The sequence below is a fragment of the Nicotiana tomentosiformis genome, chromosome 7 (assembly GCF_000390325.3).
Source record: "Nicotiana tomentosiformis chromosome 7, ASM39032v3, whole genome shotgun sequence".
Taxonomy (NCBI): domain Eukaryota; kingdom Viridiplantae; phylum Streptophyta; class Magnoliopsida; order Solanales; family Solanaceae; genus Nicotiana; species Nicotiana tomentosiformis.
In genome coordinates, this window is record NC_090818.1 from 124592579 (window position 1) to 124664667 (window position 72089).

Consider the following 72089-nt stretch of genomic DNA (forward strand, 5'->3'; position numbering starts at 1 on the left):
TTCCGATCGACTCGTATCTAGTCATAATTAATTCGATACAGTCAACAAAAATTATAGAATCAATTCCATAAGAAAATACTATATTTTCAATAAAATTCGAAATTAACTCAAAAATGGCTAGTGGGGCCCAGGTCTCGGAATCCGGCGAAAGTTATGAAATATGAACGCCCATTCAACTACGAGTCCAACCATACCATTTTTATAAAAATCCAACATCAACTTGACCTCCAAATCTCAAATTCTCATTTTGAAATCCCTAGGCCCAAATCCTCTAATTTCACCTCAAAAACATATAATCTATTCGAAATATTCAATGATAATCTAATATAATTGACTAACAATGATCACATGTGATATACCTCAAATTTTCCCATGAATTCTCTCTGAACAATCGCCCAAAACCGTGTTAAAAATGTCCAAATGACAAAAATATCGGAACCCCTATATTTTTGTAATCCGGTAGTGCTTTCGCACCTGCGGAAAAAATTCTTGCACCTGCGGTCCCGCATCTGCGGTGAAATACTGCATTTGAGGAAATTGCGCAGCCCAGCTGCCTTCGCTTCTGCGAGCTTTGGATCGCATCTGCACCTTCGCAGGTGCGGAAAATTCCATCGCACTTGCGGTCCTGCCCGCACCTGCGCCCTTCCTCTTGCTTCTGCGCAACATGAGCCGCATCTGCGGCTCCAACTGGGTAGTCCTTCGTCCGCTTCAGAGAGCCACAACTCGCTTGTGCGAGTCCGCACCTACGGTCAGTCCCTCTGCAGGTGCGATGACACCAGAAACTGCAAATTTCATAATTTGCCTAAGTCCAAAAATTGATCCGATTTCGATCCAGATCGCACTCGGGGTACTCGGGACCCCATCCGAAAAGACCAACAAGTCCTAAATCATCATACGAACTTATTCGAGTCTTCAATTCACATCCAATAACACTAAAAATACGAATCACACATATATTCAAGCCTAATAAATCTTAAGAATTTTCAACTTCTACATTCGATGTCGAAACCTATCAAATCAAGTCCGATTGACCTCAAATTTTGTACACTAGTCATAAATGACATACCAGAGCTGTGAAAAGTTTCAGAACTGGATTCCAACTCCGATATCGAAAAGTCAACTCCTCGGTCAAACTTCCAAACTTTAAATTCCTATTTTACCCGTTTCAAGCCTAATTTCACTACGGACTTCCAAATAAAATTCCGATCATGCTCCTAAGTTCAAAATCACCATACGGAGCTGTTGGAATTATCAAAATTCTATTCCGGGATTGTTTGCACATAATTTGACATCCGATCACTATTTGAACTTAACTTTTAATTTTTTATCAAAATTCCATATCTCAGGCTAGGGACCTCGAAATTTGATTTCGGGCATACGCCCAAGTTCCAAATCATGATACGGACCTACAGAACTGTCAAAACACTGATCCGAGTCCGTTTGCTCAAAATGTTGACCAAAGTCAACCCAGTTGAGTTTTAAAGCTCTAATTCACATTTTAATCCATTTTCACATAAAGACTTTCCGAAAAATTTTACGGACTGCGCACGCAAGTCAAGAAATGATAAATAGTGATTTTCGAGGTCTTAGAACACATAATTAATTATTAAATTTATAAGATAATATTTTGGGTCATCACATTCTCCACCTCTAAAACAAACGTTCGTCCTCGAACGGAGTTAGAAAAAGTACCTGAGCTGGTGAATAAGTGAGGATAACGGCTGCGCGTATCATGCTCGGTGTCCCAAGTCGCCTCCTCGACTGGATGACCCCTCCACTGAACCTTCACGGAAGCAATGTTCTTTGACCTCAGCTTTCGAACCTGCCTATCTAAAATAGCCATTGGTTCCTCAACATAAGATAGATCCTTGTCCAACTGAACCGAACTGAAGTCTAACACATGAGACAGATCGCCGTGATATTTCCGAAACATAAAAACATGGAATACCAGATGAACCGCAGAAAGACTAGGTGGTAGTGTAGGTCTGTAAGCCACCTCTCCAACTCTCTCAAGAATCTCAAAAGGTCCAATATACCTAGGGCTCAACTTGCCCTTCTTCCCGAACCTCATCACACCCTTCATAGGCGAAACCCAGAGCAATACCCCCTCACCAACCATGAATGCAACATCACGAACCTTTCGATCCGCATAACTCTTCTGTCTAGATTGGGCTGTACGAAGTCGATCCTGAATCAACTTAACCTTTTTCCAAGGCGTCCTGAACCAAGTCTGTACCCAATAGTCTAGCTTTGCCTGGTTCGAACCAACCCACTGGAGACCGACACCGCCTACCATACAAGGCCTCATATAGAGCCATCTGAATGCTCGACTAATAACTGTTGTTGTAAGAAAACTCCGCAAGTGGTAAGAACCGATCCTAAGCACCCCTAAAATCTATCACACACGCATGAAGCATATCCTCCAGTATCTGAATAGTGCGTTCAGACTATCCGTCAGTCTGAGGGTGAAATATTGTACTCAACTCCACAAGAGTACCCAACTCTCGCTGTACAACCCTCCAAAATTGTGAGGTAAACTGTGTACCCCGGTCAGAGATGATAGATACCGGTACACCGTGAAGTCTGACAAACTCGCGAATATATACCTAAGCTAGTTGCTCTGAAGAGTAAGTAGTAATCACAGGAATGAAATGAGCTGATTTGGTCAGCCTATCCACGATCACCCAAACTGCATCAAACTTCCGCTGAGTCCGTGGGAGCCCAACAACGAAATCCATAGTGATCCGCTCCCATTTTCATTATGGAATCTCTAACTTCTGAAGCAATCCACCAGGTTGCTGATGCTCATATTTCACCTGTTGACAATTTAGACACCGAGCTACATTCTCCACTATGTCTTTCTTCATCCACCTCCACCAATAGTGTTGTCTCATGTCCTGATACATCTTTGCAGCACCCGGATGAATAGAGTACCGTGAACTATGAGCCTCCTGGAGAATCAACTCATGCAAGCCATCTACATTGGGTACACATAGCCTGCCCTGCATCCGTAGTACACCGTCATCTCCAATAGTGAATTCCTTGGCATCACCGTGCTGAACTGTATCCTTAAGGACAAGCAAATGAGGGTCATCATACTGATGCTCCCTTATACGATCATAAAGAGAAGACTGAGAAACCACACAAGCCAAAACTCGACTCGGGCTCGGAAACATCCAATCTGACAAACTGGTTGGCCAAAGCCTGAACATCCAAGGCTAAAGGCCTCTCTGCTACCGGTAAATATGCTAAGCTACCCAAACTCTCCGCCTTACGACTCAAGGCATCGACCACTACATTGGCCTTCCCAGGATGATAGAGAATGGTGATATCATAATCCTTAAGCAACTCCAACCACCTACGCTGCCGCAAATTAAGATCCTTTTGTTTAAACAAATATTGTAGACTTCAGTGATCGGTTTAGACCTTGCAACGGACACCGTACAAATAATGCCGCCAAATCTTCAAGGCATGAACAATAGCTGCTAACTCAAGGTCGTGTACAGGATAATTCTTCTCATGCACCTTTAACTATCTGGATGCATAGGCAATTACCCTACCGTATTGCATCAACACCACGCCAAGACCAATACGCGATGCATAACAATACACAGTATAATACCATGAACTTGTAGGTAATACCAATACTGGGGTTGTAGTCATAGCTGTCTTGAGCTATTAGAAGCTCTCCTCACATTCCTCGGTCCACCTGAACGGAGCACCCTTCTGGGTCAATTTGGTCATAGATGCAGCAATAGAAGAGAAACCCTTTACAAATCGGATAATACCCTGCCAAACCAAGAAAACTTCGGATTTCCGTAACTGAGGACGGTTTGGACCAACTATGAACTGCTTCAATCTTCTTCATATCTACCTTAATTCCCTCGCACGAAACTATATGGCCCAAAAATCCCACTAAATCAAGCCAGAATTCATACTTTGAAAATTTTGCATATAACTTCCTTTCTCTCAAAATCTGAAGCACAGTCCTCAAGTGATGTTCATGATCTTCCCGGCTCCGGGAATACACCAGAATGTCGTCAATAAACACAATGATGAAAGAATCAAGATATGGCTGAAATACAATATTCATTAAGTGCAAAAATGCTGCTGGGGCGTTGGTCATCCCAAAAGACATCACAAGGAACTCTTAATGACCGTACCGAGTCCTGAAAGCAGTCTTCGGGATATCTGGATCCCGAATATTCAATTGATGATAGCATGAACGTAAGTCGATCTTATAGAATACTCTGGCACCTTGAAACTGATCAAATAGGTCATCAATACGTGGCAATGGATACTTGTTCTTCACGGTAACCTTGTTCAGCTGGCGGTAATCAATACACATCTGCATAGAACCATCCTTCTTCTTCACAAATAAGACAGGAGCACCCTAAGGCGATACACTAGGCCGAATGAAACCCTTATCAAGCAATTCCTATAACTATTCTTTTAATTCTTTCAACTCTACTGGGGCCATACGGTATGGTGGAATAGAAATGGGCTGAGTGCCCGGTAACAAATCAATGCCAAAATCAATATCCCTGTCGGGTGGCATATCCGAAAGATCCGCTAGAAATATATCGGGAAATCCCTTACTATAGGAACTGACTCCACGGTAGGAGTATCAATACTAACATCTCTTACATAGGCCAGATTCGCATCACACCCTTCTCAACCATTCGTTGAGCTTTAAGAAATGAAACAACCCTGCTAGGAACATGATCCGAGGTACCTCTCCACTCTAGCCGCGGTAGACCTAGCATAGCCAATGTTACCGTCTTGGCGTAACAATCAAGAATAGCGTGATAGGGCGACAACCAGTCCATGCCCAAAATAATATCGAAATCCACCATATTGAGCAATAATAAACCAGCTCTGGTCTCAAAACCACTGATAATAATTAAACACGATCGGTACACACGGTCCATAATAATAGATTCACCCACGGGTGTATATACATAAATAGAAGAACTCAAGGAATTACCTGATACGCCCAAATGCGGGGCAAAATAAGATGACACATAAGAATAAGTGGAGCCTGGATCAAATAAGACTGATGCATCTCTATGACAGACCGGAATAATACCTATGATAACATAATCGGATGCAACAGCATCTGTCCTAGCATGAATGGCATAATATCTGGCCTGGCCTCCCCCTTTAGGGCGACCTCTACCTGCCCAACCTCCACCTCTAGCTGGCTGTGCAGGTGGAGTGGCAACTGGTGCAGTAATCATGGCCTGAGAAGCCTGAGGGCCCTGTGGAATAGGTGGGGCCTGAGAAATTTGTGGAGGTGTACTCCTCCTAAATCTGGGGCAATCTCTCATAATATGACGAGTGTCACCACACTCAAAATAAGCCCTCGGAGGACGTGGCTGCTGGGACTGGCTCGGGCCTGATCGACTAGACTGCCCACTGAAAGCACCCCATACCGGAGGTACAGAAGACACTGGCGGTGCATAATATGGAACCTGAGGTGTGGGAGTAGCCGGAATACCACTGGAAGCTGGAAGTGCTGAATGAATAGGACGACTCACATAACCTCTACCATGACAGGCTGCAATTGGGGCACGAGAATTATTATATGTGCCAGAATCTTGGGGTCTCTTAACTTCCCTCTCTTCCCTCTCCCGAGTCTGCATACCTTCCAATCTCCTAGCAATTGACACCACATGTTGGTATGTGATGTCCATCTCTAGCTCTCGGGCCATACTGTATCTGATACTAGGGTGAAGACCCTCAATAAATCTACGAACCCGCTCTCGAACAGTAGCAACTAAGGCTGGTGCATGCCTAGCCAAATCACTCAATCGGACCGCATATTATGACACGGTCATAGAACCCTGGCACAACTGCTCAAACTCTGCGTGCCATACATATCTAAGACTCTGAGGGACATACTCCCTTAAGAACATATCAGAAAATTGAGTCCAAGTAAGTGAAGATACCTCTGCGGGACTATCCAACTCATATGCCCGCCACCACTGGTAGGCTGCTCCTCTAAACTGGAATGTCGTGAAAGAAACCCTACTGAAATCCACAATACCCATAGTACAAAGGATACGGTGACATTCCTCCAGAAAATCCTGAGCATCCTCTGAAGCTAAATCGCTAAAAGTGGGAGGGTGGTACTTCTTGTACCTCTCGAGCCTGAGCTGTTCTCCTTCTGAAACTGCTGTCCTAATCTCAAGTCGAACTGGGACAACTAGCTGCATTCGTATACCCTCTGGGGCATGGTCAACCTGGGCCCGTGGCTCTGGAGTACGGGTGGCGGGAGTTTGTGCTCCTCACCCGGCCTGAGATGTGCCAGGAGCAAGTGGAATTAACTCTGCCTGAGCTAAAGTACCAAACATGCTCAAAAACTGGGCAAGAGTCTCCTGAAGTGCAGGAGTAGTAACAAGCATCTCAGGTGCCTGTTCTCCAACTGGAGCTACTGGTAGCTCTGGTGCAACAGCTCGTGCAGGTGCTCTGGCTGCACCACGTGGTCTTCCTCGGCCTCTGCCCCGACCCCGGCCTCTTGCGGTTCCAACAGGGGGCGCGTGTGTCTGATCATTGGATCCAGTTGTGCGTGTCCTCACCATCTGTGAGATAATAGAAAGACAATTGTTTAGAACTTTGAAATCAACAAAGGCGCACGATAAGGAATCAAAGAAGTGAATATTTCCTAACAGTTCCATAGCCTCTCGAAGGTAAGTACAGACGTCTCCGTACCGATTTGCAAGACTCTACTAAACCTGCTTATGACTCATAACACTTATGAACCTAGTGCTCTGATACCAACTTGTCACGACCCCAAATTCCCTCCGTAGGATGTCGTGATGGAACCTTGTCTCTAAGACTAGGTAAGCCTATTAATACGGAATAATAATAAATATCTGAAATAAATAAACTACAATTCAAACAATTTAAACTCCCAAAACCCGGTAGAAATAAGTCACAGGCTTCTAAGAATTTATTCTCTATGTCTCTATACATCAGAGTCTAAAGCAAATAAGGAAGACAATATAGTAAGATAGAAGGGACTTCGGAGTTTGCGGACGTTGGCGGATATACCTCGAAGTCTCCTCGTACAATTAGTCTACTGATGCCTGGTCTTATGAGATGTACCTGGATCTGCACAAAAAGATGTGTAGAAGCGTAGTATGAGTACACCACAACGGTACCCAGTAAGTGCCAAGCCTAACCTCAGCAGAGTAGTGACGAGGTCAGGTCAGGCCCTACTGAAAAAATAAATAATGGCATGGTAAAATATTTAACAATATAATAAGATAAAATGACAATGGAAATGAGTCAAGTAGTATGTCACCATTTAATTACACCAAATAATGACAATTAATACCTCGCGGAAACAAAACAGAATTGTTTTCAACTTTAAGAAAATCACAACAATAATCAAAGGCCGCTGCAACCATAAATCAATATCAGCAAGGGCACTCCCGAGGTACCGCCTCGTAGTCCCAAATCATAAATAAATTCACAATATCTCATTTCCTTATCTCACTGCGGGAGCCTTCACAATTCATTTGAAAGAAAATATTTTTCCCGAAATAGCATCCCGCGTTTTAGCCATCCTTATCACACCGCATGATTTCTACTAGTTCCCCCTTCTAGCCACGCGTATCAAGCCACCCTTATCTCACAACATGCGTTTCAATACCCATACCTTATACCACCGCATGCGTATCAATATCACAATATATCACAATTTGCACCTCAAGTGCTCAAATAATTTAACTTGCCAAAATAATTCAACAACAATATTTTTCCACAATAAAGAGCTCACGGCCATGCCAAAATAAATCATCAATAATATTTTTCCACAATAAAGAGCTCACGGCTCCATCACAATGAGTACGAAAATCTTAAAAAATATTCAGGAATAAATAATTCAGGAAAATAATATTTCAAAATCTTTAATACGATTCTTCAATATCAAGTTTAAAAATGTCAAATACTTCATATTAATAATATTTAATTTAAAAAAATCAACCTTCAAATAATGCACAAAATAAAATAAACCAAGTTTAAACTAAACAGGTAAAACAATTAGCAGGAAAATGTCAAACAAATTTAAAGTATATATCTCAGATCAATGATGAAGAATATAACAAGATAAAATAATTTAATAAATGTGCAACAGTGATCTACACAATTTAAAAATATAATCTTTCACATATAGCCCGTGTACACACTCGTCACCTCGTGTACATGACTTTCAACACATTTCACTAATCACATCAATACCAATCCTAGGGGAAATTTCTTCCACATAAGGTTAGACAAGTCACTTACCTCGACTTGCGCCAATTTAACCAAGTACTATGCTTTTTCCTCGATTTTCCGATTCCGATCGACTCATGTCTAGTCATAATTAATTCGATATAGTCAACAAAAATTATAGAATCAATTCTATAAAAAAATACTATATTTTTCAATAAAATCCGAAATTAACTCAAAAATGGTCAGTGGGGCCCACGTCTCGAAATCCGGCAAAAGTTACAAAATATGAACGCCCATTCAACTATGAGTCCAACCATACCATTTTTATAAAAATCCGGCATCAACTTGACCTCCAAATCTCAAATTCTCATTTTGAAATCCCTAAGCCCAAATCCTCTAATTTCACCTCAAAAACATGTAATCTATTCGAAATATTCAATTATAATCCAATATAATTGACTAACAATGATCACATGTGACTTACCTCAAGTTTCCCCGTGAATTCTCTCTGAAAAATCGCCCAAAACCGTGTTGAAAATGTCCAAATGACAAAAATATCGGAACCCCAGCTGCCTTCGCTTCTGCGAGCTTTGGACCGCATCTGCGCCTTCACAGGTGCGGAAAATTCCATCGCACCTACGGACCTGCCCGCACTTGCGCCCTTCCTCTCGCTTCTGCGCAAGCTCTTCTGCGCAACATGAGCCGCATCTGCGGCTCCAATTGGGCGGCCCTTCGTCCGCTTCTGCGAGTCCACACCTGTGGTCAGTCCCTCCGCAGGTGCGATGACAACAGAAGCTGCAAATTTCAGAATTTGTCTAAGTCCAAAAATTGATCCGATTTCGATCCGGATCGCACTTGGGGTACTCGGGATCCCGTTCGAAAATACCAACAAGTCCTAAATCATCATACGAACTTAGTCGAGTCTTCAATTCACATCCAACAATACTAAAAACACGAATCACACATAGATTCAAGCCTAATAAATCTTAAGAATTTCCAACTTCTACATTCGATGTCAAAACCTATCAAATCAAGTCTGATTGACCTCAAATTTTGTACACAAGTCATGAATGACATAACTGAGCTGTGAAAATTTTCAGAACTGGATTCCGATCCCGATATCAAAAAGTCAACTCCCCAGTCAAACTTCCAAACTTTAAATTCCTATTTTAGCCGTTTCAAGCCTAATTTCACTACAGACTTCAAAATAAAATTCCGATCATGCTCCTATGTTCAAAATCACATTACGAAGCTGTTGGAATCATTAAAATTCTATTTCGGGGTCATTTTCACATAATTCGACATCCGGTCACTATTTGAACTTAAACTTTTAATTTGTCATCAAAATTCCATATCTCGGGCTAGAGACCTCGAAGTTTCAAATCATGATACGGACCTACTGGAACTGTCAAACCACTGATCCGAGTCCGTTTGCTCAAAATATTGACCAAAGTCAACTCAGTTGAGTTTTAAAGCTCTAATTCACATTTTAATCCATTTTTCACATAAAGACTTTTCGAAAAATTTTACGGACTGCGCACACAAGTCGAGGAATGATAAATAGTGTTGTTTGAGGTTTTAGAATACATAATTAATTTTTAAATTTAAAGATGACATTTTGGGTCATCACATAATTGCTTCATGATCCGCCCTTGATGCTTATTTGAGTCATTTGTGCCTTAACTGAAATTGTTATCTATTCTATTGCCATGTTATCTTTTGTAACGACCCGACCGGTCATTTTGAGTACTTACAACCCCATTCGGGTCTGGTGAGGTTTTGGAATGAATTGGAATACTTAGTTCCAAGGTTTAAAGCTTAAGTTAAAATAGTGACCGGATGTCGACTTATGTGTAAACGACCTCAGAATTTAATTCTGATGATTCCAATAGTTCCGTATGGTAATTTTGGACTTAAGAGAGTGTCCGAAAAATTATTTGGAGGTCCGTAGTGGAATTAGGCTTGAAATGCCGAAAGTTGAATTTTTAGAAAGTTTGACTGGGGGGTTGACTTTTTGATATCGGGTTCGGAAATCGATTCTGAAAATTTGAATACCTCCGTTATGTCATTTATGACTTGTGTGCAAAATTTGATATCAATCGGACGTGAATTGATAGGTTCCGGAGTCGTTTGTAGAAACTAGAAATTTTAAAGTTCATTAAGCTTGAATTGGGGTGTAATTTATGGTTTTAGCGTTGTTTGAGGTGATTTGAGGGTTCGACTAAATCCTTATGAAGTTTTAGGACTTGTCGGTATATTTGATTGAGGTCCCGAGGGGCTCGGGTAAGTTTCGAGGGGGAGGGGGGGTAACGGATCATTTTTGGCCTTGGTGAGATTGCTGATATCTGTTGTTGCATTTTTCTGATTTTGTCTTTCGCATTCGCGAGTGGGCCCTCGCATTCACGAAGAGTGTTTTCTGAGTGTGAGGTTTTGTTCTTCGCGTCCACGAAGGGGAGGACGCGAACATGAAGGTATGGTCTGTGTGTGCATCGCAAATGCGTGAGAGGTGTCGCGTTCGCGAAGAGGAGTAAGGCTATTGGGGACCTCCGGGTCCTTGTACAACGCGTTCGCGAGGTGGCATTCGCGAAGCCGTGGTCGCATTCGCGAAGGGTAAGGTTTGCAAAGCTTCGCGTTCGTGAAGCCACGGTCGTATTCGCGAAGGGTTAAATTTGTGGGCAGTCGAGTTGTGCTTCGCGAACGCGAGGGACCTGTCGCGTTCGCGAAAAAGAAAAGCCTGGACAGAAAGTTTAAGTTCAGAAAATGGGACTTCGTCCCATTTTCCATTTTTAACGATTTGGAGCTTGGATTGAGGCGAGTTTTGGGCGATTTTCAGAGGAAACAACGGGGTAAGTGTTCTTAACTCAATATTGGTTAAATTACCCGGATCCATGGTTGTTTTTATCATTTTATTGGTGAATTAAGTTGGAAAAGTTTGAAAATCCTCTTAGTTTAAATTGAGGATTTGAAGGCCAAGTTATGGTCAGATTTGAGTAATTTTGGTATGGTTGGACTCGTGGTTGAATGGGGGTTCTGATTTTGTGATTTTTACCGGATTCCGAGACGTGGGCCTCACATGTGATTTTTGGGGCGCAATTTTGGATTTTTGGAAAATATTAGTATTTTGATATGGAATTAATTCCTATAATTTTTGTGGGCTGAATCAAATTATTTTGACTAGATTCGAGCCGTTTGGAAGTTGATACGCGCATAATAGGATTTCTGGAGCATTGTTTAGCTTGCTCGATATTGGATTTGGCTTGTTCGAGGTAAATAACTCTTCTAATCTTGGAGTTGAGGGTATGAACCCTGAATATATGTATTTTGTAAATTGTTGGGAGGTGACGCACATGCTAGGTGATGGGCGTATGGGCGTGCACTATAGAAATTGCGACATAATTGTTTTTGTGGAATTTTATAGTTAAATAATCTCGGCATTTTTCATGCGGTTTTATGTGTTAAAGAAATTGAGCTCAAAAGCATATTAAAAATCATGTTGAGACTATGTGCCAGTATTATTGGGACCCACAGAGGTCATATTGCTGTGAATTATTGTGTTAAATTGAAAATTCATACTCTGTCATATTCATTTAGTTGCATATCATATCTCACTCTCTGTTGTTATTTATTGATATAACATATCATCATTTTGGGATATATTCATGACATTGTGAGCCCGAGAAACTGGAGAGATTGATGACTGAGTGAGGCCGAGGGCCTGATTTGTGAGGATATTTATGGGATCGGGCTGCATGCCGCAGCAGGCCATGTTGGCTTTATATATATTATTATTGCACGTGAGTTGGCCGTGCTGCACGTGAGTTGGTCGTGCGGATCTTTATATTATTATTGCACGTGAGTTGGTCGTACGGATCTTTATATTATTATTGCACGTGAGTTGGCCGCACAACACGTGAGTTGGCCGTGCGGATCATTATATTATTATTGCACGTGAGTTGGTTGTGCGGATCCTTATATTATTATTGCACGTGAGTTGGCCGTGCGGATCCTTATATTATTATTGCACGTGAGTTGGCCGTGCGGTTCCAGATATTTATATTATGGCACGTGAGTTGTCCGTGCTTATAGCGCTTGGGATGTAGGAGCCCCTCATGAGTCTGTAGACCCCCAGTAAGTGCAGTCGACTATAAACAGGGATCGGGCTGCACGCCACAGCATGTATTGTATAGCGCTGAGTGATTGAGTGTGCTGAGCACATGGAGAGAGAATGCGAGACAATGAGATTGAGTACTCTGAGACTGTGAGTACAAGAGTGCAATCTCTGAGATACATTGCATTAACATGCACACATGACATATATGCATAGAGATGTGTTTTTCTCATGCTGTACGGTATCACATTATTCATGATTTTTCACACATGTTGACAGATGGGCATAGTGATGCATTTGTTTTACACTGGTTATCTGGGAAAGAAAATGAGATATTTTATTTACTATTGAAATGATTTTTGGAAGAATTACTGTTCTCAAATTATTCATATTTTTGGCAACTTCGGCAAACGATTTGGGTTTTCACTTATGTATTTGAAAGGAAGAACTATTATTTTTGAAATCATGTTTCGGCTAAGCACTTTTATCTCTGTGTTTCTTCTGGTACTATTTTCTTTATGTTGTTATGGGCTGTTATGGACTAGTGGTTTTGAATCCGACCTTGGTAGAAGCTCGTCACTGCTTTCAACCTACGGCTAGGTCTGTTACTTACTCAGTACATGGGATCGGTTGTACTGATACTACACTTCTGCACATTGCGTGCAGATATTGGCTGTCGTTGTTGCTGTGCTCGATGGTTGCGGGATCTGAAGATGTACCTGCGTTCCTGTTGTAGCTGCCTCTTGTTCAGGGTAGCCTTAGATTTATAAAAGCTCTGTTTATATATTATTCAAACAGACTATGTATTTATTTCATTTCCGCTTTGTACACTCTATTCTTAGAAGCTCATGATTTGTACTACCAGTTCTTGGGGAGATGTATTGGTTTTAGATATTTTCTTTTAATTAATTTCATTGGAATTGGATAGATGGAAATTGGCTTACCTAACAGGTTGTGTTAGGTGCCATCACGACTAGTGAGATTTTGGGTCGTGACATTTTTCCCCTAACTGCTTATCTTTATTTGAAGTTATAATTATCTCTTTTATAATTGTTCATACTTAATTTGTTCTATGATTATCTTTCTGCCGCTTATCCCTTATTGAATTTGTTGTATCTTTTTCTTAATTGCCAACCTTAAAAGACGTTGGATATCCTATATTTTAGCTGACTTGTCCTTATTTGGAATTATTCGCCTTGTGTTAGCTCCCTCGTTGTCGAACTGTACATTGTGGACCGTTGTTACATAATATTTCCTTTCTTGTTGAGCTGTTCTTATTATGACTAACATTCTTTATTGTGGCCACTCCTTGTGAATTAATTCCTCCATTCCTTTGAGTTATGGAATTTCTGAGTTGATTTATTCGTTGTACCCTTGTATTAGTGTGATTGTTGCTGTTGTACTTGTTGTTCTTGCATATTTACTTTGGCACTACGAGGCGGTACCTCAGAAGATCACCCTGTCTTGCATATTTACTTTTGGGACTACGAGGCGGTATCTCGGGAGATCCCCTGTTGAGCATTTACTTTTGGGACTACGAGACGGTATCTCGGGAGTGTCCTTTATTGACATCTCTTTGTTATGGGATTGCACGAGGTTTCTACTATGCTACTGTTAATATTGATATTTGCACATGCGGCGCGACAAGGCGGGCTATATGTATGTGGGTTGCTCATGTTGCGAGACAAGGTGGGAACATTATTATACACGTGTGGATAGACAAGGCGGGCATTTATTTTATTATTGCACACGTGGCGAGACAAGGTGAGCTGTGTCAGGGATTGATTTGTGATAGCCTGAGGGCATTCTTGTTGTTGATATTTGTGTAGTGGTGTACTTACCTGTGTGAGCTTTATCTTGTGAAAGTTTGAGAAACCATTCCACGTGCTTTCCGTTCTTTTCCCTTATGCTCACTAGCTGGTATGAACTATGTTAGGACACTTGCATAAGCATATACGTAGTTAAGCACTCTTATCGGATAAGAGGTTTTCTTGATATTGTTGAGTATAGATGTACACCCTTGCTTATTTGCCTTCTATGTGAGTATGGCTCTATTTGGCACGCGAGTCATCAGTGCGGTTATGAGGTGTGATGAGGGCATATGATGTCAAGTGTTAGGGTTCATATATTGAGACTCGTGAGTTGTGAGTTGTCCGAGGTTCGGTACCTCGTGGAGTTTGTTGACTAAAACATGAGGTGAAAGCAGTCGTTGTTGCTGAGTTATTAATTGTCCTTGTTAAATCTGTGATTTCGGATTTAGGTTGTGTTTACGTTCACCCTTCTGTGTCATTATTATGGTATTTCGCTGATACTTGTTGTTGTCCTTTCATATTGCAATTACTGTATTGTTAGTCATATCGCGTAGTCTTTATGTAGATATTATACTCTGTTATTTGTATACTTATACCTTGTTCAGGTTATTTAGTCCAGTAGGTGTCTTGACTGTTCCTCATCACTACTCCACTGAGGTTAGTCTTGATACTTGTTGGGTACCGCCGTGGTGCACTCATACTACACTTCTGCACATTTTTTGTGCAGTTCCAGGTACTTCAAAGTCAGTTGATCATTAGCTAGTTGTGCGGACTGTTGCTGTGGAGACTCAAGGTAAACCTGCTGCTGCATTCGCAGGCTTCAGAGTCACTTTCCTATTTTGTATTCACACTGTTTTACCTATTTCCAAATAGTTGTATTTAGAAATTTGTAGCAAACTCTGTAGAGCTTATGACTTGTACTACCGATTTTGGGAATTGTAAATTTTATAGAGATTTTTATTTCAAAAGTTGTTAGATGTTATTTCTTATTGTTGTTATTCAGTAAATGTTAGGCTTACCTAGTCCTTAATACTAGGTGCCATCACGATACCCAACGGAGGGAAAATTGGGTCATGACAAGTTGGTATCAGAGCTCTAGGTTCATAGGTGCTACGAGTCATAAATGAGTTTAGTAGAGTCTTGCAGATCTGTACGGAGACTCGAGAGGCTACATAACTATTAGGACAATTTCACTTCCTTGATTCCTATTGTGCGAGTTCATTGATCTCGAAGTTTGAACTTTTATCATTCCATTCTCTCACAGATGGCGAGGACAAGAGCTGTAGTTCCTAATGACGTTACCCCCGGAGCAGATGTCGCTAGGGGCAGAGGCAGAGGCCGACGAGAAGCACATGCCGCAGCTAGGGCACCTATCAGATCAACAGTTGAGGAACCGCCAATAGTTCTAGTTGGGGGGCAGGTACCGGAGGTGCCTGCTGTTACCCCCGGACTTCAGGAGACCTTAGCACAGTTCCTGAGTATGTTTGGTACATTGGCTCAGGCGGGGTTGATTCCAGTTGCACCAGCTACTTCACAGATCGGGGGAGGAACCCAGACTCCCATCGCCCACACTCTAGAGCAGCGAGTCCACGTTGGTCAGGTTCCAGGTGTCATGGCGACACAGCCTGTGGTTCTAGTTCATCCCGTGGTCAGGGCAACAACATCTGGGGAAGAGCAACTTAGACTTTCAAGGTTCAAGAAATATGACCCTCCTACTTTCAGTGGTTTGGCTTCAAAGGGTGCATAGGGTTTTCTAGAGGAGTGCCATCGCATTCTCCACATTATGAGTATTGTTGAGACAAGTGAGATTGCTTTTACTACATTCCAGCTTAAGGGAGCGGCTTATCAGTGGTGAAGGGCATATGAGTTGGGTAGTCCGGCCGAGTTGGCTTCACTTACATGGGTTCGGTTTTTAGAGATGTTCCTGAGAGAGTTTGTACCTCAGTCCCTTCGAGATGCATGGCGCGCGGAGTTTGAGCAGCTGCCCCATGGCACTATGTCAGTATCAGAGTATGCTGTTAGATTTAGTGATTTGGCCAGACATGCACCTCCTTTGATCGCTATAGTTAGAAAGTGTGTCCGTAGATTCATTGAGGGGCTCAGGCATGATATTCTGTTCAGCATGGCTCGGGAGTTACAGTCAGATGTTTCGTTTCAGCAAGTAATAGGGATCGCTCGCCGAGTAGAGGGCATGTGAGGCCATGAAAGAGAGGATAGGCGAGGTCAGGAGAGAGAGGACATGGAGGCGAGGAGGCTTCGTAGACCAAAGAGATCTTATGGTCCTTATTTTGGAGGTAGGGTATGACATGATAGAGGTTTTGTGGGTCAACCAGTTCAGTTTGCACTTCAGGCTTAGCACAGTGTTTCAGGGGCTCATGGGTCTCAGAGTACCCATACCACACAATTTCAACAGCCACGTCAGTAGAGAGGTTGCTTCGAGTGTGGAGATACCAGCCACAGGGTGAGAGATTGTCCTAGACTCCGGACATGTGTGTCACATCGGAGTATTCAGGCGAGTAGAGGGCGCCCAAAAAGAGAAGGCCCGACCCATTGATGTGTTTCATATAGTAGGCTTGAGGCCACTGCACCAGATGATGTCATACATGTATGCTTTTGATTTGTTACAGAGGGGCACCATTCGTATTTTGATTCAGTTCTGCTTATCGGGGCGGGTTTCCCTATTTGTTGTCCCACCTATGGGTGAGTTCATGACCTAGTATTACGTTTATGTGTTTTCCCTCGTTGGGAGATTCTATGAGTTATAGTTATGTCTATCGTTGTTTTAATTCATTATTGAAAGTTACGAGACTAGAAATGAATTCATGTTGTCTATTATGGCAGGTTTGAAGTGATTCCTTAGTAATTTGGTTACGATTTGTGATTTGATATGTTTGAGCCGGGCTGCATGCCGCAGTGGAAGTTATATCAGGATGAGATCCTTGTGATTTGTTCATATGCCTTGATTCTTCCTTTTTAAATTAATTTGTAGTATGGTACTGATAGAGAGTTGTGCCTATCGGGCTTTTTTGATATTTCTCTTATGTGTTTCTCTTTACATATTCAGTCATTTTCGTTCTGTGCTTCTTGAGTTTTAGCTTGCGGGGTGTGTTCTCGGTGGTGTTAGTTGTGACTTATTAATCCGGGTGTATAGTTATGAGGTCTTCTTGTTGCTTGCATCATTGTCAGCGTTGTGGAGGTTTAAAATAGGTTGCTAACGGATATGAGGCTAATTGCCGGTGCTGGTTTTGATTAGGGGCAACTATTGTGATCAGAAATGTTATTATGGGCCAATGTGTGGCATGTCAGGTTGAGTGGCTGTACCTTGTGGGTGTAGGCATGAATTGTTACAGCTGGTTGAGACTGATACCGGGTACGAATTTAGAATAGGGTCTTTTGGATATGAATGAAAGGTGAGAATTTCGACTCTAAGGCTTATCCGTGTTGGTAGAAAGGGTGAATTACAGTTGAGATGGTGTCATCAGGTTTATGTCCAGTGGATTGGGGTGACATGGGGTCACCCGCGGGTGTATGTTGGACATGTGCTTTCAGTAATTTGAAGACTTTGAGGTGATTCTTGGTACGTTCGAGGACGAACGTTTGTTTAAGAGGGGAAGGATGTAACGACCCGGCTGGTCGTTTTGAGAATTTAAGTCCCGATCGGTAACATAAGGCACTGATCAGCTTCGTATTATGTGTATTGACTTGCGTGCGTGGTTGAATTCAGTTACCGGATGATTCAGAGTGATTTGGGACACTTAGTCCCTAAAACGGAAGCTTAAGTCTTAGGATTTTTACCGTAGTTGGAACTGTGTGAATACGATTTCGGAATGGAATTCCGGCAATTCAGTTAGCTCTGTTGGGTGATTTTGGACTTAGGAGCGTGTCCGGACGGTGAATTTGAGGTCTGTAGCTGATTTAGACTTGAAATGGAGAAAGTCGAATTTTTGGAGATTTTGACCGGAAGTGGAATTTCTGATATCGGGGTCAGAATGCAATTCTGAGAGTTGGAACAACTCCGTTATGTTATTTGGGACTTGCCTGCAAAATTTGATGTCATTCTGGGTTGATTTGATAGGTTTCGGCACGAGTTTTATAAGTTGGAAGATTTGAAAGTTCATAAGTTTGATTCATGGTATGATTCGTAGTTTTGACGTTGTTTGATGTGACTTGAGACCCCGAACGAGTCCGTGTTAGGTTATGGAACTTGTTTGTATGTTTAGGCGGGGTCCCGGGGGCCTCGGGTGTGTTTCGGATGGGCTACGGGCCATTTCCTTCTATTTTGGACTGCTGTTTTATGTCATCTGGTTTCCTTAATCACGTTCGCGTCACTACCTCCGCGTTTGCGTAGTGTTGTTTTGGAGGAGGAAATATTTGTTTTTCGCGTTCGCGAGCTTCTTTCCGCGATCGCGTAAGTCTGCCCTTCCCTTCTTCGCGTTCGCAGCTCCACCTTCGCGTTCGCATAGTAGAAACTAGGAGCTGGGCGCTGGTGACTACTTCCTCTTCGCGTTCGCGTCCTTCTTCCCGTGTTCGCGAAGGTATGCCATCCCATTCTTCGCGTTCGCGTACTACTTCACGCGTTCTTGTAGCCCAATCATTGGACCATCAAATTTTCCTCTCCGCGTTCGCGAGCCATCTGTCGCGTTAGCGAAGCACATATTGGCAGCCTTCATTTTTCCTTCTTCACGAACGTGATTCATCTTCCGCGTTCGCGATGCTTTAATACCTAGGCAGAATATAAAGTTCTCTATTTCGAGGGTTAGCCATTTTAAACATTTTTGGAGTTCTAGAGCTCGGTTTTGAGCGATTCTTTGTGGGTTTTTCAATTAAATCGATTGGGTAAGTGTTCTTCACATAGAATTTATTATATTCCATGATTTTATCTTTATTTTTATCATTTAATTTGTGTTTTGAGTTGGGTAAAATGATTGTTTTTGAAGTAAATTTTCAAAATAAAAAATCATGATTTGAGGGACGAATTGGTATCGGAATTTGATAATTTTAGTATGGTTGAACTCATATCGGAATGAGTGTTCGGGTTTTGTAAAATTTGTCGGGTGGATGTTCCGAGGTGCGGGCCCGGGGGTCGACTTTTGAGTCAATTTTTAGATTTTGATAAAAATGGAGGCTTTATGATTCTGAATAGTTTCTTATGAGTTTTATTTGCGCTTTGAAGTTATTTTGGTTAGATTTGAGCCGCCCAGAGGTCATTTCACCCGAGAAGTTCATTTTAGAGTATCGTTTTGTCTTCTTTTAGGTAAGTATCTTGCCTAACTTCGTGTGGGGGAACTACCCCTTAGGATTTGAGTCTTTTATGCTATTTGTAGTCCGTGTACGCGAGGTGACGAGTACGTGCTCGGACTTATTTATGAAAAATTGGCCTTTTAGGGTTCTTAGGTTCTTGTATTCACTGATTATGTAGTTGTTATATTATGAATACGTCTCTTAATTACTAGTTTCACCTCTACCTGCTTTAATTAGAATTAATTGCTTCATGATCCGCCCTTGATGCTTATTTGAGTCATATGTGCCTTAACTGAAATTGTTATCTCTTCTATTGCTATGTTATCTTTCCCCTAACTGCTTATCTTTATTTGAAGTTATAATTATCTCTTTTATAATTGTTCATCCTTAATTGAGGCTATGGTTATCTTTCTGCTGCTTTTCCCTAATTGAATTTGTTGTATCTCTTTCTTAATTGCCAACCTTAAAAGAAGTTAGATATCCTATATTTTAGTTGACTTGTCCTTATTTGGAATTATTCGCCTTGTATTAGCTCCCCCGTTATCGAACTGTACATTGTGGACCATTGTTAAATAATATTTCCTTTCTTGTTGAGCTGTTCTTATTATGACTAGCATTCTCTATTGTAGCCACTCCTTGTGAATTAATTCCTATGTTCCTTTAAGTTATGGAATTTCTGAGTTGATTTATTTGTCGTACCCTTGTATTAGTATTATTGTTGCCGTTGTACTTGTTGTTCTTGCATATTTACTTTGGGACTACGAGGTGGTACCTCGGAAGATCCCCCTGTCTTGCATATTTACTTTGGGGACTACGAGGCGGTACCTCTGGAGATCCCCTGTCGAGCATTTACTTTTGGGACTACGAGACAGTATCTCGGGAGTGCCCTTTGTTGACATCTCTTTGTTATGGGATTGCACGAGGTTTCTACCGTGCTACTATTAATATTGGTATTTGCACATGCGGTGTGACAAAGCGGGCTATATATATGTGGGTTGCGCATTTGGCAAGATAAGGTGGGAACATTATTATGCACGTGTGGAGAGACAAGGCAGGCATTTATTTTATTATCGCACACATGACGAGACAAGGTGGGCTGTGTCAGGGATTGATTTGTGATGATTTGTGATGGCCTGGTGGCATTCTTGTTGTTGATATTTGTGTAGTGGTACACTTACCTGTGTGAGCTTTATCTTGTGAAAGTTGTGAGAAAACATTCTACGTACTGTCTGTTCTTTTCCTTTATGCTCAGTAGCTGGTATGAACTATGTTAGGACACTTGCACAAGCATACACGTAGTTAAGCATTCTTATCGGATAAGAGGTTTTCTTGATATTATTGAGTATAGATGTACACCCTTGCTTATTTGCCTTCTATGTGAGAATGGCTCTATTTGGCACGCGAGTCATTAGTGCGGTTATGAGGTGTAATGAGGGCACATGATGTCAAGTGTTAGGGTTCATGTATTGAGACCCGTGAGTTGTGATTTGTCCGAGGTTCGGTACCTCGTGGAGTTTGTTGACTAAAACATGAGGTGAAAGCGATCGTTGTTGCTGAGTTATTAATTGTCCTTGCTGTATCTGTGATTTCGGATTTAGATTGTGTTTACGTTCACCCTTCTGTGTCATTATTATGGTATTCCGCTGATACTTATTGTTGTCCTTTCCTATTGCAATTACTGTATTGTTAGTCATATCGCGTAGTCTTTATGTAGATATTATACTCTGTTATTTGTATACTTATAGCTTGTTCAGGTTATTTAGTCCACTAGGTGTCTTGACTGTTCCTCGTCACTACTCCACTGAGGTTAGTCTTGATACTTGCTGGGTACCGCCGTGGTGTACTCATACTACACTTCTGCACATTTTTTGTGTAGATCCAGGTAGTTCGAAGTCAGTTAATCATTAGCTAGGTGTGTGGACTGTTGCTGTGGAGACTCAAGGTAAACCCGCTGCTGCGTTCACAGGCTTCAGAGTTACCTTCCTATTTTGTATTCACACTGTTTTACCTATTTTCAAACAGTTGTATTTAGAAATTTGTAGCAAACTCTGTTGAGCTTATGACTTGTACTACCGGTTTTGGAAATTATAAATTTTATAGAAATTTCTATTTCAAAAGTTGTTAGATGTTATTCTTCTTATTGTTATTAAGTAAATGTTAGGCTAACCTAGTCTCTAAGACTAGGTGCCATCACGATATCCAACGAAGGGGAAATTGGGTTGTGACAAAGATTATGCCTTTAAATTGTGTAGAGCATTGTTGCATATTAATTAAATTAATTTATTCGGTTATATTCATCATCATTGATTTATTTTTATATTATAAATTTGCCTGATATTTTTTCTGCTAATTGCTTTACTTGTTTAATTGAAATTGTGTTTCTTTTATTTTGTGCTCAATATTTGAAAGTTGAATTTCTTAATTGAATTATTATTAATATGAAGTATTTGACACTTTTAAATTTGGTATTGAGGCAACGTGCTAAAAATTGTGAAATATTATTTTTGCTGAGTTATTCATTCCCGAATATTTTGTGAGATTTTTATATTCATTGTGATTGAGCCATGAACTCCTTATTGTGGAAAATATTGTTATTGTTGATTTATTTTGGCAAGTCAAAATATTTGGGAACTTGAGGTGCAAATTATGATATATTGTGATATTGATACGCATGCGGTGGTATAAGGTCTGGGTGTTGAAACGCATGCGGTGAGATAAGAGTGGCTTGATACGCGTGGCTAGTAGGGGAACTACTAGAAGTCATGCGGTGTGATAAGGGTGGATAAAACGCGGGATGCAATTTCGGGAAAAATGATTTCTTTAAAATTAAACGTAAAGGCTCCCGCGGTTATATAAGAAAATGAGATATTGTGAATATTATTATGATTTGGGACTACGAGACGTTACCTCGGGAGCGCCCTTGTTGATATTTCTTTATGGCTGCATTTGCCTTTGGTTATTTTGGTGATTTCCTTAAAGTTGTAAATTTCTGTTTTTCCTTCCGCGAAGTATTGTTTGTCTTTATTCTGTATAGTTAAATTGTGACATACTACTTACTTGATTTATTCTCATTGTCATTATTAAACTTTCCACCATGTCTTTTATTATTCCAGTAGGGCCTGACCTAACCTCGTCACTACTCTACCGAGGTTAGGCTTGGCACTTACTGGGTACCGTTGTGGTGTACTCATACTACGCTTCTGTACATCTTTTTGTGTAGATCCAGGTACTTCCTATTAGACCAGGCATCTGTAAATTAGACTGTACACGGAGACTTCAAGGTACATCTGCCAGCATCCGCAGATCCCAGAGTCCCCTTTTATCCTTATTATGTCATTTTTTTTATTTTCTTTAGACTCTGATGTATAGAGACCCTGAGGATAAATTCTTAGAAGCTTGTGACTTATTCCTACCGGGTTTTGGGAGTTGAAATTGTTATATTTGCAGTTCTTATTATTCGACTGTTAAGGATTAAATTTCAGTTATTCCGCATTGACAGGATTACCTAGTCTTAGAGACTAGGTGCCATCACGACATCCTACAGAGGGAATTTGGGGTCGTGACAGAATCAATGTTGAATCCAGACGTGCACTAAGACTATATTCAATCACAAGTAAAAATTTCAAAGAAGTCATTCTAGGAGGTAGGGGTGTCAATGGTTCGGTTCGGCCGGTTATTTTATAAAATTTGTACCATACCAATTTTTCGGTTATTCTATTATGTATAACCAAAATTAAAATTTTTAAAACCATCCCAATCATGTCAGTTTCTCTTCGATATCGGTAGGATTCGGTTAATTTTCGGTATTTTTTAAAATGTCATGTAAAAATTATTAGTAAAAGTAGAATGCAATAACGTACATACTTTTATAGGACTTAGCAAAACTCTCTAGATAGTTTAACTGTTTAAATGGTGATGAATTATGAAAATATGAAAGATGGCTAGATTATAGATCCATCAACTACTCTACCGCTGCGTAAAAGAAACCACGCAAAGACAAAGAAAAGATAAATCACAGAAGTCAAAAGATATTAACCAAGTTGTGACTCAAGAATAAAGTTTATAGAAGATTAAATACTCAAAAAGATAAATTTAAATCATACGAAAGGAAACATATTCAATACAATGTAGTTTCCTACTCAAAATAGTTGGAATACTTTGTGTCTTGCTAGTTAATATGCTGAAAATAATTTTGTTTTAGTAGGAGTAGCATAATAGGTTTGGGAATTAGAATTTTGATCTTAATAACTTGTTGGCTTGTAACCATTTTCATAATTCCAAGATCCAAGGAAAAATTTAGTACTTTATTATTTTTAACTTAATATATAAATATATTTTCCATATATAAATTTATTCGGTACGGTTCGATATTTTTTTGATATATTTTTATAAAATAAAAAACCTACCCTAATTATTGGTAATGTTGTAGATTTATATAAAAACTTACGGTTTTATTAAAAGAAACCTAAAAATCGGTTCGGTGCAGTACGGTTCAGTTGATTTAGTCAGTTTTTAAATATCCATTGGCACCCCTACTAGGAGGAGAGATGTTGGGGCAAGATCTGAATCAAGCACAAATTATGCGAGAAAAATTATTAGTTTCGAGAAAAAAAAGAATGCTGCAACCTTAATGAGGATAACTACCAAAGACCTTTGTAGGGTGGTATCTACCGTTCTATCCTTAATTAGAGGTCGCGAGTTTCAAACTTAAAAAACAGAGTCATCTGTCTGTCTGTCTATCTGTCTGTCTGTCTGTCTATCTGTTTGTCTGTCTGTCTATTTGTTTGTCTATCTGTCAGTTTGTCCGTCTGTCCATCTGTCCGTCTGTCTATCCATCTGTCTGTCTGTCCGTCGGTCCGTCTGTCTGTCTGTCTGTCTGTCTATCTATCCGTCTATCTATCTATCTGTCTGTCCGTCTGTCCGTCAGTCCATCGCTCCATCTGTCCTTCTGTCTGTCTATCTGTCCGTCTGTCTATCTGTCTGTCTGTCTCTCTGTCTGTCTGTCTGTCTGTCCTATCTGTCTGTCTGTCTGTCCGTCTGTCTGTCTGTCTGTCTGTTTGTCTGTCCTATCTGTCTGTCTGTCTGTCCTATCTGTCTGTCTGCATGTCTGTCCCGTCTGTCTGCCCTATCCTGTCTGTCTGTCTTTCCTGTATGTCTGTCTGTCCTGTCTGTCATGTATATCCGTCCGTCCGTCTGTCCTGTCTGTCTGTCTTTTTGTCTGTCTGTCTGTCTGTCTGTTTGTCTTGTCTGTCTGTCTGTCTGTCTGTCTATCTGTTTGTCTGTCTATCCGTCTGTCCTGTCCTGTCTGTTTGTATTTATTATAAAAGTACGAATATTAAAATACTAAATATTGAAGGACAAAATATCCACTAAAAGTTGATTGACTTTTTTCCCGTTAAAGTTAATTTTCTTCAATCTGGCAACTTAATAATAGGTCTATCTGTCTGTCTGTCCGTCTGTCCTGTTTGTCCGTCTGTCTGTCTGTCTTGTTTGTCTGTCTGTCTGTCCGTCCTGTCTGTCTGTCTGCCTGTCTGTCCTATCTGTCCGTCTGTCTATCTGTCTGTCTTGTCTGTCTGTCTGTTTGTCATGTCTGTCCTGTCTCTCCGTCTGTCCGTCTGTCTGTCTGTCCTGTTTGTTTGTCTGTCCATCTGTCTGTCTGTCTGTCCGTGTGTCTGTCTGTCCGTCTGTCCTGTCTGTCTGTCCGTCTGTCCTGTCTGTCCTGTCTGTTCGTCTGTCCGTATGTCTGTCTGTCTGTCTGTCTGTCCGTCTGTCTGTCTGTCTGTCTGTCCGTCTGTCCTGTCTGTCCTGTCTGTCCGTCTGTCCTGTCTGTCCGTCTGTCCTGTCTGTCTGTCTGTCCTGTCTGCCCCGTCTGTCTGTCTGTCTCTGTGTGTCTGTCTGTCTCTGTCTGTCTGTCTGTCTCTGTCTGTCTGTCTGTTTGTATTTATAATAAAAGCACGAATCTTAAAACACTAAATGTTGAAGGACAAAATATCCACTAAAAGTTGATTGACTTTTTTGCCCGTTAAATTTAATTTTCTTCAATCTGGCAACTTAATAATGGGTATAAATATAATTTTGGATTAGGACTAAACAAAATATTTTCTGTTGGGACTAAAATTCTCTTGTTTTAACCAAAACTACGAGAAGCTTTTAATGTTTGAAATACTACTAGAGTGAAGTCGAGAAGAAGATAGTTTCTAATGACGAGCCATTCACCGAGGCTGAGTCACACTTTGTCGATGCAAAGTTCTACTTGAAGAACCGCATTGTGAAGGAGCTAAAAGCTGATGATGTCGTGAAAAGCAAGAATGTCGAGCCCACAACTAAAAGAGTTGAGGTGACTGCTGATAAAGCCAAAGATGTTACTGAGGAGGTACAACCTAACTTGAATAAGTCTTATAGAGGTGATATTGCGTCTTATGGCAAGAAAGTAACTCATGCGCTCTAATATGTCCCTAAAAGGAAGAAAGATGAAGGTGAATAATATAATCTCCAAACTAACATGCTAAAGGAGTTAACTCTTCTGGTAAAACAAATTGAGATAGTAAAGTTGTCCTCAAAGCCACTTGCAGGGTTTGTGGCCCAAAATCGTTTACAGAATGTGACACTCCCTACAAATCGAACAAATAAAGGTTTTGATCCTAATGCTTACAGGTTATTTGCAAAAGTTGGATACAATCCCAATGAGCCATCAAAGTTAGGGAAGCTCCCATCAGAAGCTCCTACGAGGAAACCACGTGAATATTTGGGATACAAGCAACCATCACCTGTGTGCATCTCCATAAGAAGGGCGAGCAACAATTATATCACTATAGCAGATGAATCTGCCGCTTCTAACAAGCCTTCTATCTTTGATCGACTTGGAAAATCAACTGTGAGGACTTCCGTGTTTGAGATATTGAGTCCATTAAAGAAGGGGAACAAGTTCCAGAGAAATTATCAAAGCATAAGAACACCCGCTTCGCCTAAAATCTAGAAGATCTCTAAGGATTTCCAAAGTTTGATTCCTTCTTGAATGAGGCGACAAACAAAACTTGTGGTTTCATGGGAAGTACTGAATGTAAAGATATATACTGTGGTCTATACTAAGGAACACGATGAAGACGAAGAAAGTGTGGGTTCTTCGTATCATGTTACCGCACAAGGCGAGAATGGTATTTCGTCTCTAATGGAGGATGATGAAAAATTGGAGGATGTTTCACCGTGTTATCACATATCCTTTAATGATGGGGACCCTCAAGAAGATGAAGATGTGAAAGATGCTCCACCCGAACTTAAAGAAGGGGTGAAGACAACAGTTGATGCCTTAAAAGAAGTTAACCTTGGCGCTGACGAAGAGCCAAGACCTACCTACCTAAGTGCTTTACTAGAAGTTGATGAACAAAGCACTTATGTTTAGTTACTCAAGGAGTTTAGAGATTTCTTCGCTTGGAGTTATAAAGAGATGCCTGGCTTGGACCCTAAAGTGGCAGTCCATCACCTTTCAGTCAAGAGTGGCGCTTGTCCTGTTAAGCAAGATCAAAAGTGCTTTAGGCCGAAATTGGTTCCTTTGATTAAAAGTGAAGTTAACAAACTCGTTGATGTTGGCTTTATTCTTGAAGTTAAATACCCAACATGGGTCTCAAGTATTGTCCCTGTAAGGAAGAAGAATGGCCAGATTAGGGTATGCGTTGACTTCAGGGATTTCAATAATGCATGTCCCAAAGATGAATTCCCGCTTCCTATTTCAGAACTGATGATTGATTCTACTACTGATTATGAAGCAATGTCTTTCATGGACAGTTCATCAAGCTATAACCAAATTCGTATGGCACCAAAAGATGAAGAGTTTACTGCATTCCGCACCCCAAGGGTATTTATTGCTACAAGGTAATGCCTTTTGGCTTGAAGAATGCTGGTGCTACTTATCAAAGGGCTATGCAGAATTATTTTGATGACCTTCTTCACAAGAATGTCGAATGCTATGTTGACGACTTGGTGGTAAAATCAAAAAAGAAGGCGACCACTTGAAAGACTTGAGAATAGTGTTTGAGTTGCTCTGGAGGTACCAACTTAGGATGAATCCATTGAAATGTGCCTTTGGAGTTACTTCTGGAAAGTTCCTTAGTTACATTGTCCGGCATCGAGGGAACGAAATTGATCAAGCCAAAGTGGATGCCATTTTGAAAATGCCTAAGCCTCGGGATATTCATGAATTGAAAAGTTTGCATGGAAAGCTAGCAAACCTTAGGAGATTCATCTCAAACCTAGCTGGGAGGTGCCAGCTGTTCAGTCACCTCATGAAGAAAGGCGTTCCTTTCAAGTGGGACCAAGCTTGTAGCAATGCCTTTGAAAGTATAAAAACTTACTTGATGAAGCCTCCAGTTTTGTACCTCCTATACCTAGAAAGCCATTGATACTATATATTTCGGCACAAGAAAGGTCCGTTGGAGCACTGTTCGCCCAAGAAAATAGTGAGGGGAAAGAAAATTCCCTTTAGTACTTGAGCAGGATGATGAAACCAAATGAGCTGAATTATTCGCCAATCGAAAAGTTATGTTTTGCCCTAGTCTTCTCAATTCAAAAGTTGAAGCACTAATTTCAAGCTCATGTCGTTCGCCTTGTTTTAGGGCAAATCCCATCAAGTTTGTAATGTCAAAACTAGTCCTTAGAAATTGACTAGCAAGATGGTACCTCCAATTTCAACAATTCAAGATTGTGTACATTCCTCAAAAGGCTGTAAAAAGACAAGCATTGACAGATTTCTTGGCAGATCACCCGATACCTGATGATTGGGAACTAACTGATGAGCTACCTGACGAAGACGCAATGGTTGTTGAAGTACAACCTCCATGGAAGATGTACTTTGATGGTGCTGCACATCGTGGATGAGCTGGTGCTGGCATAGTATTTGTCACTTCTCAAGGGGAAGTTCTGCCCAACTCCTTCACTTTGACACAACTATGTTCCAACAATGTTGTTGAGTATCAAGCATTAATACTTGGGCTTGAAATGGCTGTCGATATGAAGCAGTTACAATTACAAGTCTTTGGTGACTCCCAGTTAGTGGTCAATCAGCTTTTAGGTAGTTACGAGGTCAAAAAACCTGAACTACGCCCTTATCATAATTATGCTAAGAAATTGATGAGATGGATCAGTGATGTGATTATTCAACATGTACCTAGGAAAGAAAACAAGAAGGTTGATGCTTTAGCTGCCCTAGCTTCATCATTAACCCTGCATGATCAAGCGCAAGTTACTATCTGCCAAAAATGGGTAGTACCGCCACGAAATGAGGGGAAAGTGAAGAAAATAAACTCAAGCATCTGATTGCGGTTTCTGAAGCTGACAAGGAAGAATGGCGACAACCCATTATCAACTACTTGAGCTATAGGATACTCCCAGAAAATTCGAGGAGAAGGACTGAAATCCACCGTCGTGCACCTCGCTTCCATAACTACAAATATACTCTATATAAAAGATCATTTGAGGGAGTACTCTTGCGATGCTTAGGGGAAGATGAAGCACTCTAAGCTTTGCAAGAAACATATTCTGGGGTACGTGGATCACATCAGTCTGGACCAAAGCTCCACTTTCATATAAAAAGGATGGGGTATTATTGGCCAAACGATGGTAAAAGATTTCTTAGATTACGCTCGAAGATGCAAGGCTTGCCAATTCCACGCAAATTTTATTCATTAGCCTCCTGAAGTGCTATATCAGACTGTTGCATCATGGCCATTTGACGCTTGGGAACTGGATGTTGTTGGACCATTGCCAAAATCCTCCGATGGACACATGCATCTTGGCTGCAACTGAGCACTTATCAAAATGGGCTGAAGCGGTTGCTCTTAAGGAAGTAAAGATGGAAAATGTTGCAAGTTTCATCCGAGTAAACATAATTTATTGCTTTGGCATTCCTCGTTACATAATAACGGATAATGGCAAGCCATTCGACAATAGGTTGATGAACAAGATTTGTGATCTCTTTGGTTTCAAGCAGCGTAACCCTTCCATGTACAATACTGCCGCCAATGGTCTAGCTGAGGCATTCAACAAGACTCTATGCAACTTGTTAAAGAAAGTCGTCTCCAAATCCAAATAAGATTGGAATGACCCTATGGAAGAAGCTTTGTGGGCATATAAGACAACTCACTGCACGCCAACACAAGCGACCCCTTATTCACTCGTCTATGGAGTCGAAGCCGTTTTGCCACTCGAGCGTCAAATACCTTCACTACGATTAGCTATTCAAGAAGGGATCACCGATGAAGAAAATTCTCGACTTCGATTAACAAAGTTGGAGGCTCTTGATGAGAAAAGGTTGGAAGATCAATAGAGTCTTGAATGTTATCAGGCTCGATTATCTCGTGCCTTCAATAGAAGAGTTCGTCCAAGATCCTTTCAAGTAGGAGATCAAGTCCTTGTCATACGAAGACCCATTATTACTTCCCATAAACCTGTAGGGAAGTTCACTTCAAAATGGGATAGGCCATATGTCGTGCAAGAAGCTTATTCAAGTGGAGCCTACAAGCTGGTTGATGTTGATGTGGATGGCATGAGAATCGGCCCTATCAATGGCAAGTTTTTGAAAAAGTATTATCTTTGAAGTTGCAATGCTCCTAGATGCACGAGCTTAAACTGAATGTCATGAAGCTCTTCAAATTTGAGCAAAATCTTTGTCACGACCCAAAATCCCTCCGAAGGAGTCGTGATGGCACCTAGTCTCAAAAACTAGGTAAGCCTAACACATACCGAAATGATAACAGGTTCTACTAAACAGCTATTAAACATAAACCGAAAATTTCTAAATAAGCCAATAGTCTCAACATGATACAATATCCCAAAACCGGTAGTACAATTTATAAGCCTTTCTAAGAATAACTATATATAATGAATACATCATTGTTCCGGAATAATAGGAAACAATGGAAATAAATACAACAGAGGCTGACTTCGAAGCCTGCGAACGTCCAGCAGGTATACCTTGAAGTCTCCAGCCGCACAAGCATAAGTCTCAAAACCAACTCGATCCAAAGTACCTGGTTCTGCACAAAAATGTGTAAAAACGTAGTATGAGTACACCACAGTGGTACCCAGTAAGTATCAAGTCTAAACTCGGTAGAGTAGCGATGAGGCCAGGTCAAGATACCTACCAGACATGTAAATCTATGCAGGATATGACATAAAGCTAACAAGGAAGGAATATCAATGTAAGGCCAATAGCAAAAGGAATTCAAATTACAATCAACAGTGAAAATAAGGGGAACACGAATGGCAATGAGAAATAACCAAGTAATTAAGCAACAACATAGTCGAAGTACAGATGAAGTATGAATGTGTTCAAGTAGGAAAAACGATGACAACTCAACCAATCAAATCATTCCTAATACACGAATTTCAACAATCCCACTTCTCGTAATCTCAGATCATAAATCACAACTTCCAAACTTTTAACACACATGGCACCTTGTGCCCACATTTTCCATATCACTTCGCACGACAAAATTCACGTGCTACCAGGTACATAGTATTTGTTTCAAATGCTATAAATAATATTCGAGGGATCTATTCATATATAATAAAGTAAAATTGCAGTTTCTGAACCAGTCAGGAAATCAATGAGAAATAAGTTTATTTTTAAAAATATTTGGGTAAAGATAATAATATTTTCAAATAAAATAAGGCGTCGGATAAGCTACTGATTTGAATACATAATTTAAATAAATTAAAACATAATAGCAATTCATTTTTAAGTAAAGTAGAAACATCAGATATGGTAAGGAGATTAAGTTGAGAAATCGATTAAGGTGAAATATGACGCCTATTAAAAATAGTAAGGTACCGAATGAAACGATAAGTTTTAACTTAAGAGTAACATAAGGTAAGCATGTTATTAATTATTTTATTTAAAACTGTTGTGCTACTAACAACTCAACGAGGTATGAGATAATGACTCAGCGAGCAAATTCATCTTGAAAATCAATTCACCAAAATAATAGTAATAGGAAAGGAAAACAGGAAATGATGGAAAAGCAGTAAACTAATAAAAATAACTCAATCCTCGAAAACCAGTAAAAACTAGAAATACCAATCCTCAAAGTCTCGTACGAAATAACTTAAGCCAACACAATACAACAAGGAATACAAAATACATAAACTGTTGCGGCGCGCAACCCAATCCCACCGTACAACATGATCCTCCCTTATTCCACCATGTAAATATTAATAATAATAAGTAAATATATATGTTGCGGCGAGTCAATATCATAATTCTCCCTTATTTTACCATATCAATCCACCCTTATTTCACATGTTGCGGCGTGCAACCCGATCCCACCGAATCAATATAAATCCACTCTTATTCCACATGTTGCGGCGTGCAACCCGATCCCACCGTATCAATATAAATCCACCCTTATTCCACATGTTGCGGCGTGCAACCCGATCTCACCGTATCAATATAAATCCACCCTTATTCAACCTGTTGCGGCGTGCAACCCGATCCATAAATAAATCTATAACATCAACAATCCAATACTCAATTTATAAGAATTTCTACAATCATAGGGTATGAGTACACGGCAATGAAGGAGTCACGTAAAAATCAAGGAATGCCACAAACATTACAAAAAGCAACAGGACAAGTGAAGCACGTGACAACTAAGGTGTGCAATTATGACAATTAAGGCAAGTATTAGATAATCACAAAGTCATGGAAGGAACTAAACAATTAAAAAGGTAACAAGGCAATAAGAAAGGCAATAACCTCAACTAAAGCAGTTAAGGGAAAAATTACAAGTAAGGGGTACAATGAGTGCTAACAACGTCAAATAAAGCATGTAGTAGCAGAATAATGATGATAGACATAACCCGTTAGGACAACTCAATTAAAGGCATGGAAAGAGTCTAGAGAACCTAAACCGGTCAAATATCACATATATCCAGTGTACCCACTTGTTACCTTGTGTACACGGCTTTCACGTAACATATTTTAGCACAATCATTTCGAATCCTAAGGGGTAGTTTGTAACAATACGATTGGTCGTTTTGAGCTCTAGTGCGTTGTTTGGTAGTTTGAGGCCGTGAGTAGCTTTACTTCATATTTTATGACTTGTACGCGTAGTCGGAATTGAATTTCGAAAAGTTCGAAGTTGTTTCGGAAGGGAAATTCTAAATTCAAAAGCTTTAAGTTAGAGGAGTTAACTAAGGTTTGACTTTTGAGTAAACAGCCTCAGAATCGGGATTTGAAGGTTCCAATAGGTTCGTATGATGATTTTGGACTTGGACGTATGTTCGGATTGAGTATCGGGTGGTCCGAGAGTATTTTGGCGCATATTATGGAAAGTTGGCATTTTGAAAGTTTAAGAATTTCTTAAGTTTGACTTGAAGTGGATTTTGTTGTTATCGATGTCCGTTTGGGATTACGAGCCTTGGAATAGGTTCGTATTGTGATTTATGACTTGTGCGTAAAGTTTGGCATCATTCCAGAATGTTTAAGTATGAATCAGATGCATTCGTCGAAATTTGAATGTTAGAAAGTTGGAAAGAAGGTTTTGATCGCCGATTCATAGTTTTGATATTGTTTGGCATGATTTGAGGCCTCGGGTAAGTTCGTATTATATTTTGGAACTTGTTGGTGTGATCGGGCGGGTTCCCAGGAGCCTCGGGTGTGTTTCAGAATGGTTTCGGGTCATTTTTCTGTTTTTGCTACTGATGTTGCTGGTTCTAGTTTTGTCATTCGCGACCACGGAGGGATTCACGTATTCGCGAAGAAGGATTGTTGGTTGCTGAGATTTTTTGCTTCTCGTTCGCGACTGGTAGCTTGCGTTTACGTATGTTTGGGCGGCAATTCTATGCGTTTGTGATGTCAGTTTCACGTTTGCGTGGGAGATGCTGGCCTGGGGGAGATTGGTCTTCATGTCGGCAATGAAGTGGACACATTCGCGATAGAGCAGCCTGGTGAAGCATCGCGTTCGCGAGACAAACCTCGCATTCGTGAAGAAGAGTTTTGGGTCCTGAGTTAGTGGAGCTTCGCGAACGCGAGGGCAGTGTCGCGTTCACGATGAAGGTCGTCTGGGCAGTGTATAAGTTTGCAAAACAAAAAGGGTTTTGGCTCATTTTATCTCAAATCTTCCATGGGAGCCGAACTTGGGGAGATTTTGGAGGAGCTTCTTCGTCACCCATCAGTAGGTAAGTGATTTCTTCACATTATGAGTTAAATACATGAATTATACATGGATTTGAACATGAAAATTGGTGAAAATTGTGAAATTTTGAAGAAAACCTAGAATTTGGTATTTTCGAATTTTTACCACGAAATTTGGACATGGAATTATGAATAAATTATATATTTGAGTTCGAGGTGATATGGGTAATGCATATCTTCAAAAGAATTCGGAATCCGGGCATGTGGGGTTTGAGAGTTAACTTTGTTGACTTATCGAGTGGAGTCGGGAATTATTATAAATTGTTAAATTATACGCATTGGAGTATATTTTGATTTATGTGTACATTGTTTCACTAGTTTCAGATCATTTGGCTTCGGATTGAAGAGCTAGAGAGGCATTGGAGCCGGTTATGGAACTTCGGAGTGAGGTAAGTCTCTTATCTAACCTCGTGAGGGGGAAACTAACCCCTAGGTGATGTAATTATTATGTGCTACTAGTTGTGGGTGCTACGTACACACGAGGTGACGAGAGTCTGTACGTAGCTAAAGCACGTTTGTGTTCGGGTAGACTTAAGACTTTATCATGTAATATTTGAATTATTTGAACTCATTCTGCTGGCTTAATTAATTGAATTTATAATTGAAATTGATTTAGAAATATATGTATATATTAGGCCGAGCCTTATCACCTTGAGTTGCTGGCATGTTATTTGAGAAAAGGTAAGGGTTATATTCACTTTATGCTCATGTACTGTATTGTAAACACGTGTCTCGTAATTCGGTAATTTTCTTCCTTTCTTGTGGAGCGGGCCGAACGCCTCGGCAGTATAATAGATGCATCTATGGTTCGTGCTTCTCGACCCTAGGCAGTGTACACATTATTCTAGATCGGACCGAATGACCTCGGCATAATTGTGCGTTATTTCACTGGCAGTCCTAATATTCACGAGATTATCCTTCCACTGATGCCTGGCATTTTATATGGTATTTTTTATCCATTTGATACTGGTACTTGATACATCTGAGCTGTTGAGGTAGAACACAAGACTGAGAAATTTATATCTTTAAAAGAAAATTTTGGAAGACTATGTAACTTACTGTTTTACCCAATTATTGTTGTTGTGCTTCATATCTGCTTACGACTTATCATATTGCTTTATTGGACCTCTAGTAAGTGTCGATGTCAACCCCTCGTCACTACTTCTCCGGGGTAAGGCTAGATACTTACTGGTTACGCGTTGATTTACGTACTCATGCTGCACTTCTGCACTAAATATGCAGGATCTGACAGGTTTATTTGGTGGTCATCTTGGCGCATAGGCACAGCTGCTGAGGGGACTTTATGGTGAGCTGCAAACTCCAGGCTACGTATCGCAGCCCACAGAGTCTCCATCATATTACTTACTTTATCCTGTCTTATTTTACATTCCAGATAAATGTTGTATTATTATTGTACTCCTTAGTAAATGCTCATGCACTTATGACACTGGGATTTAGGATATTGTAGTTGATGACTACGGATTCGTATATTATTATCACCTTTCATTTCCTTTTTCAGACTACTAGTTATGTATGTACCCGTGATTTTAGAGGTGTAAACCTCTTTACTTAATTACAATTTTGATTTCGAAAATAATAAAATGAATAACAGAGTTGTTAGTTCACCGTTGGCTTGCCTAACGATGACGTTGGGCGCAATCGCGACCTATAGTGGGTTTTGAGTCGTGACATAGTTTCCCCCACATAAAGTTAAGCAAGACACTTACCTCAGAGAAGCTAGGAAGATACTCTAAAATGACCTTCTCGAGTGAAACACCCTCTGGACGGCTCAAATCTAGCCAAAATAACTTCGAATCATAAATAAAACTCATAGGAAACAATTACAGATAATAAAGCTTCAATCTTTAATTAAAATAAAAAAAGTCAACTCACAAGCCCCCAACTCAGGACCCGATAAAATTTATAAAACCCGAACACCTATTCCGATACGAGTTCACCCATACCAAAATTATCAATTTTCGACATCGAATCGCCCTTCAAATCCTCATTTTACATTTTGAAAAATTTTTACAAAATTTTCCTTTTTCCTCAACTCAACCTACTACTTTAATGATAAAAATAAAGATGGAATCATAAATATGATAAATTCTGGGTGAAGAACACTTACCCCAATGATTTGCTTGAAAACCCACGAAACATCGCTCAAATCCAAGGTTTATAACTCAAGATATGATAAAAATGGCCAAATCCTCAATTTTGGAAAATATATTATGTTGCCCAGTGATTTGCACATCACGATTGCAGAATTAAACATGCGATCGCGAAGAAGAAACAAAAACTGCCCAAAACATGTACTACGTGATTGCGAACTAACTTGTGCGATCGCGAAGAAGAAGAAAATATAAGTGCCGAGAATGTGCTATGCGAACGCGCAACAAGGGACGCGAACGCGATGAATGACAATTCACACGTACGCGATCGCGAAACACTCCATGCGAACACGAAGAAGGAAATCTGCCAGTCACTAAAATATGCTACGCGAACACAGAAACATAAATGCGAACGTGAAGAAAAACCACGCCTAGATCCCACAACACATCACGATCGCGACAACACACACGCGATTGCATAGAGTACCTGGAGCATCAGAAAACCAACAACTCTAAAACATGACGAAATGGCCCAAAGCCCATCCGAAACACACTCGAGGCCCCTGAGACCCTGTCGAAATATACCAACAAGTTTTATAACATAACGAGGACCTGATCGAGGCCTCAAATCATATCAAACAACGTCGAAACTACGAATCACAACTCGAATTGAACTTATGGATTTTCAAATCTTCTAACTTCCAAAACTCGTGCCGAAACATATCAAATCAACCCGGAATGACGTCAAATTTTGCATGCAAGTCTCAAATGACATAAAGGAGCTAATCCAACTCTAGGAATCACAATCCGAGCCTGATATCAACAAATTCAACTCCCGGTCAAACCTCTTAACCTTCCAAAACTTTAACATTCTAATTTTTGCCAAAATGATTCAAATTATCCTACGGACCTCCAAATCCAAATTCGGTTGCACACCTAAGTCCAAAATTGCCATACAAAACCGTTGGAACCATCAAAACGTCATTTTAGAGTTGTCAACACAAAAGTCAAACTCTAGTGATCTCTTACCTCTTAAGCTTCTAAAACAAGAATCCTTCTTCCAAATCAATCCCGAATCATCCGAAATTTGAACTCGACCATGCACGCACGTCATAACACATAATACGAAGACGCTCGAGACCTTAAGCCATCGAACGGGATGCTAATCCTCAAAATAACCGGTCGGGTCGTTACAATCTTCAGGTTGTAAAGCTCCTCAAAATACAAGCTTAAATTGCAGATCGCTACGCTCCTTAACGCAAGAGCATAAACTGCATGTTACTCCTAGCCCGCAAGAGTATAAACTATGTACGACCTAAAAAAAAATGTCCGCTAGGTTGAAAACCTCGAAAGAGACGGCCTATGAAAAAGTTAGGATATAAAAAAAATTAAAGAAAAAAAAACTCACCCATTTTGAACTACAGTATGACTTGATCCTTTTCACCGAGGTACGTAGGCATCTTAGAGTTTCATTCTAAGTTCAGTCGCATGAGTTCAAAAGATAACCTTCAAGTTTGTTGGTCTTCATATCCGCCCATGGCCCTAAAAAAAAGGGAGGAGAAGAGGCGTCAAAAAGGAACACAAGTATAAAAATTTCAAATTCAGTGAGACTTGAACCCAAGATATTTGTGAGAATGGAGATCTTGAATTTCAATTGATAGCAAGAAAAACTTCTTGTGTTCCCGAGGCTTCCATACCAAAATATAAATTTTTTTGTGAAGTCGCGCAAGTTTGAAATCATCAGCGTGTCAGAATTTTACATTGACTTCGAAATATTATTTGAAACTATCCTTAAAGTATTAATCCTTGCAATTTGGATATGGTTTAGATTTTGAAGTTTTGTTTCCAAAAAACAAACGGTTCGTGATTTCGATGTTCCTACACTAAGATACAATATTTTTGGTGAAGTTACGCAAATCTAAAACCATCAACATGTCAGAATGTAAAGTTAGTTTCAAAATAATATACGGTATGATTCTGAAAGAGTTTGATTCCAAATTTTGGATATGTCTTAGATCCTGAAGTCTAATTTCCAAAAAAATTAAGCAGCTCATGATTTCGATATTTTTATACCAAGATACAATTTTTTTGGTGAAGCTGCACAAATCTAAAACCATCAATATGTCGTAATGTAAAGTTAGATTCAAAATAATATCTGGTACGATTATGAAAGTGTTTGATTCCAAATTTTAGATATGTCTTAGATTTTGAAATCTAGTTTCCAAAAAATTAGACGATTTATAATTTTGACATTTCTACACTAAGATATGAATTTTTTAATGAGACTATGTAAATCCAAAATTGACAACATGGTGCAATATAAAGTTGATTTCAAAATATTGTCTAGGATGATTCTTAAAGTGTTTGATTCCAAATTTTGGATATGTCTTAGATTTTGTAGTCTAGTTTCCAAAAAATCAAACGGTTCATAATTTCGATATTTCTACTCCAAGATATGAATTATTTGATAAAACTTCACAAATATGAAATTGACAGCTTGGTTCAATATAAAATTGGTTTCAAAATATTATCTGGGACGATTCTGAAGGTGCTTGATTGCGGATATTGGATATATGTTAGATTTTAAAGTTTAATTTCTACGAAATCAAATGGCTCATATTTTTGACGTTTTCACATCGAAATATATACTTCCTACCTCAAAGCTACAAAGGAGGATGTATCTTCAAATATAAAAAACTTTGAGACATGAACGACAACGATGTTTAAAAGAAAGTCAAATTCTATTATGTAGATGTCGATGCATCGTGCTAAGCAAGAAAATGTCAATATTGATCCAAAAAAGGGGGGGAAACATCAATGAAAACGCGCAATATAAAGTAAAACAGATGGAGTTTTCATTTCCAAGAATAGTCGCTAGTTAACCAAATGCAAAAATAAAAAAATAAAAAATAAGAGGCAAATAAAATACTCTATATAGGCTAATCTAAACATAACTTGTAATTGACCAAGTTTTTAAGGGTGGCCTCTAAGTGTTGTTTCTTCGTTTCCACGCCAGCCAAGTCATCAACAGTCTCCAAGGAAACATTAGAACATCTACGGTACTCCTTTTCAGCAGATGAGATTCTAGATTCAATCTCTTCAACCTCTTTCTTGGCAGGATCTCGGAGAGCTCTTAACTGTTTCACCTTCTTCTTGTCCTCTTTGAGAGATTGACTGGTGACAGACAATTCCTCCACCTTCTCCCCCTTTGCAGTCAAGACAAGATCAAGATGTTCCTTGGCTTTTAAAAATGGCTCTGATTTTTCAACGTCCACAACCTTATCAGAACGAGTTGATCGTGCCTGGTCATATGAAGTGGAAAGCTTAAATAAAGACATCAATAGGTCTTTCAGAGGGGGAATATCCACACCCTTTCTATCCATCTCCTCGAGAATCACTTAGATATTGAATTGAAGAGAAGAAGCATTTTCTACAGTAAGGTCAGAGAGTTTGACATGAATTTAGCCCAATCATTCAAGATAAAATCCTTGTGAAGAGTTAAGACAACTTTTTTTTGCGTCAAAGATAGACATCGTTGGTGAAAATTAGGCCCCGATTTTGCTCCAAGATCAGGAATGGAAGTCGCCTCTAGGTCTGACTTATATATTGAAAGTGATTTCCTCAAGTCTGGATCCACCACAGATTCACTACTACCCTGTGGCTTGCTTTGGTGTGACGCTATCGAAATATGATCACCGTTTGGCTGCATAGAAAAAAAAGATAGACAGTTAGTGAAGTTTCCTGTATATTATAAGGCAATATGAAAATTTTAAGCATCACCTCTTTAATGACCGTCAAAGTCCTCAAAACACTTCCAATACTGTCAGTAATCTCGACTACACCCAAATTAGTTTCTCCTTGTTTATTTGAATATGGCTTCACCCGCTTGAAGTTTTGATCGCCATGACTCCTATCACTCTCATTTTAGGATGGCCATTTGTTGGATGTAGGGACAACGGTGCCTAATGGAAAGGAACCCTCATTGACTTGATGAGCCTGAGAAGGTCCCTTCATTTTTTGAACTTCTTTATATGGAGGCCCCTTGATGTCGCGTGGTGCAACCACTTTGGATTTTAAAGTAGGAGATTTGTCCTCTTTGTTATGCTCTTGAGGTATGATCTCTAAAGGCACAGAAGTGATTGGACCAACAAAAGTCACCAAAGATTCTAAATAAATCTTCAAGAAATCTCTCATGCACTCTTGTCCATCAGGATCTGTACTCTGATGAAAATAGCTTTTTTACCGTAGATATAGCTGGGGGAAAGGTCATCCTCGTGGTGGCGGAATTATGTGATACACAAAATTTTCAAAATCTGAGTCGTTCTTCTAATGAGGCACTACGAAGGTCGTTTTCCAAAATACCAGGACTAGTCTGATTAAATCCAGATTGACGGCTGAATAGATGTGGACTATATGGTTCAAGAATGAAATAGTTCCCACACCTCAAAGGGAGATCATTAAAATAAATACTCATAAAATAATTGACTTTCGGTTTCTATGCTTTATCATTATCCTCAAAATAGTAAGGTTTGGACCCCTCCGACACGGCAGAAGTCCAAGATGTATTATCCGCTTGATGGATGCATTTTCTTGCATTTGTATCATCTAAATACCTTGCAGCGCGTTCCCCGGAATACGCCACCATCAATGGAACATATTGTCCTTTTGGAAGCCCATAGTGTGTCCTGAAGTAGTGAGTAAGCCAACCGTATATATAATGAATGGGAAAAGAGATTTTGATATGCTCGAGCTACGAGGACTTGGAGGTCTTGTTCAAACCATAGTATATGCTCGGCAGAACTGGGATTGCAAGGCTGAATTTTCATCCATATGCCATCATGCTCACAGTTTTAAAGATATCAGGTCAAATGAAATTGCCATCTTGAGAGAGAAATACAAATGCACACAACCAACAAGATAAGAATATCACCAGATACATGCCTTCTCTCTTTTCATGTTGAACCCCATGGTTAGCAAACATCGTCTCATTCGCGTTAGACCATGCAACTACTTTTGGTATAGCTCCAGTGGAATTGTGCGTTGACTTCAAACGGGTAGATTTTTCTCGCTCCTTGCAGGAGCATGTTTATATCTCAAGTCTCTCTTGCACCAAAATTCAACCCACTTGCTAAATGAGACCTTTGGATCATGATTCTCCCCTTCTTGAAGATGGTTAAAGGCGGTAAACAGGTATCCACAAGCTCGAGGAGTAAATCTTTCATGCTTCTTATTAACACCTGTGAGTTCGATAGCTTCGGACACAACTTCTTCATAGGGAGAACCTCTAATAGGTAAACCTCCAATGGTATGTAAATCCCAAGGAGATATTGATAGTTCTTCGGCTGATGTAAGTAAGGTATTTGTTGTGGAACACCAAGCTTCAAGAAACGCTTGCAAGTTGTTTGAATTTCGATCATATGTAAATAAAGAAGCATATACGACATCATAAATTCTTGTTGTATCCAAAGCATGTTGACTTCTGCCAAGTATGTCTTCAGCCCATTCCCAATATCCAGGGATATAATGATATTCACCGTCAATTCTCAAAGTATCTCCCCAACGTATGTCCCTTTGAATCATACGTCGTCCTAAGCAAGGAAGGGTACTTGCGATATTGAATTTTCGTTGGTAAGGAGTCTAAAGAAACCACGTTTTAGTTGGCTTTTGGTTGTGCTCTGAAGTCCAATCCACCATATGGAGGGAATTCTGCAGAGGTGGCCACAAATTTGCATATCGACCAACTAGTGGAGGGTAAGTCAATAGCTTGGTTATAACCATCCATTCTTAGCATCAATCACGAGATACTTACTCTTGGAGGATGGAGATGTGTAGTCTCTGAAGTGAACCATCTCTTCAAAACTGCATAAGCAAAAAAAAAAAAAGAGATTTGTAAATATAAGTCAAATACAATTGACAAAAGGAGGAGAAAATTCTAGTCCTTTGTGCTTTAGGCAAATTTCTATATGCGATTAAGAATTTTTTTCTTCTATGTGTTGTCATGGGTTTAATCTTCTATATGTTGATATGGATTTATCCGTCTATATGGTGATATGAATTTGTCCGTCTATATGGTGATGTGAATTTGTCCGTCTATATAGTGATGTGGATTTGTCCGTCTATATGATGATGTGGATTTGTCCGTCTGTATGGTGATGTGGATTTGTCCGTCTATATGATAATATGGATTTGTCCGTCTATATATTGATATGAATTTATCCGTCTACATGTCGGTATGGATTCATCCGTCTATACGACAATATGATTTTGTCCGTCTATATGTTGCAAGGGATTTATCCTCCTATATGTTATTGTAGATTTGATCATCTATATGCCGTGATAGATTTATCCTTCTATGGGATGTCATGGAGTTGCCCGTCAACTTGGCATTCAACGACTTTTCTCTTCTTGGCTTACAAAAAAAGGGGAAGCATAAATAACAATAATAAAAAGAATGCAATTTTTGTTTTACCTTTGGTGATGCTCCGCAATCGTCAAAACACTGTGAATTGGTGTTCAACGAAGGAAAAATACACCACCTTATATAGATGATTAAGGATGGATATTGAGAAGGTTTTTCCCGATGTGGGACATTGCTATAAACTGTTTCCTACAGGGATTTGGCTAATGGAAGAGGCGACAATAAGTTAATTCAATGTAGGAGATCGCTTGCAAAGATGTAACTATCTTGGAGCTAAAGCAAATTAAATTGTCAAAGTAGATGTCACGTGAATACATTAAGGATACAATATGTGAATTTAACTTTTTCTAGCCTAACCACTACTGTTGTACTATTTTGCTAATAAAGAAAAAAATGAAGATCTTTGGCACTGGTTGTTCAAGTGCCAAGAATTATTTGCCTAAGTAATTTGGCATTATTCTTATACGAATATGAACTGATATTCTAAGTCTCAAGGAATAAATTGTGGGCACGACTTCTACTTGACTCGAACCACGAATTTAATGCTCCATTAATACTTCAAGTCTAGTCTTTAAAAAAATGAGGGTTTTAAAACTCCGATAAGCCTTGAAGTAGGATGCATTTGTAGACATGCAAAATTTATTGAATTTAAATTCAATAAAATATTTTGCACTATACTTTAAATATATGTTAGTCCAAATAAATATTATGGGCCAATATGATTAGATTAATTATATTAGTCCAATATATATGGATTAAATAAATAAATCCAAATTTATTGGGCTAGCCAATTTAATTGGGCTAAGAGTAATGAACTCATTTTACTAGGCCCAAGATGTCATCTTCCTAGAGGCCCAATTTGGTGCCACGTGCCAAATGACGTGGTACGCCCAGTCAAATAGAAGAGCCAATGAGATCATGCCACATGTCAAAATGACAAGGCATCCTAAGTCAAATTGAAGGGCCAATGAAATTGCACCATATGTGCAAGTGATATGTTCTCACCAATCAAATGTGGCCTTGTCATGCTTCAATCTGATTGGTCGAAAAGAGTTTGTTCTCATCATAACTCTTTTCTTTCACAATTATAAATAAGGGTCTTCATAACCCAGAAAAGACATCAAAAGTTATAACAAGAAGCAAGAAAGAGCTCGTGAATCAAACACTAAAAATTCCTCCACAAGTTTCAAGTCTCAAGCAATCAAGTTAAGTCCAAGAAATCAAGTTCAACCCCAAGAACGAAGAACAAATCAAGATTCAAGGAGTACGAGTTCAAATCAAAGTTCGCGCTAGTTGAATTCAAGATCATCGTTCGTGGCAACAAATTCAAATTCAAGATCAAGTTCAAAGGCCCTTGAATTTATATTGAAAAAGTATAATCAGAGAATTCATAGAGAATGTACGCTCATACTATTTAAAATCAAATACTATGATTGTTGCAATATATTTTCGGTCCTGATTTATTTTTTTGACACAAATTTATTGTCTACAGTATATATCAAGGATCAAAATATACTAACCTAAGTTTTGGCTATTTTCTCGGTTGGTTCTGTAACCTAAGTTTGAATAGTAGTTGATGTTTTCTTAGCAACAAAAGTTGAATATGAATCGTAGCTGTATTTATGTATTTAAGCGAGCGAAAATTAATTACATGTATTGAGCCTATAATTTTGGACCTTTTTGCGCATCTATTTAGGATGTACGAATTTTTCAAGTCGCGCATTAGATCGGATATGAGGTTTTTGGTTAAAATGGGTTGGGTTTAATATTTTCTACATTAAACCCAAGCGCTTTGCCGGCTTTGCTCGAAGTCTTTAGCCGGCAAATTGTTGTTGCAATCTATTTGCCATGTTTTTTTATTGAGATCAAAAAAAATTTTCTCAACTAATGCAACTCATATTCTTATTACTTTATTAATTTTTATTTTTTATTACTGAAAAGTTAACATTATAAAGAATTATTTTTATTTTGCTTCGCAAGTACACTAAAATATTTTTAAATAGATGAGCTATTATAAGAATCTGAAAAAGTAAAGAATTATTCTTATAGTGCTAAGAACAAATAGTTAAATTTTTTATTTAACTAATTAGCAAAAGAATTCAATTCAGTTGAACTGTGATAAATCTTAATATTTAGGGGTTTATAATTATTTAAGATTAAAAGATTCATTATGATATATCCATAAATACAATAATAACTTATTTATGTATGACTTTTAGAGATATTTCAATATATTAAGTTTTTGATATTCACGATAATAAACATGAGTAGTATAGCTGAACATCAAGACTTCTTACCTTTAATTGAGGATTGTTGGAAACTACCTACTCCTGAAACATATATGAGAAAAGTATGGAATAAATTGAAGAGCGTTAAGCAGAGGTTGAAAATACTGAACACAGAGCAATTTAAGGGAGTAGAAGGCAAACTGAAGCATATTAGGAATCAATTACGAGAAATACAGGAAAGAATGGGACAACATATGCAGGATAGTATTTTGATTGAAGAGGAAACAAAACTGAGAAGTCAATTGGAGAAATGGGGGATGATTAAGGAGAGTATTTATAAACAAAAGTCAAGAGTCCAATGGTTAAATGCAAGTGATTCAAACTCTGCCTACTTTTTTGCAAACATGAAGAGCAGATACTCCCAAAATCATATTAGCACTCTGTCAAATGAACAAGGTGTGCAAATTCAAACTGTTGATGGGATAAAAACAGAAGTAATAGTTTTTTTTCAAAAGCTTTTCGGTACAATAGTTGTGTCATTGCCTACAATTCATCTAGGGATTATAAGGGATGACTCGGTACTTCTCAATAAGCAATAGAGGGATCTAATAAGGCCAGTCACTAGTGCAGAAGTATTCCTAGCATTGAAGGATATAGATGACATGAAAGCACCGGGATGCGATGGACTAAATGCTTTTTTTTTTCCAAGAAACATGGCCTATTGTTGGAGGAGATGTTACAGAAGCTATTTTGAACTTTTTCAAAATAAGAACAATGTTTAAGCCCATCAACTGCACATCAGTTACACTCATTCCAAAGGTTAGGAACCCAACTTCTATTAAAGAGTATAGACCCATTTCTTGTTGTACTACTATATACAAGATTATATCTAAGATTTTAACAAGGAGGCTTCAAGTAGTTATGGATGGATTGATGGACAATTGCCAGTCTACATTTGTACCAGGGAGGGTAATCACTGATAATATTATACTGAGTCATGAGTTGGTAAAGGGATATGGGAGAAAAGGGATATCACCAAGATGTATGATCAAGCTAGACATGCAAAAGGCTTATGATTCCCTTGAATGGAGATACTTGGAGCAAGTTCTTATTGGATTGGGTTTTCCTGATAAGTTTGTCAGATGGATCATGAGTTGTGTCCAGAATGTGTCTTATTCTATCCTTTCGAATGGCAAACCAACAGAACCGTTTGAGGCTAGAAGAGGATTAAGAGCTCCTTTGGATAGGCTTATTTTAAGTGCTTTTAAGCTAAAATAGCTTTTAAGCCATTTTTATAGTGTTTGGATAAAGTAAAAAAATACTTTTAAGCACTTGTTTTTAAGCTAAAATGACAAAAATAAGCCAAAAGTCAAAAAGTTAAAATTCCTAACTTATGAATTTTGGCTTAAAAGTCACTTACAACAAGCCCATTCAAATGCTCTAAGATAAGGGGACCCTTTGTCCCCTTTCTTATTTGTGTTGGATATGGAGTACTTAACTAGAAGCTTGAAGACTCTAAGACTTATCCCTAATTTCAACTATCATCCCAGATGTGATAAGTTGCAAGTAGTGCAGCTAGGATTTGCTGATGATTTGCTATTATTTTGCAGGGGAGACACCATCTCAGTGAAGTTGTTATATGATTGTTTCCTAAACTTCTCTCAAGCTTCTGGTATGAAAGTAAATCAGAGTAAAAGTTCAGTATTTTTTGGTGGGGTGGCTGCAGCTACACAACAAGAGATCCTCAGCATGCTAGGCTTTCCTAAAGGTGTACTGCATGTTAGATATTTAGGTTCCCACTACATACAAAAAGAATATCTGTGACACAATGCCAACCTCTACTAGACAAAATGGTGGGAAGAATCACTTCTTGGATTTCAAGATTCCTATCCTATGCAGGAAGATTATAATTGATCAAAAGTGTTCTCTTTTCCATACAAATATTCCGGTCACAGATTTTTGTACTACCAAAGAAGATCATACAAATGATAGAAGCTGTGTGTAGAAAGTTTCTTTGGACTGGGGGAAATAAAATGTCACATAAATCACTCCTAGCTTGGGAGAAGGTCTGCTATCCCCACTCAACTGGTGGCTTTAATGTTATGATATGGAATAAGGTAGCAGTGAGCAAACATTACGGGAACTTGAGCAAAAAGAAGGATAAATTGTGAATATAATAGATTCATTGCTACTATGTTAAAGGGAGGCAAGTTTGGGATACATATCCAAACCAAGCTTCATGGATGGTTAGGAAGATAATGAAGGCCAAAATGAATTTTGAAGAAGCAGGATACACTTATTCTGATATTCTAGCCACGAATTCCTTTTCTATCAAAAAGCTTTATTAGAGATTGAGAGGTATTTTTCCAAATGTCACTTGGAAGAGACTTGTGTGTAATAATGTAGGGTGCACTAAATGGGTATTCAATTTGACTTTGATAGCACATGGAAGATTTTACACAAGAGATCGATTAGCCAGGATGAGTGCAAGAGCACGAGTGGGTAATTAAATCTGCAAATGGGAAAAATACAAAAGTAGAAATGTATAGAATAGTGCTGCCATGTAGTGTTTACTATATTTGGCAAGAGAGAAACCAAAGAATATTTCAAGGAAGAAGAAGAACTATTGACAATCTTAGCAGGTTAATAGTGCAAGATATACACTGTCGAGGGAGCCACAACGAGAAGATTGCAAAGCAACTGGAAATCATGAAATCCTTGAAAAATGTCCTGGAGGGAAAAAGTTAGAAGAATACTAGGATAGTATTGATATTTTTATAGCAATAAGTCTGAAGATTTCCTTAGTATTGAATAGATAATATCAAAAGCGAGGAGGGGATAGTAGATAAATATTTTAGCAGGTTTCTAGAGGTGGATTGCTGACCATCTCTAGGGGTTTTTATTATGATTGTACATATTTTGCCCTTGGTAATAAAGTTACTTATTTACCAAAGAAATATGAGTAGTAATATTATACTCTTTGAAGCTACAAGATATTTGGTTGGTTGCAGAGTTATGATAATACAAAATATGTAGAATCAATCTCTCAAAATTTAATATCATCTTTTCATCTAATTTTTACAATACAATAAATATATATAGTCCATAGTTTTATCTAACTTGCTATTTTTTCTAACAGAAATAGTTTTTATTGTAAAATTATCCTAAGTATGGGTAAAATTTTTTATCTTTCTTTTCAAACAATATACAATAAATTGAGGGTATCATGTTAGAAGATATTTAATTATATAAGAGTTACACAAAATTATAAAAGTTGATACAATAAAAATTAAAGATGAAAAGATAGAAGGCAGAAGCATATCAAGAAGACCAAAAAAAAAAAGAGAGAGGAAACTATGAAGAACCATAACTTCTAAAAAGTTGAAAAAGATTTGTAAAATACCATTCTTTAAATAGTATAACCTCTAACTATCTTTTTACCAAAATTTTCGTTTACCAAAATTACAATTTTGTTAAAATACGGAGTAACTTGTGCTGGCACTTTATTTAATATTTAGTTCAAATATTTTAATTGAAATTATTTTAATTCGATTAAAACACAATATTAATATTTATTTGTGTGATGAAGAATATAGTTTATCAATAATTTTTTGTTATTGACGCAATAAATACGTGCAATGCACGTACTCTAAGACTAGTCATATTAAATAGGTCAAACACGAATCTAGATTAATCGGACCCTCTAAGTGGGTATAATGAACACTTAATGAAAAGTAAAAAGAAACTCTGACGTCTAATGAAAACCAATGGTCAAAAATTTACTAAGAACTCAGAGGAAATATACAAGAAAAAGGCTCAGTAACAACAAACACATACATTTTAATTCAAATAAATACTAAAAATGACAACAAATACCCAAATTTGCAAGGCACAAATAAGAGGCCACTAATGTCATGAGCAGAAATATCGTTGACTCGTAACAAACACCTAAAGCTATGATTTATTTGGGATATGATGCCTCAATCAAAAAAGTATAGAATGGAAACCTATATATGAGGATGATGTAGGTGCAATGGCAATATAGTCGTTCTGCATTAGGTAGAACAAAAGATTTGCTATAGCACGGAAGAAACCGAACAAAGAAATCTGAAAATATTTGAAGAAACGGATATCAAGTAAAATATATTATTGAATATGACAATGTAAATTACTTTAATAAATAAAGAAGGAATAATTGACTACGAAAAAATATATAACTACCTCAGTGAGAAGCATTTTTATACATGAAGAAATAAGAGTTCTTTATTGAGCCGAAGAAATTGTAGCTCTAAAACGTTAATCGAGCTATTTCAACTCGAGTTACACCAACAAACAGGGCGGCCGTCCATAAAGCAGGTAGAACAACTATTTTAGGCCTCACATTTTTAGAGGCCCCATTTTATTTTTATACCTAATAGACTATATATAATTTTTTTTTAAAAAAAGTTATGTGAAGTGAAAGTTTGATTTCTTTATTTAACAAATAAAGAGATGAAGGATTTGCAACTCCTTTGATTTCTGCCAAGGAAATTGCATTTGAAATTAATATTGAACCCGAATTTCATAAGAAACGTGTGATATATAGGAAGAAACAATTTGAGGAGAATGTTAATAGTGAAATCTCAAAATCTCTCGAAGTATCCTATAGAGTTGAGTACTTTTTATACATACTTCCTCTGGTCCATAATAAATAATTTTTTAACCTTTGATGTGCGCCCCTTAAGAAAATACTGACTCTTAGAACAAAAATATATTTTGACTGAATTATCTTTAATTAAAATTTATATGTTATTAACTTGACACATTGAGATATGTAAATAAGGGCAAATTTTGAAAAAATAAAGTTAATTCCTTCTCGATTATATAAAAGGACACTTATTTTGGACCAAAATAAAAGCTAAAAAAATCAATTATTATGGACCGGAGAGAGTAGTAGACAAGGTTATTTTTTTACTTTAAAATAGATTTGAACAATTAGAGGCATATGAAAATATTTTTGATTTTCTATTTAGCGGTAAAAATTAAGATCACTAGTTGATGGAAATTTGAAAAAATACTATCTTCATCTTGAATGCTCCTTAAATCATAATAATTAAACCGATATTGATAGTTTAAATTTATTTTCTGAATAAAAAATATTAAGGAAAATAGTACAATTAGAAGATAACAATTTAATTGATATACTCAATCAAATAAAAAGGTTTGATTATTTTTCAAATGTCTATATTACTTATAGAATAATGTTAATAATTATTATCGTTGCTTCATCGGAAAAAAATATTTCAAAATTAAAATTAATAAAACATTACCTACGATCAACAATGTCTAAGAAGATGATAGAATCTAATCCTAAGATCCGCTAAAGAATTGGTCCCCTAATTAATCGCTATAACTAGTGAGTATATCAACTTCTTCCACTACTCTCTGTTTAATTTTCTATCAAACTAGTGAATTTACCTGCACTTCGTGCGGTTAATTATAAGAATTCAAGGAGTATTTTTTGTAGATTTCTTTGAGATATAAGAAATAAAATATTTAATGCGAATACATAAAAATATATAACCTTATAAAGATAATCCAGAGCCCCCATTCATGTTAGGTAATCATATAACACAAAAAGAATAGTGCTATGATACGACTAAAAATCGGAAAACCCATTCCTTGTTAACTTGAAAGCTTTACCCATGTAGTGTCTTTTAACATCAATGATTTACATTACTCTAAAATTATTGTATAAATCTACTCAGATCCTTTAAAAGTATTTTTGAGTGTGTCCAATTCTCCAAAAATAATTCATATTTTGATATCTGACACAAATACATGCACTGACATTTTTAAAGACCCGAGCGGCACAAGAATAAATCACTTTAAAATTAGTAAGTATTGTTTCTGAATACATAAGACATAAGTCATACGTCTTTCAACATATGACTTATAAGTTATAAGCATACCAATAATTGTCCAGATTTAATTTATTGCCGTGATCCCAATTTCCCCTCAGTAGGATGTCGTGACGGCACCTAATCTCTAAGACAAGGTAAGCCTAACACTTACTGAATTAATAGAAGAATTCAACCATCAACTAATAAATAAGAAATAGAAATCTTTATACACAACTTACAATCTCAAAACCGGTAGTACAAGTCATAAGCTCTACTGAGTTTGTTAGAAAATCCTTAAATACAATTGTTCGGAATAGAATTAAACAGTACAAGTACAATATCAGAAGGTGATTCCAAGGCCAGCGAACGCGACGACAGGTTTACCTTGAGTCTCCACAGCAATGCTCGACCAGCTAGCTAATAATCAATAATAACCAAGGCACCTGGATCTGTACAAAAATATACAAAATCGTAGTATGAGTACACCACGGTGGCACCCATCAAGTATCAAGACTAACCTCGGTGGAGTAGTGACGAGGGATAATCAAGACACCTACTGGACTAAACAACCTGAACAAGTATGAAGGTGAACTAACAGAGAAACAATATCAATATGAATCTAAGAAGGATAGGGAATACAACACAATACTTGCAATGATACACTAGTAACAACAACTAAGTTGAACACAGTCTAAGTTCGGTGAAACCGAATAAAGGAAAAACCAGCAACAACTCAATAAGAACAACCGCTTTTATACCAGATCTGTTCAAGCATTTTCACGAGGTACTAAACCTCATAATCACAGCTCGCGGGTCCCTATTCATGAACCCTAATCACTTGGCACCTTGTGCCCACATTACAATTCATAACCGCACGGACGACCCACGGGCCAATAGAACAACTCTCATGCAGAAGGTAAGTAGACACGAGTACATGTAAATGGTCAATAACATCAGGATTCATCTTCTTAAACCGGTATGAGTGATATATTTACGTGTATGATTGTGCAAGTGTTCTACCACAATTCAAGTCAACAAGTAAGAATAGAGATAATGAATGACACATAAGAAACGATCACCACAAAATGTACAGTGTAATAAAGACATCAATGAACTTAAAGCAACGACTAGCACAACAAGATTAGCTACATAGAACTACACAAATAGTGCAACACGAAAAAAAATAATTAATAGTATGCTAAAAAAATCAACAATCAAAGACAAGTGCACAGGAAAGGGAAAATGTCAACAAGAGCCCTACCAAGATATCGCCTTGTAGTCTCAAATCATAAAACAAATCACAAACTTTACTTATATCACCGCGGGAGCCTTTACATTTAGTTTTAAAAATTATTTTTTTCGAAATAGCATCCCGCATTTTATCCCACCTTATCACACCGCACGGCTTCTTATAGTTCCCCAACTAGCCACGCATTTCAAACCCACCTTATCTCACCACATGTCTTTCAACACCCAAACCTTATACCACCTCATGCGTACAACAGTAATAACAACACGATAGAAACCTCGTGCAAATAATACAAAAATAGCATGACAGAAACCTCGTGCAAATAACACAACAACAACAACAACACGGAAGAAACTTCGTGCAAACAACATAACAACAACACGGCAGAAACCTCGTGCAAATAACATAACAACAATACGGCAGAAACCTCATGCAAACAACATAACAATTCTTTCAACAATAACACGTGTGCCAAAACATAACAACAACAACAATAACACGAGAATACGGCAAGTAAATCAACTCAGAAAATTTAGAACACAAAGAAACGGTGGAACGAGCTCATAAAGAAAGACACAACAAGGAATATTGGTCTCAACAAGAATAGCTCAACAAGGAAGAGATAATGTATAGCAATGATTCCACAAAAGTACAATTCGACGATAAGAGAGATAACATGAATCAATGATTCCAAATAAGGATAAGTCGATAATGAAAAAGGGATAACAAAACTGCATTTCAGGATGAGCACTTATAGAAGAGATACCACAAATTCAATTAAGGATAAGCAATTACGGAAAAGATAATAATAACTTCAATTAAGGATAGATACTTACGAAAAAAGGTAATAGTAACTTCAACGAAGGATAACGAATTACGGAAAGGATAGCATGACAATTAAAGAGGCAACAACTCCAGTTAAGGCACATAAGAGTTTAATCGGCAATAAGGGTAGAACATGGAGCAATTAATTCTAAATAAGACACATAAGGGTGAATTTGGTAAATGGGGGATTTAACATGATAAAATAATTTTATATCTAATGAACATAAGAACCTGAGAGCCATAAACAGTTAAATTTCCACAATTAAGCCTGAGTACGTACTCGTCACCTCGCGTACACGGCCTTCACATGATACAATTAATACAAATAACTCAAATCCTAAGAGGTAGTTCCCCCACATAGTTAGGCAAGATACTAACCTCAAAGAGCTAGACCGATACTCTAAAATGACCTTCTCGAGTGAAACAATCTCCGGGCGGCTCAAATCTAGCCAAAATTACTTCAAATCATAAATAAAACTCATAGGAATTAATTTCAGATAATAAAGCTTCAATCTTTAACAAAAACTAAAAAGTCAACCCCGACCCGCACCTCGGAACCCAATAAAATTTACAAACCCCGAACACCCATTCCGATACGAGTTCAACTATACTAAAATTATCAATTTCCGATATCAATTCCTCCTTCAAATCATTATTTTACACTTTTGAAAGATTTTACAAATTTTCCCAAATTTCCAACTTAATTATCTAATTTAATGATGAAAACAAAGATAAAACCATGAAATAAAATTAAAATCGGGTAAAGATTACTTACCCCAAACAACCACGTGAAGAACCCCTCAAAAATCGCTCAAATCTGAGGTCTCTAACTCAAAAGATGAAAAATGGACAAAACCCACAATTTTGGAAATATATTCTGCTGCCCAGCGATTTACACATCGCGATCGCATAAAAGAAACTCCACTGCCCAGAAAAATGCACTAGACGATCGCGAGAATAGGAATGTGATCGCATAGAAGACATCACACTGTCCCACCAGAAGCTCTACGCGAACGCGAAAAAAGGAGTGTGAACGCGAAGAAGTAGAACCCACACATTCGCAATCGCTGAGCTCTCACTGCAAACGCGAAGAAGAAAATTGATCAGTCATAAAACAGGCTACGCAATCATGATTGGAACTTTGCGATCGCGGATAAGGAAATAAGGCACCAGCAACAGTAGTCCAATAAGATAGAGAAATGGCTTGTAGCGCATCCGAAACACACCCGAGGCCCCTGGGACCTCAACCAAATATACCAACACATCCTAACGCATGATACGAACTTAGTCGAGGTCTCAAATCATATTAAACAATGTCAAAATTATGAATTGCACCTCAAATCAAACTTATGAGCTTTCAAATTTTCTAATCTCCAAAACTCGTGTCGAAACATATCAAATCAACCCGGAATGACGTCAAATTTTGCATGCAAGTCTCAAATGATATAACGGAGCTAATCCAAGTCTTGGAATCACAATTCGAGCCCGATATCAACAAAGTCAACTCCCGGTCAAACCTCTTAACCTTCTAAACTTCAACTTTCTAACCAAAATGCTTCAAATTATTCCACGGACCTCCAAATCCAAATCCGGACGCACGCCTAAGTCCAAAATTACCTTACGAAGCTATTGGAATCATCAAAATATCATTTCGAAATCATCTATATAAAAATCAAATTACGGTCAACTCTTGTCGCTTAAGCTTCTAAAACAATAATCCTTTTTCCAAATTGATCCCAAATCATGCAAAAACTGAACTCGACCACACACGCGAGTCATAACACATAATATGAAACTGCTCGAGACCTTAAGGCGCCTGTAATGATCCGGCCTGTTATTTTGAGTATTACAATCCCATTTTCCCATTTACTGCTTATGTTATGTTAAATTATAATTATGTGACTTGTCGGGGAGGTTTTAGAATGAATTGGAACACTTAGTCTCAAGCTTTAAGAATTAAGTGAAAATAGTTGACCGGATGTTGAATTATGTGTAAACAACCCCTGAATAGAGTTTTGATGATTTCAATAGCTATGTATGGTGATTTTGGACTTAGAGTGTGTCCGAAAAATCATTTGGAACCCCGTAGGCTTGAAATGGCCAAAATAGGAAGTTTAAGTTTGGAAGTTTGACCGGGTAGTTGACTTTTTGATATCGGGATCGAAATCCAGTTCTAATTTTTTTTTATAAGTCCGTTATGTTATTTATGATTTGTGTGTAAAATTTAAGGTCAATCGGACTTGATTTGATAGGTTTCGGCATCGTATGTAGAAGTTGGAATTCGTTAGTTTTTATTAGGCTTGAATTGGGGTGCGATTCGTGGTTTTAACGTGTTTGATGTGATTTGAGGCCTCGACTAAGTTTGTATGATGTTTTAAGACTTGTTGGTGTATTTGGTTGAGGTCTCGGGGGCGTCGGGGTGAGTTTCGGATGGTTAGCAGATCAAATTTGGACTTAAGAAAAAATCTGGAAATTTTGGCCTTCTAGTGCAATCGCACCTGCGGAATTTTTCTCGCACGTGCGAGCTTGCAGAAGCGAGATGAGCATCGCAGAAGCGGCCTGGTGAGGGGATGGGCAGTGGGCACATATGCAAAACTGTTGTCGCATCTACGAAGCCACATCAGCGGTTTATTGATCGCAGAAGCGTAAGGTCTGCAGAAACAGAGAAAGCCTCGCAGAAGCGATACCAAGGTTGCAGAAGCGGAGGCAGGGGAAGTTGGGAAAAACTGCAGAAGCGGTAGATTGTCCGCAAAAGTGGAAACGCAGATGCGATTAAGTTTTTCGCAGAAGCGGAACCTCTGGACAGTGTACAAAAATATAGTGTTCCGAGTTTTTGCCATTTTTGGACATTTCAAACACGAGTTGAGGCGATTTTTGAGCGAGTATTTATGGTAAATCTTGAGGTAAGTCACTTATGATCATTGTTAGTCAATAATATTGAATTATCATCGATTATTTCGACTAGATTATGTGTTTTTGAGGTGTAATTCGAGGATTTGGGCCTAGGGATTTGAAAATAAGATTTGAGGATTTGAAGGCCGAGTTGATGTCGGAGTTTGGTAAATTTGGTATGGTTGGACTCGTGGTTGAATGGGCATTCATCTTTTGTAACTTTTTTCGGGTTCCGAGACATGGGCCCCACTAACGAGTTTTGAGTTGAATTTCAGATTTTGTTCGAAAATTAGTATTTTCATATGGAATTAATTCCTATAATTTGTGTTGATTGTATCGAATTAATTGTGACTAGATTCGAGGCGTTCGAAGGCCGATTCACGAGGCAAAAATATATTGGGATAAAGAATTACACGGTTTGAGGTAAGTAACACTTCTAAACTTGGTTCTGAGGGTATGAATCCCTGAATCACGTGTTATATGAATTGTTTGGAGGCGACGCACATGCTAAGTGAATGGCGTGTGGGTGTGCACCATAGACATTAGGACTTAAATAAATTCCGTAGAGTTGCATAATCAAAGAGTCATGTCATTATTCACTTGTTCCCCACGTGTTAGAGAAATTGAGTTGAGACACGTATTAAAGATCATGTTTAGGCTCTGTGCCGATATTTTGGGACCACTGGGTCGTGTTGCTATTGAATTAATTATTTTAAAAGTGTAAATTTCATACTCAGTCATGTTCATCTATTTGTGAGGATATTTATGGGATCGAATTGCACGCCGCAGCAGGCCATATCGGCTTTATATCTATTATTATATGGACCGGGGTTGCACGCCGCAGTAGGCCTTATAGGCTTTATTATTATTATGGGATCGGACTGCAGGTCGCAGTAGGCCATATTGGCTTTATATAGCGCTTGGGCTGAAGGAGCCTCTCCGGAGTCTGCACCCCCCATGGTGAGCGCAATTGATGTTTATATTTGGGATGGACTTCCCAGGGCATGGAGTTGCCTTATTTATTTATTTATTTATTTATTTATTTATCTTAGGGATGAATCTTCCCTGGGCATGGATCTTTCCTGAAGCATTTATATTTTTGGGCTGGATTGGCCTTATACAGTACTGAGTGACTGGCTCAATTGATGTGTATGTGTGTGTGTGTGTGTGTGTATGGGATGGATTGGCCATATACAATATTGAGTGATTGAGTATTTTGAGATTGTGAGTACACGAGGTTTCCACTAAGGTGTATCACTTATAGCACGTATATTGGCATGTAGATATGGAGATGTCATATTCCTCATGACATTCAGAATTGATCTATTTTACTTGTAATGAGTTTAACTGTTGAACTTGAAAGCATGCCTACATTTCTTTACTGTTATTTCTATACTGGACTGTACCTGTGGAGCTCGTCACTACTTTCAGTCCAAAGGTTAGTCTTGTTACTTATTGAGTACATGAGATCATTTGTACTCATACTACACTCAGCACTTCGTGTGCAGATCCAGTTACTTCCAGATACAACAACTGCTAGATTTCGAAATTTTATCTGTTGGAGACTATCGAGGTAGCTACTTGGCGTCCGCAAACCTTGACTCTCTTCCCTTTCAGTTATTTGTGTTGTTCTATATTTTCAGACAATATTTTTATCAGTCAGACTGTGTTGTCATTTAGATGCTCATGTACTCAGTGACATTGAATCTTGGAGTGTATTTGTATCAATATTTGTGGGATTTTCTATTAAATCTAAATATTATATTTTCAAACTTAAAAGAAATTGTGGTTTATTGAAGTTGTTGGCTTGCCTAGTATTGAGATAAACTCCATCATGACATGCGAATTTTGGGTCGTGACAGCGCCGGACGGGATGCAAATTCTCAAAACGATCGGCCGGGTCATTACATCCTCCCCCTCTTAAACAAACGTTCATCCTCGAACGTGTCAAGAACCCTTCCGAAGTCATCAAATCACTGAGTGAACTTACCATACCTACACTCGTGGGTAATCCCACGTCACCCCAATCCACATAGGCCCGACAACACCATCCCAACTAAAAATTATTCCTTCCACCCACACTGATAACCTTAGAACCAAATTTCTCACCATCCAATCATTTCCAAAAGACCCGATTCCCATATAAACACATGGTATCAGCCTCAACCAGCTGCAACAACACATGCCTACACCCACCAAGTACAACCACACGACGTAACACATCACACATATGTCCATAACCACATCTTTGATCACGATAGTTGTCCATAATCAAATCCAGCACCGGCAATTAACCCCATATCTGTTAGAACCCTGTTCCAAGCCTCCACAATACCAACAACGATGCAAGAAACATGAAGACCTTATAACTATTAACATGAATCAACAAGTCACACCCAACACCACTTGGACACACACCTCGCAAGCTAAAACCCAATAAGCACAACACAAATATGACTGAATATACAAGGAAACACACTAAAGAACTGTCAAACAAGCCCGACATGCACAACTCCCTATTAGTACCATACTATGAACCAAATCTCACAAGGGAGAATCGAAACATATGAATTAATCGCAAGGATCTCATCCTGATATAACTCCACAATGGAATGCAACCCGGTTCAAACACATCAAATCACATGAAATCGCGAGGGTCTCACACTCAACTCTGAATCACAAGTAGAATACACATCATACCAACCGAAACCTTCCACTAATTCAATTCCGCCAACAAAATCACAACACATACTGAATTTCCACATCGGTAGAGCATCTAAATGATAAGTCGTAACCAATCACCCATAAATTACAACAAAACCTACTATAACGAGTGACAGAAAGTCACTTCTAGTCTCACAGCTCTCAGTAATGATTTAAAACAACACGATAGACACAGGCTACCACTATAGAATCTCCTAACGGGGGTAAACACATAAGTAGAGTACCAATCCACAAAACTCACCCATATGTGAAGAAAAATAGGAGGACTCACCTTGATAAGCAGAACCGAAACAAAATATGAATGATGTTCCTCTATAAATCAAAACCATACCTGTACGACATCATCTGGTGCAGCGGCCTCAGTCATACCATAGAAATCACATCAACGGGCTAGGCCTCCCCCTCTTGGATGCCCTCTACTCGCCTGACCTGCACCACAAGCTGGTGGTGCAGGGATATTAGGAACTGGAGCAGAACCCATAGACTGAATACCCCGCTGCGACACATTTTCTCGGAGTCTGGGACAATCCCTCACTATGTGGCTGGTATGTCCCCACTCAAAGCAACCTCTCCGCTGATGTGGCTGTGGAAGCTATCCGGTATGGGTACCCTAAGACCCATGGGTACCTAAAATATAGTGCGAAGCTTGAAGTGCAAACTGAACTGGATGACCCACAAAACCTCTACCATGCCGTACCCTGCCTCCAAAATAGGGAACAGTAGATCTCTCCGGTCTAAAAACCTCTTAGCCTCCAAGCCCTCTCTCTCTTGACCCAGCATGACCTCTCCCTTCTGGTCCTTCATGCCCTCTAATCGGCGAGCGATCTCTACCACCTGCTGAAATGGAACATCCAACTCCAACTCTCGAGCCATGTTGAACCAGATATCATGTCTGAGCCCCTCAATGAATATGCAGACTCGCTTTCTAACTGTAGAAACCAAAGTAGGCGCATGCCTGGACAAATCACTGAATATAACGGCATACTCTGACACTGACATAGTGCCCTGGCACAACTGCTCAAACTCCACGCGCCATGCATCCCGAAGGGTCTGGGAAACAAACTCTCTCAAGAATATCCCTGAAAATTGAACCAATGAAAATGAAGCTGCATCGGCCGGGCTACCCAACTCGTACGATCACCACCACTGATAGGCCGTTCCCTTAAGCTAGAATATAGTAAAAGCAACCCCACTCGTCTCCTCAATACCCGTAGTGTGGAGAATACTATAGCACTCCCCTAGAAACCCAAGCGCACCCTCTGAAGCCAAACCACTGAAAGTAGGAGGGTAATATTTATTGAACCTCGCAAGCCTAAGTTGTTCTTCCTTAGTAGGCGCATGCCTGGACAAATCACTAAATATAACGGCATGCTCTGACACTGACATAGTGCCCTGGCACAGCTGCTCAAACTCTATGCGCCATGCATCCCGAAGGGTCTGGGAAACAAACTCTCTCAAGAACATCCCTGAAAATTGAACCCATGAAAGTGAAGCTGCATCGGCCGGGCTACCCAACTCGTACGATCACCACCACTGATAGGCCGTTCCCTTAAGCTAGAATATAGTAAAAGCAACCCCACTCGTCTCCTCAATACCCGTAGTGTGGAGAATACTATAGCACTCCCCTAGAAACCCAAGCGCACCCTCTGAAGCCAAACCACTGAAAGTAGGAGGGTAATATTTATTGAACCTCGCAAGCCTAAGTTGTTCTTCCTTAGTAGGCGCATGCCTGGACAAATCACTAAATATAACGGCATGCTCTGACACTGACATAGTGCCCTGGCACAGCTGCTCAAACTCTACGCGCCATGCATCCCGAAGGGTCTGGGAAACAAACTCTCTCAAGAACATCCCTGAAAATTGAACCCATGAAAGTGAAGCTGCATCGGCCGGGCTACCCAACTCGTACGATCACCACTACTGATAGGCCACTCCTTTAAGTTGGAATATAGTAAAAGCAACCCCACTCGTCTTCTCAATACTCGTAGTGGGGAGAATACAATAGCACTCACCTAGAAACCCATGCGCACCCTCTGAAGCCAAACCACTGAAAGTAGGAGGGTAATATTTATTGAACCTTGCAAGCCTAAGTTATTCTTCCTTAGATGTCGTTGCCCTAACCACGGGTTGAACTGGGATAGCAGGTTGTGTCGGCATGACACCTGGAACCTGACCAACGTGGACTCGTTGCTCCGGAGTATGGGCGGCGGGAGTTTGAGGCCCTTCCCCGATCTGTGAAGTAGTTGGTGCAACCAGAACCAACCCCGCCTTAGTCAATGTACCAAACATGCTCAGGAAATGTGCTAAAATCTCCTGAAGTCCTAGGGTAACAACAGGCTCTTCCGGTAACTGTCCCCCAACATGAGCTACTGGCGGCCCCTCAACTATTGCTCTAACAGGTGCTCTAGCTGTAACACGTGCTCCTCCTCGGCCTCTGCCCTGGCCCCTAGCAACAATGGCTCTGGGTGCAGCGTCATCGGCAACTGCAACTCGTATCCTCACCATCTGTGAGAGAGTAGAATGACAAAGGTTCAGGCTCCAAGATCAATAATCTCGCACGATAGGAATGAAGGAAGTGAAACTGTCCTAATAGTTTCATAGTCTCTCGAAGATAAGTGCAAACGTCTCCGTACCAATCCGCAAGACTCTACTGAACTCGCTTATGACTCGTAGCACCTATGAACCTAGAGCTTTGATACCAACTTGTCACGGCCCCAATTTCTCCTCCGTAGGATGTACTAATGACACCTAGTATCTAAGACTAGGTAAGCATGACACTTACTTAATTAATAAAAGAATTCAACCATCAACTGATAAATAAGAAATAAAAATCTTTATACACAACTTACAATCCCAAAACCGGTAGTATAAGTCATAAGCTCTACTGAGTTTGCTAGAAAATCCCTAAATACAACTATTCGGAATAGAATTAAATAGTACAAGTATAATATCAGAAGGTGACTCTAAGGCCTGCGAACGCGGCAACAGGTTTACCTTGAGTCTCCACAGCAATGCTCGACCAGCTAGCTAATAATCAATAATAATCGAGGCACCTGGATCTGTACAAAAATATACAGAAGCATAGTATGAGTATACCACAGTGGTACCCAGTAAGTATCAAGACTAACCTCGGTGAATCAGTGACAAGGGACATTCAAAACACCTATTGGACTAAACAACCTGAACAGGTATGAAGGTGAACTAATAGAAAAACAATATCAATATGAAGCTAAGCAGGATAAGGAATACAACACAATACTTGCATTGATACACTAGTAACAACAACTTTTAATAGGAAGCAGTCAAGTAATAATGTTGTATATTAAGCTGAACACTCTAAGTTCGGTGAAACCGAATAAAGAAAAAACCAGCAACAACTCAATAAGAACAACCGCTTTCACACCAGATCTGTTCATGCATTTTCACGAGGTACCAAACCACATAATCACAGCTCGCGCGTCCCTATTCATGAACCCTAATCACTTGGCACCTTGTGCCTAAGTTACAATTCATAACTGCACGGACGATCCATGTGCCAATAGAACAACTCTCACGCAGAAGGTAAGTAGACGAGAGTACATGTAAATGGTCAATAACATCAGGATTCATCTTCTTAAATTGATATGGGTGATTTATTTGCGTGTATTCTTGTGCAAGTGTTCTACCAAAATTCAAATCAACAAGTAAAAGTAGAGACAATGAATGACACATAAGAAATGACCACCACAAAATGTATAGTGTAATAAAGACAACAATGAAGTTGAAGCAACGACTAGCACAACAAGATTAGCTACATAGAACTAAACAAATAGTGCAACACGGAGGAAAATAATTAATTGTATGCTAAGGAAATCAACAATCAAAGACAAGTACACAGGAAAGGGGAAATGTCAACAAGAGCCCTACCGAGGTACCGCCTCGTAGTCTCAAATCATAAACAATCACAAACTTTCTTTATATCACCCCAGAAGTCTTTACATTTTGTTTTAAAAATTATTTTTTCCGAAATAGCATCTTGCGCTTTATCCCACCTTATCATACCGTATGACTTCTAGTAGTTCCCCTGCTAGCCACGTATTTTCAGCCCACCTTATCTCACAGCATGTGTTTCAACACCTACACTTTATACCACCGCATGCGTATCAATAGTAACAACAACACAGCAGAAACCTCGTGCAAACAACACAACAATAGCACGACAGAAACCTCATGCAAACAACATAATAACAGCACGACAGAAACCTCGTGCAAACAACATAACAATTCTCTCAACAATAACACGTGTGCCAAAATATAACAACAGCAACAACAACAACGATAACACGAGAATACAACAAGTAAATCAACCCAGGAACTTCAAAAAACATGAAACATAAATTCATATATCTGGAGAGATCTGTATGCCAACATAAGAAAGTGCATAATTAGCCAACTGAGCACTCGATGCCTGATAAAAAAACATAAATTCATAAAAGATATAAATTCAAACAAAAACTTCAGAGCACTGATAAAAGTCTATAATACGATTCATACAAATACGATTCATACAAATACCACAATTGTCTGTAACAATATCTACATCAATAATTTTTACCAAATCACAGAAGATCTGACCGGGAAGACACTGCAAGTTGGCCTTCAAAAAATCGACAAAAATGAACGAAAATACGAGTCAGAAAAAAAAAGAAGAGGAGAATACAAGTTGTAGAAATAGAAAATAAAAAGGAAACAATATAACCTTAATTGTGGTACTTACATTTCGAGTTTGGTCAAGAAAGGGAAGTACAAAGGCCTTCCGTAAAAGTCAGTTTTTGTGAGCTAGCCTAGTCTTCTCAATTATTGGGAGACCAACCTCAAGCTAGTTTTCTCATTGATATCCGTGGCAAGCATTTGAAGCAAGTTCGTATAGATTTACGAACAAACATCTAATAGGACACTTGGACAAAATAAGTCACATGTAAAAACTCGCATATTGACAGTTGGTTTAAGGCATAACACTTGAACTCATTTATTTTGAAAATACTATCACCCCCACATACTTTCAAAATAAAAAAAGATAGAATAATAAGACTTTGCTGGATTTGTATGGTCCAAATGCAATAAATTTGGTGTCTTCTAGACTATGAACCAAACTTAGACCAATAAAACTTATATTTCTATGAACCAATAATTCTTATTGTAAGTCAGAGATTTTATCAATTACATTTTGACCCTCGATAATTTTGCCGTTCAACGCAGTTTTGCGCCACTAGGCAATGCGCATGCCTGGTAATTCATAAATGCTCTAGAGACTAGGCCAAAATCTCATAGGAGCGGCCCCACTCCACTCTCATATATGTAAATTCATCAAGTGTATACTGCTTTTAAATACACCATCCATAAGGACTATGAATTTCATTAAGAGTTATAACTCAGCCTCTCAATTAGTGGCAGTCAAGCACTCTCTTTTAGTGCATCAGTGCAAATATCGACTTGTTATTACCCATATGAACCTACTTCATGAGATCTCCAATCACATAGGTTGGGTTACCATCTTTATTGACAACATGTCGGCCTTAACCCCATCTCTTTTGAGGTTTGAAGAATTAATTTTCTTCCCACTGGTTTAGTCAGAGGATCGGCCAAATTTATCTCTAACTTCACATAGTCAATGTAAATTATTCCATCTCTCAACAGTGTTTTATGACATAATGTCTCAATTTCATATGTCTACTTTTATAATTATAAGATTTATTCTTTGCTATAGCTATTGCCGCTTGGCAATCACAGTGTATAGACACATGAGGCAATACGTCCTTTAATAAAGAGATATTAGCTAGGAAGTTTCTTAGCCACTCAGCCTCAGAACCAGCCAGCTCCATAGCTACAAACTCTGATTCTATAATCGATCTAGCAATGATCTTCTGTTTAGCTGATTTCCACAATATTGTACCACCACCAAGAGTGAATACATAACCACTAGTGAATTTTGTCTCATCTGAATCAGAGATCCAATTTGCATCACTGTACCCTTCTAAGGTAGAAGGAAATCCACTATATAGGATACCATAATTCATGGTTCCTCTCAAATATTTCATTAGTCTATCTAATGCAAACCAATGCTCTCTGTTGGGATTATGAGTATATCTACTCAGTCTACACATATCATAGGCTATATCAGGCCTTGTAAAATTCATTAAATGCATCAGACTCCCGATAATCTGCGTATATTTAGACTGAACAACTGGTCACCATTATTCTTTTTCAACTGAGAGTTAACATCAAAAGGAGTGCTCACAGATGTGACATTAAAATATTCAAACTTCTTAAGAAGTCTCTCAACATAATGTTCTTGTGACAACATTATTCCATCTTCACTCCTTATAACTTTAACTGCCAATATTGTATTTACTTCACCCAAAATCTTTCATATCAAAATTAACAGACAAAAATAATTTATTACTTTGCATAATATTTAAACTTGTACCAAATATAAGCATGTCCTCAATATATAGACATATTATCACATAATCATTCTTTACCACTTTAGTATAAACACATTTATCCACCTCAACTGATGAAAAATAGTCTCTCAGTAAGACTTGTTCAAATTTCTCATACCACTGCTTAGGAGCTTGTTTAAGATCATAAAGAGATTTAATTAATTTACAAACTTTATTTTCTTGTCCAGTAAAGACACAACCTTCAGGTTGAACCATATAATTTTTTTTTTCTAAATCACCATTTAGAAAAGTAGTTTTGACATCCATTTGGTGGATAAAAATCTTACGGATTGAAGCTAAAGCAATTAAAACTCGAATAGAAGAAATTCTAGTCACTGGTGCAAATGTATCAAAATAATCTATATTTTATTTTTGAGAAAATTCTTTTGCTAATAACCGAGCTTTATATTTATCTAAAGATCCACCAGGCTTAAATTTCTTTTTGAAAATCCATTTACAACCAGTAGGCTTTGCACCAGGAGGTAAATCAGTTAAAATCCATGTGTTACTTTTTAAAATAGAATCAATTTCAACTTTTATTGCCTCTTTCCAATATTTAGCATCTGAAAAAGATATAACTTTAAAATAATTTGATGGTTCATTATCGACAAGAAAAGTTTAAAAATTATTTCCATAAGAAAAATATTCTTTCCTAGGCATTTTGCTCCTTCTCAGTTCCTCATTAGAGGTAATTTCACTATTTGTTTCAACAGGTGTATGAGACATTTTATCAGACAATGGATAAATATATTCAAAGAATTCAGTATTTTTTGTCTCAATTATAGTATTGCAATCAAGCATATCACTTTTTAAAACAAGAAATCTATATGCAGCACTATGTTCAGCACATCCAATAAGTATGCAATCAACAGTTTTGGAACCTATATTTCTCTTTTTAGGTTCAGGCAAAAGAACTTTAGCAAGGCACCCCCACACTTTTAAATATTTCAAGTTAGGTTTATAACCCCTCCACAATTCATAAGGAGTTTTGCCAATTCTTCTATGTAGTATTCTATTTTGTAAGTGACAAGCAGATAATATAGCTTCACCCCACAAATTATCAGGAGCATTAGAACTAACTAACATAGAGTTCATCATCTCTTTCAATGTTCTATTTTTTCTTTCAGCTACTCCATTTGACTCGGGTGAATAAGGCAGAGTTACTTCATGAATAATTCCATTCGTTTCACAAAAATCATTTAAAGAAAAATATTCTCCACCTCTATTAGATCTAATTCTCTTGATTCTTCTACTAAGTTGATTTTAAAACATTAAAGGCATCATCTTTATTTCTAAGAAAATACAACTTAGTATATCGAGAAAAATCATCAATAAAAGTCACATAATATCTTTTACTACCTCTAATCATAGTCTGCTTCAAATCACCTAAATCGGTGTGAATTAAAGATAACAATTCAGTTTCTCTATTTACAGAAAAATAAGTCTTTCTAGTACTTTTAGCTTCAGTATATGTTTCACATTTGTCAATATTATTTGAGTCTAAACCAGATATTAATTCTAGTGACTGCATTTTCTTTATATACGCGACATTAACATGTCCTAGTCTAGCATGCCACAACGAAATTGACTCAACCATATAAGCAGAAAAAGATGCATTTTCATTGCTAGTATCAGAAATATTAAACATAAATAAACCATGGTTACAATATCCATTTCCCACAAAAATATCATTTTTGGTCAATACGACCTCATTATTCTTGAAAGAAACCTTCACTCCAACTTTTTCTAATAATTTCACATAAACCAAATTGGTTTGGATATTAGGTACATGCAATACATCACTCAATGCTAGAGTTTTACCAGATGTGAGTTTGAGAAAAAAATTTCCTTTCCCAAGAACGCGAGTTGTCCTTGAGTCACCAAGATAAATAGTTTCTTCTCCTTCCTCAATTTGGGTGTAAGACAAAAATTTATTTTTGTTTGCACAAATGTGCCTAGTAGTACCAGAGTCTATCACCCAATTTCTCACATTATTTATTTGAGAAATGACCGCAACAATTATATTATCCGCTTTAGTCAAATTTAATTTTGACTTAGCGAGATTGTCATTTATCTCAACTCTTCTCTTGCATTGAGGTGCATTTTTCTTGAAGGTTTTAATATTAGCATTGGATATATAACCATGTCTATTTACATACCTGTATTTTGATATCAGTGTCTGCTCAAGTTGTGGATGCAATAACGTATTTGCAATACCGTGAATATCTGGCAGGACAGCTGGAACAATAGCAGCGGAGACAATACCAAAATTGGTAGCACCATCAAAAATTTCCGTAGTGGTATTACTTGCCATAGTTTCATAGATTGTAGGGAAATGACACCGAAAAATAATGATAATAATACTGCAATAATATTTGTGTGCGAAAATATACAAATTGACTTAAGTCGTACGGGGCATTGTCCTAAGAAACTATTTCAGCAATGTGAAATATTTCTCCAGGATTAAACAAGCCCATATCTATTTATTTAAAAGATACATAGATCAACAAAATATTAATAATAAATCCAGCAAGTTGAAAAACGATAAAAAATAAATCCAGCAAGTTGAAAAACTGATAAAAGAAATAACTTGTGAACGAGAATTTGGCCGAAATGGGACTATAGAAGAAAGCTTAATAATTGCTTTGATAATGGCTATGTAGCTAGGTAATGATTGAACTATAAAGGAGAAGATAATTTTCTTTCTTTTGTTGATACTTCTTCGGATGGGTAGATTGTGGCTATATATAGGCAAGAATAATGATGATAATCTTGACAAGTGGTTTAACACTTGTCCATGAACAAACATGTAAGAGGACACTTGAACAAAATAAGGCACATGTAAAAACTCTTTACATGCATATTGACACTTGATTTAAGGCATAACACTTGGACTCATTTATTTTGAAAATACTATCACATTTCCAACGATCGATACTTTGTAGTCTACACTTCAAATGGGAGCTCAATAGCCATTATTCATTAATAGAACAATTCTTCTTACCCCACGAAAAAAAGGATTCGTTTGAAGCAGAAATGAGTTGTCTGAACCAGTGCACTTTTAGCGATTTAGAAGTTATAGGGACTGTATAGGTTAACATTAAATTCTACGGACTGTGGTCCAATTACAGTTGATTTCCTGCAGATTTTGTTGACATCAAATAAGGGATAAATGCCAAAAAAAAATATGAAAAAAGATTAAGGGCTTTCTTGAGCTTTGAGAGGTGTCAAATCATCTTTCTCGTTTCTAGCTTTTTATATATATATATATACTAGTTTCTGAACACATGTGTCCCGTCTAGGAATATTTTTATTATTTTAGATAAAAATGCTAAAATTGTCATGTCATTTTTTCTATCTGGCGTGTTCCTTCTAGCCTTAAAACCTTGGCTTTTTCTTCAAACCTTTCACGCTTTCTTTATGCTTCAGCCAATTTATTGGCTTTCATTGACAAAGTTTTCTCTATGGTCCACATGGTTGGATAGTTAATTCATAGAGGGAGTATAAAGTAGTAACACTAATTAAATGATAAGTAAGAAGGAAGAAGCAAAAAAAAAAAGAAAAGAAAAAAAACTTAAAAGATCATGTGCGGGACAAGAATTTTGTGCTATCTAAACAACAATAATTCAAACACAACAATTTAACTTGAATATATCCTCAAACAGTAATTCATAAAAAATGAAACCAACCAATGTCAAGGAGAATTATACTTACTTGTCCATTTCACATGTTGAGACAAAATTAAAAGATAAATAATATGAGGAAAGGGAATTTTTCAACTTTTTTCTTCTTTTCCACTTCGTTTTTTTCATTTCCTTTTTTATCCAATACCCAACATGGAAAACTCCAACACCATCCATTTAAAAAATTATGATATGATACTAACCATTTTAAGTTGCACTTTTCATCATAGTATTTTCACATGTACAACAACAACAATAACAACAACAACCCAGTATAATCCCACTAGTGGGGTCTGGGGAGGGTAGTGTGTACGCAGACCTTATCCCTACCTGGGATAGAGAGACTGTTTCCGATAAACCCCCGACTCCCTCCCTCCAAGAACTATGGTGTCTAATTAAGTATAACATGTAGTAGAAGCATTAGAGAGGCAAAACCGTCACACCTAGCAAAACTCCAACACCATCCATTTAAAAAATTATGATATGATACTAACCATTTTAAGTTGCACTTTTCACCATAGTATTTTCACATGTACAACAACAACAACAATAACAACCCAGTATAATTTCACTAGTGGGATCTGGGGAGGGTAGTGTGTACGCAGACCTTACTCCTACCTGTGGCAGAGAGGCTGTTTCTGATAGACACCCGGCTCCCTCCTTCCAAGAACTCCCCACCTTGCTCTTGGGGTGACTCGAACTCACAACCTCTTGATTGAAAGTTGAAGGTGCTCACCACTAGAGCAACCGACTCTTATTTTCACATATTGAAGAAAGCAAATGACATTCAGTCTCGGACATCTCCTATATTCATCTCATGGCATATGATGGGAATTGTCTGTACCATTATGAATGGTGTTGGTGCATTAGATAGAACGAAAAATAAATATATATAAGCAGCTAAAGAGAGAAAGACCAACATGATACAAGAACCCACACGACATCTAAAAATAAAGGTAAAATTAAAATATGCACGTGCATATCACGTGACTCCCATTCGATAAATTATTCCATTTTAATATTTAATATGGAGGCCTTAGAAGCATCAATTAGGAGAACAATTAATAAGCATAAGCCAGCTCAAAAATTAAATTATATTTCATCAATTGAAAGCAAAGCTATGACTCCTTATGTAAATTAATCATATAACTCTCTAGATCACTAGTTTTCTTAAACTGTGACAATTCCAAAAAATTGCCAGACCCGATTTACAAGAAATATTTCTAATGCATTCGTAAATAAATAAATTTTGTCTAAAGTTAAGTTTTTATTTGAAAATTAAAGATGAAAACAAAAGATGCGCGTGAATTGCACGCGACCCACTTTCTGTAAAATATGCAAGTCCAATTCACCTGAAAAAGCTAATAGTTAATGTAGAGAATAATTACTAAGTAGAGGCTAGTTCCAAATTCAAATTCCATTTGTTTAATTAAAAGTGAAACTATTTTGATGCAACTTCAGATCTCTGTTTCTGGTAACTCGTCATTCATTTTTCCTATCTCAAGTAAGAACCTGTCGATTAGGCATCCTAGGCAGAGAGGCACAACAACTACCTACACTTTCAAAGCACAATGAAAAAATCAATTATGCAAGTCTTGAACATAAATATTGTTATCTTGCAACATGCACCTAAAGCTCTGATTTCTTTGAGGCAAAGGCGGACCCAGGATTTGAGCACGACGGGGGCATCACTGTATGCTAATTACTAGCAATAAAATTCGGCGTGCAACTTTTTAAAAACTTAACGATTATGATAACTTCTCATCCAAGTATTATTAAAAAAAAGTTCTAAAGAAAAAAAAAGCACCGAACATATATATATATATATATATATATATATATATATATATATATATATAGAGAGAGAGAGAGAGAGAGAGAGAGAGAGAGAAAGAGAGATTTTTCGCAAAATAGGTGCTATGAGAAGAGAAGGAATAAAATTAATTAAGTTGACTATTGTGTATTAGTACTAAACTATAAATAAATTCAAAAAAAAAGATAAAAGTAAAAAATAAAGAAATTTGCTACTCCGTTAAATAAAAATTACATTGTATTCAAAGAACTAAAATATTAATTAAGTTGACTATTATATATTAGTACTAAATTAAAATTGAATTCAAAAAAAGAGATAAAAGTAAAAGATAAAGCAATTTACTATTAAATATAAATTACGTTGTACTCAAAGAATAAAAATAGAAAGGAGAAGAAAAAAGATGAACGTGGGTTTTGAACTTGCTCACCAGCAAAGTTGGGAATTTAAGTGCCCAAAGCAACAAGTTCTCCCATCTCTCTTTGTTTATGGGACACACTTAAAATATTTAAGGGGTCTCATATATATATATATATATATATATATATATATATATATATATATATATTATGCATATGCATGCTTTTTGCCGAGGTTAACAGGGTCACCTGACCCCCACAACCCGCAATGTATGTCCGCCTCTGCTTTGGGGTATGATTCCCTTGTTCAATCACGAGGGCCAAACAAATAAAGAATAAAGCGAGAAATGAGGCATGATACGTAGGGGTGCTTATCGGGCGGATTAGACGGATAATTACGTTTAACGGTACGGCTTAACGGTTATCGGATTAAAAATATAGTAATCTGCTAGCCATCCAATAAGAGAACGGGCGGATTGGTATCAGATTAACAATTATCGGGCGGTTATCGGACAGCTTATCGGCTAAACCAAATAGAAATTTTTTGATCAATCATTCAATCAATATCAAACAGTTTCAAATCAATACCAATTTTTTAATACCATCTAAGATCTAACCAAACTGTATTTTTCAATTGAAGAGTCTTCAAAACTATTCATACTGTCATACACGTATTAACCAAATTTTTAATACCATAAAGACTACTCATACAGACATACACGTATTAATCATTGAGATTTCTATTTTTCGACTTCTCAGTTTTAAGTTCAAGAGAGACGAGACTGATGACTTCTCTGCCTCTGGTGGCTGCAGACAATTGAGAATTAGAAAATAGAAATTAGGGATTTAGCAATTTAGGGTTTCAATAGCACTTTATATATACAAGGGTTAAAGTGTAAATATAAAAATTCTTAATGGATTAACGGTTTACCCGATAAGAAAATTGAGTAATCCGCCCCCAAACCGTTAAGCCGTTAATTATAGAATCTCAATCCGTTTACCATCCATTACCCCGATAATCCGATACCAATAAGCCAATAAGCTTTTGGTTTGATTCGGTTAACGGTTTCGATTCGATTTTCAACAGCACTAATGATACATATATCCAATAGTTTAAAGAAACATATGCTCGAAGAAGATAACATAATCTAAACCTAAGATTCGCCGAAAGAGTTGCGCCACAATTAATAGCCATAATTGGTGAATACAACTAGAAGCATTAGAGAGGCAACCCCAAAAGGTTACCCCCAACAAAACTCCAACGCCATCCATTTTAGAAATACTAATAAGCTAATAAGTATAAGCATCCAAAGAGAATTATTTTTAAGACAATGAATTCTAAAATATTATCCGAAAACATCTCAAATGCATTCATAAATGAATAATTTTTCCCAAGTTAACTTTGCATTTGGAATTTTTCGAGTGAATTAAAAGAAGCACATGCTATGCACATGACCTTGATTCTATTAATTATTTCATTCCAATTCACTCAAAAAAGCTTCGATTTTAAAAAATTATTTCATTCCAATTTAATATGTAGGCCTTAGAGGCAGCTGCTAGGAGAACAATTAATAAGCACAAGTTAATTTAAAAATCCAAATGTTATTTATATTTGAAAGTGAAGCTATTAAGCTTCCGATGCAACTTAATCAGATAATCTCTAGCTCACTAGTTTTCTCAAATAGTGACAGCCTTAGAAAATAACAAGACCCGATTAACAAGAAATATTTTAAATACGTTCATAAATAAATAAGGTTTGTCCAATGTTAATTTTTCATTTGACAATTAAAGATAAAACAAAGGATGCATGTGCCCCGTATTTTGTAAAATATTAAAGTACAATTTGTAAGCATGC

The 72089-nt window shown here is 38.1% G+C and overlaps 3 protein-coding genes across 3 annotated transcripts; 2 read left to right on the top strand and 1 right to left on the bottom strand.

Annotated features, from left to right (window-relative positions):
- Positions 1 to 24819: 24819 nt before the first annotated feature.
- LOC138896313 (uncharacterized) lies at positions 24820 to 25822 on the bottom strand. The gene is made up of 2 exons (XM_070181112.1): positions 25769 to 25822; positions 24820 to 25314 (listed from the first exon to the last, which is right to left on the bottom strand). Exons 1-2 carry the CDS (start codon positions 25820 to 25822, stop codon positions 24820 to 24822), a joined length of 549 nt encoding a protein of 182 aa, XP_070037213.1.
- A 3330-nt stretch (positions 25823 to 29152) lies between these two features.
- LOC138896314 (uncharacterized) lies at positions 29153 to 29467 on the top strand. The gene has a single exon (XM_070181113.1). It carries the CDS (start codon positions 29153 to 29155, stop codon positions 29465 to 29467), a length of 315 nt encoding a protein of 104 aa, XP_070037214.1.
- Positions 29468 to 29482: 15 nt separating this feature from the next.
- On the top strand, positions 29483 to 29971 carry LOC138896315 (uncharacterized). Its single transcript, XM_070181114.1, has 2 exons — positions 29483 to 29685; positions 29746 to 29971. The coding sequence occupies exons 1-2, from the start codon at positions 29483 to 29485 to the stop codon at positions 29969 to 29971; spliced, it is 429 nt and encodes a 142-aa protein (XP_070037215.1).
- The last annotated feature ends 42118 nt before the right edge of the window (positions 29972 to 72089 follow it).

Bases quoted from the DNA above. Each gene is read 5' to 3' on its own strand.
- LOC138896313 (XM_070181112.1), bottom strand. From the start codon at position 25,822: ATGAGTTACTTTCTTGCCATAAGACGCAATATCACCTCTATAAGACTT. The intron at 25,315-25,768 runs GTTAGGTTGTAC...AAATACAAACAG, and splicing joins CCTCTATAAGACTTATTCAA to ACAGACAGACAGAGACAGAC.
- LOC138896314 (XM_070181113.1), top strand. From the start codon at position 29,153: ATGGACACATGCATCTTGGCTGCAACTGAGCACTTATCAAAATGGGCT.
- LOC138896315 (XM_070181114.1), top strand. From the start codon at position 29,483: ATGGAAGAAGCTTTGTGGGCATATAAGACAACTCACTGCACGCCAACA. The intron at 29,686-29,745 runs GTTGGAAGATCA...TGCCTTCAATAG, and splicing joins GAGGCTCTTGATGAGAAAAG to AAGAGTTCGTCCAAGATCCT.